The 72,089-nt window shown below is 35.2% G+C and overlaps 1 long non-coding RNA gene across 1 annotated transcript; it reads left to right on the forward strand.

Moving 5' to 3' along the window:
• The first annotated feature begins 4,725 nt into the window (after nucleotides 1–4,725).
• LOC112033730 (uncharacterized) lies at nucleotides 4,726–6,937 on the forward strand. The gene is made up of 3 exons (XR_002885272.2): nucleotides 4,726–4,912; nucleotides 5,496–5,570; nucleotides 6,099–6,937. It is a non-coding gene; the product is annotated as an uncharacterized LOC112033730 (long non-coding RNA).
• Nucleotides 6,938–72,089: the final 65,152 nt, after the last annotated feature.

The following is a 72,089-nucleotide window of genomic DNA, read 5'->3' on the forward strand; positions in this document are numbered from 1 at the left end:
GTACTGTTTCTATTTATGAAATAATAATATCAAGATTTCTCTTTTCGCTGTCGAATCTTCTATTTTTTTTTTTTTTTTTACTTCACCAACCACTTAGAACAATCGCCTGGTGCGCCGGCCAGCACCCTAATCCTTCCCACAGACGGCGCCAATTGTAAGGGCTCAGTTTGGATTTGACCCTGAGTATGACTGGGTTTTCAGCCCAACAAGCCCAAACAATAAATTTATAGAGAGTGGGTTAAAGGTTTAGGCGCTAGCCGTTGTTCATCAAGCCTGAATTCTTTTTTATAAAAGAAAATACTTAGAGTTTCTTTACAACTGGGGGGATGCTCCTCGGCGCATGGCCGAGGAGCCCCTTTTTTTCCCTTTCTTTTTCCCCCCCTTTTTTACTTTACTTCCTTTTCTTATATAGTCTTCATCTTCCTATCTCCTTATTCCATCTGTTGATCATCTATTTGCTTCTCTTCAGGCGGAGGCCTTATCAGTACTCAAGTGGTTCACTCTGATCAACGTTGCCCTGCTAAGGGGTTATATCCCCATTAATGCGGCCAGAGGGGTTAGGTGAATGCATTAAATGCGAGGGTGACAGCTTACTTTGGGCCTGGTCTTTCCCAAAAATCATCCTTGTCAGGCCGAGGGCGAGGAGGTCCTCGGCGTGGATCCGAAAAAGAGACTTTCCCCAATTTAGCCTTGAATGGTCAGTATTCCTCGGCGTGGGCCTTGGGCCTGCTACACGATGGGCCGAGGCTATCAGGCCCACGGGCCCCACAGTTATTATTATTAAGTTTTGTGTTACATATATATATATATATACACACACACTCAATTGGATGACAATAAGGTATTTAGATAAGTTTACTATAGTCTTCATAAACCATAATAAAAGAAATTATTATTAAAAAAAAGTGGTGGTCAAATGAAAAATCAAAATGTGGTCATACTATTTATATCTCATCTACCCAACCTACGAAACTACCCCCACATTGACACATTATCTTTTCTTCTTCCCAGTTTATTTTTCTCTCTCTAAATCTCTGTTTTCTATTCCTCTAATTTTGACTTTTTTTTTTTTTTTTGTGTGTGTGTGTATGTGAAGCATCAATGGTACCATAGATGCATATATAATCAGACATCAAAGAATGTTATTCTCTGATCCTCTCTCTCTCTCTCTCTCTCTCTCTCTCTCTCTCTCTCATAGGTATCATTATTTTGGGTTTGATTTTTGGTTGCACTGACTCTAAGAATTCTCAATCAAAATTGTGATTTTGGGTTACCCAACAAAAATTTCAACTGATTGCGGTGCCTAAATTGCACAAATCCAATTGCTCAATTGAAGGAAACCATAGGTGGATCATTGCTATAGCTTTCACTATTCTTTCAATCATATAGTCAACTCGGACAACATCAGTTAATCTCTTGTGAACGTTTTCCAAGCATCTCCTAATGGCTCTCCCACTGCCATAGCTATGGTCATCGTTGATGACAGAAGAAGCATTGAGTCGTATAGTGGCTATGAAGTTGTTGAAGAGCATAAAGAGGAGTTAAGCATGAAGCCTTAGGCTGCACAAAGGTAAAGAAGAAAGAGGAGTTATCAGGGGACAGGTAGTATATTGGGTGGGAAAAAATAAATAAAGGCAAAAATACACTTTGGTCCCTACATTTTGGTCCCTAAATTGATTATGCACCTACTTCAGTCCCTAAAATCAAAAAATCATTTCCGTTTTGGTTTCCGCCGTCAACCTACTAACAAAAATGCATACATGGCAAACGGAGTACACCGTTGGCATATTAGATGCTGACGTGGCTAATAAAATAATAATTAAAAAACCATATCCAAATCAAAACCCACAAAACTCCAACACACCCACAAAAATCCCAAATCCTCTATCACCGATCCAAACCAAAACTGACTCACTACAATACCCACCACCATGGAGCCATCACAAAAACAAAGAGAGAGAAGGTATAAATGAGCGAACCCACCACCATGATGCCACCAGAAAGACCAAATCAAAGAAAATAGAATCAGAGAGAGATAGAGAGACGAGAGAGTTAGAGGTTATGGGCTAAGATGGTCAGAGGAATAGAGAGAGGGAGAGAAGAAAGAGAAAATAGAAATCGGAGAGAGAGGCAAGAGGGTCAAAGGAAAAAATAAGAAAGAAGAGAGAGACGAGAAGGAGAAGAGACGTGATAAAGAGAAGATAGTTATGATAAAGAGAGAAACAAACTAAAAAAAATAAGTAACGACATTAATTACAAGGCATTTGGGTTATTGGATTGATATGGTCAGTTTTTAAATGTTATGGACTTGATTGGCATTAGCCCAAATATGTTTGTGAAATTATCCAAATCTTTTTAATTAAACTTTTCATACAAAAAGATTAATGCATGTATTTTATAGAAATAGAAGGATTCTAGAGAGAGGGAGAGGGTGGTAGAGCAAGATAGGGAATTCACACATCAATCTAAATTCAAATATGAAATTTTACTATTAATCTAATTATCTTTTATAATGCATTTACATGGAAATTTATTACCTAGGACTTTTATTGGTAATCACATGTAACTAATTCACATTTATCACTTGGTAGAGTCTATTATTCTCGAACGAGGACCAATTAATATCTTGATCTGATATTAAGGAGTTATCATCAAAAGTAGACACCATAGATTTACTCTATTATATTTGTTGAACAATTCAAAGTCTCGTACGATTTTTATTATTGAGACTTGACCATGGTGTTTCTTATGAAAACAAACGCGCAACATCCACAACCTAAATATTTTGATAAATTGATAAGAAATATGGAGAGATATCTGTGTGTTGTTCTCTACAACACCACACATAAGTGAAAATTTTGATCGGCTGCATAAGTGAGCTCTTGGCCCCTTTATATAAACAAACAAAGGGTATAAAACGAAGAGATACACCTCTTTGACAATTGGTTGGACTAGGCTCATTATTGGGCTACTTTATTTGGGTTTAATTTGGCCCTATATATCTAACAGTATCTATATAAAAAAAAATCACATTTATCAAATGCAAGAATACAATTATAACGTATTAATCGCAGGTTAGATTTAATAAAGCACATCTAACAACTTCCTAAACTCTAGCATTAGCATATGCTCTAACTATTTTTCCCTCCAATTTTTAAATACTACAACAAATTTGGTAGTGTGGTTTTAGCTGTAATACTTACATAGTTACATGGGACATGTAAAACTCAGCTCTTAGGATTGGTTGACCTGGTGCCATGTCACTCCTTTGTGCGATGTTACTATGCCATGTCCACATCTTATTACTGATATTGCATTAGACTCTTACGACGTCATAGGATTGCCAACCAGTGATTTATTAAATCATTTAAACAAATCATGGCATAATTAAGTAGATTAGTGAGTAAAAACATATGTGAATAGTGCTCTCAATTTTTACACGGTGGGTTGAAGTTAACTTCCCAAAGAAAATGTTTGTCCATATCCAATACAGCTTCAGCTCTAATAGATCTCGATCATGAACGTAAAGCTTTGAAATTCTGTATACTCATCATAATCCAAAAGATCAACTGAAATGTCCTTGCTTTCATCGCCTGCGCTACCCCTAACCCAGCTGGATGACTAAACCTACACCTAAAGCTAGTTTCCAGAGAGCTCAACAAACGAATTATATTCTGAGAAAGTGAGAATCAACAGGCTGCCCACCATATATGTTCAACCCTCAAGCGAAGTTCCAGATTCCCATGGTTCACTGGACTCTGGGATTGCTCCTCTGATTTTCAAAATTGTAAGATTAGTTAAATTCTGTAAAGAGGGTTTTTTTTTGGCCCCCTTCAACGCTCTTTTGAACCTTTTTCTAAAAACCTACTTCGCTGCTTCAATCACAGATTCACAGGTTGGAGAACCTTCTGCTGTCCATGGCTTAATTTTGGATAGGTCTCAAAGATCGCAGATAAAGGATCTTCCTGCGAGTTGGACAAAACGTACAACTGTGTACCAACCTAGTGGATTTACAATTCATATTTTCTTTTAAAAGATTAGTAGTTGAATTATACAATACTATATAGTATATATAGACAGAAACAAAAGATGATGTTTAAGAATTTTGGTGGTATTTGTGTTTGCAGCTTGTGCCGCAAATGCAGCACTTTATTTGCTAATTAACTATTTCACGGTCTGTGCAATGTGCATGCTTGTTGGCAGAAAGCCCAAAAACTGAGGAGGCAATATACAGGAAGAAGATGCTTTGAATGTCATTTGATCCTTTAAGGAATCAAAAGTGCCCCCATTGGAGCATTAAACCCCTTATTGATGATATTTTGTATTTTGGAAAGTCCTTTGATAATTTATCATTTTCTTTTGTTTTGGAGAGGACAATTCTTCAAGCCAGCTTGTAACTCAGTGAGCAGCTCTTGTAAACTAGTCTGGACTGGTTCTCATCTCCAATTTGTCTACTTCTATGGTTAGCCTAAGTTAGTCAAATATCCTTTAGCATATAAGCTTTACATTAGGTTCATTGTAACACAAGTGCTTAATATTAATATATAGCCGCCAAGAGCTTTTTCACTATAGACATAGGCTGAAACGTCCCAATCAGTTAAAAAAAAAGAAAAAGAAAAAAAAAAAGAAAAGGTGTAAGATCAGATTTTTTGGGTTCCCACCTGTCCCACCTAACCCCACTACCCATCACTCATTTTCACTTATCTCCTACTCTCATTAGCCGGCTCCTCACTTCTCCTTACTTCTCCTTTCTTTCTTTTTCTTCTTTTTCATTTTCAGTAGAACACTCCTCTTCACTCCTTCAAACTCTCCCATCGGTACCTCCATATCACCATTTCCACCATAGTTTTTTCGGCAAGATCACCGGAAAATTGTTATGAACCCATAAACACCTTCACATCCTTTATTGGAGGTAAAAATTTCTAATCTTTTTGATGGGTTTTACACTTTTGGTTGAGGTTATTTTTATCTAAGCTTTAATAATGATACCCATGTGATTTATGAGCATTGGAAGTGATATTTATGTGTTTGTATGTATGGGTTTTGTATTGGTGGAATTATTTGATGAGTGAGTATATGGTTTGTGTTAATGATGATTACTTAAGGTTTATGTATAGTGGAAAATTTAGGGGTTTTGAGTTATAATATGTGATGGTTGGTAAATCTAATTTTTCTATAGCCATTGGGTTTATTTGGAGTTAGTTGAAGTCCTAAATTTCTTGTCTTTGAGGATATTTTGATTTTACTTTCATGGGTCTCTTATTGATGTAGTGTAAATTTTATGGAAGCTAGCCATAATGTTAGAGATGATATTAAATGGGTTAACTTTATGAATTGGAGTTTATGCCTTATGAATCAATTTGTTTAGAAATTTTGGAAGTGAAATATATTATTATTGATGAGATTAAATACTAGGCATGCCTAATTAAGTGCTTATTTGGTAATTCCTAAATTGTAGTTGGATACAATTTTAAGTTTTATACTTATTGTGTTAGGTTTGCTTGAAATTGTTGAGGTTCTAGCTAATCTCCTTTGGAGCTTGGAGAATTAGGCTTTTTGCAGGTTGTATGGTAAGTAGTTTTTTATTGGGATTTTTGAAAAATAACCATGTTGCATAAATGTTGTTTTTGGATTAGACATGCTTTTGGAAACTACCTATGGAAACTATATTTTTAGTAAAAACTATCATGTCGTAACCTTAATATATATATATATATATATATGATTATATATGAAAATGCATCATATTTGATATTGCATTTGGAGAAATGCATGAATTGTTGATATGGAAAAATGAGCATCTTTTATTTAATCTTTGATAAGAAAATCTTGGATTTTATGGTTTATTAAAAAATTTAAAGATGCGTATCTTGTCTTATTATGTTAGAAAATATTTTGACAAGAATGAAGTTGAAAACCTTGCAAACTTTGTGGAAGTTAGATTATTTAAGGTTTTTCTGAAACTACTTGGTTATAAACTATGTATTTGAAAGGAAATGTATACTTGTGAGCTTTATGTGATTTTAACACCATGCCATGTGTGATTTCCTGGTGATCACCTGATTTGTTTTCCATAATCTTTGTGACAATGAAATCAGATCCAAGTCAGTGTCCTTTCACTTTGGATGACGTGTTCTTCCTTACTACCCATAGGGGGAAGAGGCTCCTTGATTGTGTATGGGTGAGGCTACTGCCCATGGGGCCAAGAGACCACATGCAAGAGAGGTCCTATTTGATGCGCTCTCTCTGCTGCTCATAAGGGAAGAGAAAAACCTTAAGGGTATGGGTGAGACTGCTGTCCTTGGGGCCAAGAGTCTGCATACAAGAGAGGACAATATCATGCCAGTCGTGAATGGGTGGATCCATTGGCTGGTCTATGTGGTAGTGTGGTATATTTGGGATGATTTACCTTATGTTAGATATTATGGCTTTGGAAATTATATTGTTGGTGCTCACAGATTATAGTATATAGTTTCAAGGTATTTACTTTGAGAAACTTTGTGTTTCATTATTAAATCATTCTTGTCATATTATTATTATTGAAGATGAAACTTGCATTTCCCCTACCCCCATTAATTATGCTACTTACTGGACGTTAGCTCATCCCACCCTCTAACAGTTTTTCAGATTTATTAGCTATACCTTGGGTATGAAGCTTACTTCTTTGGTGATGATTAGAGTGTTATGTTAAATTTGGAGACTGTTGCTGATCTTGCTATATTTAACGAGACCTTAATTAATTCTATTGGAGGTGGGTTGCTTGAGGTTTGTTAGCCCTTAGCATGGTAGACCTAGACTTGATGTTAAGGTCCTTATTCTTTATAAGATTGTGACTTTGTTTAATTTAATCAGAGTTTTGTAATATATTCATGTATTATGTGGAGGCACATATTTTTAGTTATTGTTCGTAAATGTGTAATAGAGCTCTAACTTGTAATGTGGAGATTTTAGTATGGTTGTTTATTCTTATCCTTTGGAAAAGAAAGAAAAATAAAGATCTCTTATAGTTTGATTTACCAAAAAGGAAAAATCTACAGGTACCCTTGGGATGTATTTGTCATACTTTGGACCCTTTTGGGTTCGAGGCGTGACATAGGCCATTAAATCAAATCATATAAACCTTTGTATATGCTCTCTCTTTCATGTTTTCATTCATTATTCAATTATTACACACAATCACACAATAACTTTCACATAGGCCATGATTAGAGATAGGACCAAGCCTGGTTTCTATTGTTCCTCTCCTATTTAGGTTGAGCAATAAAGTCATTATTCAAAATAAATAAATAAATAAATAAATGGAGGAGGCAAATATTTTTTGTAGGGATCGATTGTGTTTGTTTGTTTAGACCCCTTAAACCAGATTTTTTGACCTAATATATTAGCGAAGTGTTTGCTTAGGTCAATTATAAGATCTAGGTTAAATAACAATAAATCATATCATGCATAGCGGAAAAGAAAATAACACACATATATGATCACTCAAGAAAACCAATGAATCGAACCGTCTCAAGGTAAAAATTTAGGGAGAATTTGACTTAATTATCCTCAAGGTAAACAAATCCACTAGAAATAATTGAAGTTTACAAAAGATTTAACACTAAATCTCTTGCAACCACTTGTAGAACTTAATGACACAACCAAGTGCAAGCTTTGACTCCGTGGACTCTGCTCTCTTGGATTTGCAGCACATAAGTTCCCATGGTTATGACTTTGAGATCATACTCAAAGGTTTAGATCACCAGCACTTGATTGTAGAACTCGTTCCGGTAGACATTTGTAGAGTTAGAAGGTTACAGAATCTCTTAGATCTCACTGGATTAACTCACAAGTCTTCCAAGAGTATTCAAAATGTAGTTAGTGTTTTCCTTTTATACTTAATAAGCACCCATACTTGATTGTTACATGAATCCCGAATATTTGATCCATGGGTACCCAAACCTGATTTTTGGGTTTAAAAAAAAAATTATGTTTTAAATATTTGAGAATTCTAGTCAAGTTTCTGCTATTGCTTTTTGTTTGTTTTTAGACCCCTTAAAACACAACTAGATTAACCTAGTTAATTAGCCAAGTGATTACTTAGTCAAATTAAACAGATCTAGGTTAACACAAACAAATCATATCAATGTAAAGTGCGGAAAATAAAGAACACAAAGATATGATGACCTAGGAAAACCAAATCGGTAAAAAACCTGGGGAGGATTTAATCTAACTATTCTTAAGGTAAAACAGCAAAACCACTATGAAAGAATTGAAGTTTGTACAATAGCAACTTAGACCACTAACATCTTATTGTTACCTCAAGTAGAAAACTTATTACCATGACCCCATGATAGCTCCGAGTTCACGGACTACTTCTTTCTTTGGCCTTTGCAAAACACCAACACCCACGTTTGTGACTTTGAGATCCCACTCAAAGGTTTAGCAACACAAACTCTCCTGTTTGTGACTTCAAGACCACCCTTGAAGGTTTAGATCATCAACACCTTTGATGGCTAGAGAAGGCAGCAACTTCTACAACACCAGATCTTGAGATTCTTCAAGTAATAACATTGGTAGAAAATATGAGGGAGCTTTTTAGGTACAAAACCCTAAATACAAAAGAGGCACACTCTTCTCTCTCTGAAAAGCCTTATAAAAACGTGTTTAGAGTTTCCTTTATATACTAAGAGAAGTAGATCTGAAACCCTAATCCTTAATGGGCCTGAACTGCTGTTTGGGCTTAATTAAAATTCTGCAGATACGACTTTCGATCGATCGAACTAGACAAATTCTGAAATCTTCTTTCTACAGCTTGTATGTTCTTGTGTGTTCACGATTTGCTAATTTTTCTAAACTTTTAGAACTTAACAATCTCCCCCTTTGGCAATTCATGACAAAACTTTCATACAAAATGATATGCTCAAATATAAGAACAACCCAATACAATAAAATGCCCAATTACATCACAAATCCCAATCTAAGACTCCTAACATAGAAGTTGTAAGAAGAGGTAGAAGGTCTTGATTAAAATGTACCTGTCTTTCATGAAACACTCAACAAACACATCACCGCATGTGTGGAAAGAAAGACATATAAACAATAATATGAAATAGAATATAAAAAACAAAAGTGAATTCTAATTCTCCCTCTAAGTTAGATACATCAAAAAGTTTTTATATTCTCCCCCTATCAAAAACAATTTCAACTCCCCCTAAACAAAACAAACAAGAATCCCACATTTCATCTAAATCTCTCCCTTTTTGTCACGTATTGACAAAGATAACTCCAAAAAAAAAAAAATGAGGATTCACTTGAAGAAAAATATTTTCTCTTTCAATATATGCAAATTTAACACCATATGACCCATAAAAAGTTGCATGAGTAGAGAAAATATTTGCACATTGATTATCCATCATATCTCTTAAGAAAAATATTTTCTGCAATTCACACATAAAAATAGCATATACTAAAATGTATAAGGACTTAAAAATTAATCAATTAATTTTTAAATCAAGTTGAGTACCCAATTTAGCAAAGTGCATGCATGTTATATGTGAAAACAATGAGAGATATGACTGCAAAACTACAAGATGGATATAGAAAACAATGCAATGCATGTGAATCCTAAACACAAATGATGCATAAAAAATAGATTGGTCAAAAACTTAGAAACTGAAAATTTTTCAGTTTCGATCATTCGAGCATCGATCAAATACCAATCGAGCCTAGTAGATTCAAACCAAAAAATTTTATCGCAATTTCGATCGGTCTAGAAACAGCTTTGATCGATTGAAAATCTAGGAAACTCAAAGTTTTGAAAAACAGAGTAATTTAATGTAGAAACTCCTCAAAGCACAGTGTTTCATGAATGAAATATATGAGTATGAGATGAAAAGTTTTCCAAACACACTTGAATTCAACCCAGATCTTCCAAAAAAAATTTGCAATCAATTATCCTTAAATTCTCAAATTTCAAATATATTTTGCATAAAAATCAAGGAATTCTTCAAACTTAGTTGGCCAAACCAAAATCACACACAATAACATGTACAAAGTTTAGCAAAGAGTAACTTGTGTAGTGTGTGCAACTAGCAAAAGTTTGAAATACATGTGAGGTGATATGTAAATAGAAATCAATCACAATTTCTACAAAATTTATCACATAAATTTGAGAGAGACTATCAGCTAAAGAGTTACATCATATAACTCTCACATCTCCTAGAATAAAAGCTTGCAATCATGTAAGTTTCTTGATTTACCTTATATTGTATACACCAATTTTATTTGATCAGAAATTTATTAAAATAGCTAGAATAATATACACATCAATTTTATTTGATTGATTTAATTATAGTCCAATAATGTACACACCAATTTTAGCATTTAAACCGAGGCTACATCTTATATTCTTTTTGTGCATGTGCTACACTTTCTCGAATACAGAATCTTACGATATGCACTAAGGTGTTCATGATTGGCTAGTAAACAGTGGTGAGATGGTTATTTATGCATTTCTCAAAAAGTTCAAGTCCGACAATCAAAGACATGTGACTTCAAGTTCAAGATCATGTGATCAAAAACTATAAACAACTCCTATACAACATGCACTACAAAACTCAAACTAGTAAAGTGCAACAAATAAGCTCATCAAAGCTAAACAAGGTACATAAACATGTTATGTAAAGATAATATGGCCAACCTTGATTATAAATCCAAGAAAAATAATGCAAAACACATAAAAATCTTTTTGGTTTAAAAAAATTTTATGACAAAAAACAAAAAACACACATTGTGCTAAATGAACAATGCAAAGTTATACATGATAGTGCTTAACTAAGCTACAGAGGGTACACAAACAAGAAATATCAATTTCTTAATTAACTCATATGTACATATACAAACTAGTACATACTCACACAAAATTAGAAATAGTTTAGCACTTATATAACACATACTATTCAAGTTTCTCTACAATGTTAAGCATGTTCAAAATTAAGAGAAAGATATCATAATTCATGTAATCCTCAAGAAAAATAGAACTAGACACAAAATAAAATATTTTTGTCTTTTTGAAAATTTTCAATGTTTTTGGATTTAAAAAAAAAAAAACAACAAACAAACAAACAAACAAACAAAACAACCTAAGAAAATAAAACAACCAAAAACAAAAAAAAAAAACATGTCCACAATTAATTGAAAGAATTAAATCAAGAACAAGTAAACAACACTCACCTTAGAGATTTTTTTCTCACCCATATAGCACGAGTCTTCGGTTTTGTAAGTGAAAATCCATGTGAAGCAGAGTGTATTTGAGGGATTACATTAATCTTCTGAGAAAGACTAAAATCCTACAAATTCCTTTCACAAGTCAACAAGCTTAAATTTTTCAAAAGAATATGAAAAAATTTGTATGGACTTATGGCAGGAGAAATATCATCACATTTCCGAAATTGAAATAAAGAATTTTTAAATTTCAATTTATGACAATTAGGATGAATGTGACTGGAGACACCACAAAAGTGACAAACAGGAACAGATTTAGGAACATCAATATTCCTAACAACAAATCTAATCTCAGATTTTGGTTTTTGCCTCGACAAAGAACAATTTGGTCTAATATGACCAACAACACCACAAAAATGACAGGTAGGCACAAAAACAGATTTATTATTCTTTCTAACAATAGGTTTAGACATAAGTTAGAAACTTTAGCATCTACATCAGAACTTTTACCTTTGTCTAACCTAGCAAAATAAGCCTTTTTATTATTATTCCTCTTGAAAGGAGGGATATAAACTTTTTCAGCTTTAGGCTTAAGAAAAGCAGAAACACTTTTGTTATTAACAGCAAACTTGGTACTAGTCAAATTTTCAATTTTAGCTTTAGATTCAACTAAATCTTGTTCCAAGTTTTTCATCTTCTCATCTTAAGAGGAAATTTGATTTCTCAAAAATTCATTCTTTTTATTAGACTCATCTAATCTCACAATCAATTCCTCTTTTTCAAGATTAGCCAATTTTAACTCTTCCTTGAATTTCTTAGCAATTTTCATAGATTTCAATAATTTCTTACGGAGAGTTTCATAGGCATAAAAAAGATCAATAGAAACAATAGTGTCCTTTTTATTCAATTCACATTTCAATAATCCATCCCTCCTCTCCTCCATTCCAAAGCACAGAGAAACACCCTATCTTCTCTCATTTTGAGTTCTAGTGAAGTTGAGTAGTTTTGTAATATTTTAGTCTTCTTGAGACTCACTCTCTCTCTCCTAGTTCCTCTTTTCTACTTCACCTTTAATACCTCCACCAAGAGCCTCCTCCTCTACCATGTGGAACTTGCATGCAGGTATAACCCCTTCCCTAACTTGTTTTATTTAAAAAAAAAAAAATTGCTATAATGAAAATTTAAGATTAAATCATGCTAGTGATTATTTAAATTCTTTGAATATGTTTGAATGTTCTTAAATTTTCATATGCGTTCTTCACATGTTCTTGGTTGTTCATCACATGTTCAAGCATGACACTAGTTTTGATCTTAAATCCACATCCAGAATATGAAAAACATGTTAATTTCATAATTCTCTCAAATTCTTGAATCTAGGATACCACCATTCACATACATGCACAAGAATTTATTTTTTAACTCAAATGCAATGATTACTAAATTAAATTAGGGTTTATCACATGCACACACATTAAAATTCAACATACGATTGAGTGATTTGGATGATATGATATGAATATTGGCCACCATAGTCTAAAAGACTGGTTTCATCGAGCAAGGTAAGTGCCTAACACTTTCCCACCTTGTAACATACCATTTGAACTTAGATCAAGGGTTAGTAGACCAAGTACTTATCCATGTAATTTTCAATCTCTAGATTGTAAATAGGAAACAAAATCATGTACTTTATCTTAGATTGTATCTAGGACCAAAGCCATGTAATTTCCTATGATCAATGTACATTCATTCTCTAATCAATAAAATGAGGATTTTCTTCAATTTTGGTTTTCTTATTTATTCTAATAATTAAGCGGTGACTCCATTGCAAAACCCTTAATCTTAAGGGAAAAATATAATTAGTTGACCTTCCATTCTAAGAGACAATAACACGACTCCATCCATTCACCTAGGTTTGGCCCAATACCAAAACGGGGCCCGGGGTGCAGACTCTCACATTATTTTATATGGATCAACACAAACTCAACCACTTTATTAAACAAGTTAGGATTTCTCAACCCTAACACGACATTTTTATTAAATGGGTAACTTGATACAACATGTATACCCCGTTTAATTAGCAGGTCATGTTCGGGTTGGCCCAAATGACCTGTTTAATAACTGGTATGATTAATAGGTCATAACTTACCTAAATAATTTTTTTGATTAATAAGTGATACATTGTTCAAATAATCTGTTATCAATTCCCGTATATCTAAAATTATAATACAACCATAAATCAAGTAATAAAAATTCAGTTACAATCATAAAAATCTAGTAATAATAACAAAAGCAAATAATTCTTTCCTTCATTCAAAATAAAAATTACTGGTCCAAGAGATTCCAATCTCCATACCACCGAATTCAATAACATGACAAAATTCCATAATATATATATATATATATATATATAAAAATCAAAATGATTACATGGCATCCAAGTGTCATATCAAAAACTAAAAGATATCACAGATTAAAAGATTAAAAAACCAAAATGATTACATGACATATCAAAATATCAATGATGGAAAAATCTAAGTCCAACCATCCAAGTGCCATATCAAAAATAAGAAGATATCACAGATTAAGAAACCAAATTAGAAGAGATTGAGGGTTCCTTTGAAGGGGTCTTCCTTGCACTCATCCTTATTGATATTCATGTTCATTATATCTTTAGTGAACTCTTCCAATTGTGATTGTGCAAGTTCTACATAATTTTTTTTTTTTTAATGAAACATTAAAAACTTATCAAAACATTATAAATAAAAAAATATTAAAACTCATACAACCAACTATAAATAAAAAATATATTACCTATATCTGCATACAACCAATTTATGCTAAAATCCAAAGCCTCCACAACATCATGTTTAAGTGCACTCTTTAATCGATCAATGACTCATCTGCCAACACTAAAGGTACATTCTTAAGCAACCACTACAAAAAACGCGGGCTATAGCCGCGTTTTTTAGCTGCGTTTACAAAAAAACGCGGCTATAGCTAACCTATAGCTGCGTTTCTTAGAAACGCTCGAATTCAATAACATGACAAAATTCCATAATATATATATATATATATATATATAAAAATCAAAATGATTACATGGCATCCAAGTGTCATATCAAAAACTAAAAGATATCACAGATTAAAAGATTAAAAAACCAAAATGATTACATAACATATCAAAATATCAATGATGGAAAAATCTAAGTCCAACCATCCAAGTGCTATATCAAAAATAAGAAGATATCACATATTAAGAAACCAAATTAGAAGAGATTGAGGGTTCCTTTGAAGGGGTCTTCCTTGCACTCATCCTTATTGATATTCATGTTCATTATATCTTCAGTGAACTCTTCCAATTGTGATTGTGAAAGTTCTACATATTTTTTTTTTTAATGAAACATTAAAAACTTATCAAAACATTATAAATAAAAAATATTAAAACTCATACAACCAACTATAAATAAAAACTATATTACCTATATCTGCATACAACCAATTTATGCTAAAAATCCAAAGCCTCCACAACATCATGTTTAAGTGCACTCTTTAATCAATCAATGACTCATCCGCCAACACTAAAGGTACATTCTAAAGCAACAGTAACATGAATGCTCAAAACATCGTGAGACATCATCATGAGACATAGCACCAAGTTCTGGATACCGAAATTCATTTCCTTTCGGAAAAGCATGTCTAGTTTTGCACTCCTATCTACTCTTGGTTCATACAAGTAGATCTTTGATTGAGTTTTTTGTATTTTCCTAACATATTTATACTGTGAAAATAATCAAATTCCTACATATAAAAATAACATAATTGATGTCAATCTTAGTTGAATATAAATAGCATAATATGAAGAAAAAAAAAAATAAAAAATAACATGCCTCATAAACAAAGATCCCTTATTAATTAGTATATTGTTCTTTAATTTCTTAAGTAACTTGACCAGACCTTCTAGAAGATGTTGAAGGTGTGGGAACATTACTCACATATTCTCCAAAGAAAGCAAATAATTTTTCGCAAACCTTCAAATATTGGAGTGAACAAGTATACCCATAAAGCTTCTAATAGCACTAATCTATAAAAGGAGACTTATACCTAGGGTCCAAGACTACTGCCATTTTTCTCATATACTCATACTCACTGTCACGTTCTTTCTTTAAGGTAAACTAAACAATGAAAACTTGTAGAAAATATAAGTTGGTTGTTGGATATTTTGTGCCAAAAAATACCAATGTAGCATCCTAAAAAATAGCCAAGAACTTTTTAATTTTTTCTGCCTTTTCCCATTCATCACTAGTAGGACAATGCTTAAAATTATAATTAATTAATTCTAGGTGTTGAAAAGCACATTGATAAAAGAGAAAATTTAGAAGCATTAAAAGGTAGAATTCCATCTAGTACACACATTTTGCCCTAAACCTTTCTTGCCATCCAAATCCATTTACTTAACATATTCAAAAAAAAAAAAAAATCCTCCCTTGTGAGCCTCTAACATACTTTATGCTTTTCACGAATTCTTTGGATGACAACATTGATTTCTTTCAAACCATCTTGTACAACTAAATTGAGAATATGAGCACAACAATGAAGATGAAAAAAAAAATCACAATTACAAATAAGTGCTTTCTTATATATCAACTGAATTCTTAGCATGTCATCAAAAATATCATTAGCGAAAGCATTGTCTAATGTCACACAAAAAGTCCTATTCTCAATGTCCCACATAGATAACAATTTATGGACATTTTCAAACAAAGATACACCATTATGTGGTGGCGGCATATAGCAAAAGTTCAACACCCTCTTTTGTAAGACCCAATTAGATGTCCATAAATCAAATGTCAAACAAACTCTACCACGAGCAGATGTCAACAAAAACTTCATCATTTCTTTTTCCCACTTATACATCTTAACCGTATCATTCTTAGTAGTATTTCTAGAGATATGTGGGACATCAACACACAAGTAAGAAAATATTGCTCATATACCAACATACTTAACAAACTAAAAGGTAATTTATGCATATAATTGTAGGTTGCAACACATAACAAGTTCCTAAATTTTGCTGGATCAACTTTAGGTGAACTTACAGACATTATGTTTTGGCCAAGTGTAAGCTGCCCAACATCCCTTGTGTTTTTTTCTTAGACATACCTCTAAATGGCGCTTTAAATTACAGGTATCATATGCTTTGGTAGCAATATATTCTGTAAGGTTGAATTTAATCAACCATTTAATTGGCTTTATTCCGTGACCAATTTGCTTGTAATTTAGCACTTAGTAACCCTTTATTTAAGCGGGAAAATTATAAGGGTAGTGTGTGAGAAGATGTGAAGAAAAGCTCAAGAGTGTGCAAGAAAAACAGAGATTCGCGGCTAGGGCTCGCGGGTGGATCGCGACTGGCAAGCCGCCAAAAGCTGGCACGTGAGAGGCACACTGGGAAGCTGAAGGGTCGCGCCAGCTGTCACGCTACAGGACAAAAGTTCCAGACTGGCCAGGCCGTTACGTCGCGACTTGAACTTGCGACTTGGATAAGCCGCGAGACCAAGTCGCCAACTTGCCCTATTTGGCAAAAACTGACGTTTTGCATTCCCTTCTCACCCTACTATATATACACCCTTATACCCATCATTTTAAGAGAGCTTCCAGAGAGAATTTTGTGAGAGAAAACCCTAGAGAAAAACAAGATTACCTCATTTCCAATCTTCATCTAAAGAGACTTTACAAATTCCTCTACTCTCTTCCTCTCCATTGTCATGCCCTTGAGAGGTTATTTACCAAACCCTTATCTCACCACACCCACGTCTGTGAGAAGGTCCATTTGGTGCTTAGGGACGCAGTTTGGGAAGGAACCAATATACATTGGTTGATGCTATGGTCAAGTAGCGGAATCCGGGAAACTAAAGAAGAAATAGGTTCGGCATAACCTCGTTGGAGCAAGAAGCTTGGAGGGCTTAGGTACTTGGGTAGATTAGGCTTGGAGGGTCTTCTGCTATTCATGTATCCCAACTATATTCTTTAGTGGATTTTATCACCGCTTGGAGGGCGGCGGAGAGGTTTTACGCCGAGGACTTCGGTTTCCTCTTCGATAACACATCGTGTGTTGTCCGTGTGTTTGTATCTCTCTTTCCTTTATCTTTGCCTTATATTTACTACTGTGGATGTGTTTATATTTGGCTTAGATTGTTTTATCAATTCTGTTATAAGCTTGCTATCATATTCCGCACATTAATTGTTTGATATAAAGCTTGAATTGGTATTTTTGTATCTGGGGGTCTAAACGTTCAAGGGTGTTTCATACCCATATTGAACTTTCAATTGGTATCAGAGTAGGTACATTTGTGTGGTTTTAATACCTGAGTGTGATCCTTGACCCCTTGTTGAGATGGATAGGTCTCAATCTCTCACTGTTCTACCATTTTTTTATGGTAATAATTATGCTTTTTGGAAAGTCCAAATGATGGCATTTTTGTGTTCTATGGATGAGGCTGTGTGGGATGCAGTTGATATAGGTTGGACAAAGCTAGTGGATGCCAAGTCCACTTGGGACAAGGTAGCTCTTGCGGCAGCTAATGCAAACAGTAAAGCATTGAATGCCATTTTCTGTGGTATCTCTCCAGAAGAATTTCACAGGATTTTACATATTACTGTTGCTAAGGAAGCATGGGAGATTCTGGAGACGACATATGAAGGAACCAAGAAGGTGAAAGACACCAAACTTCAGATGCTGACCACTCGCTTTGAGCAGCTAAAGATGGATGAGGATGAGTCCTTTGACTCTTTTTATAGTAACCTAAACAAGGTGGTCGTCGGCAAATTTAATTTGAGGGAAAAGACGGAGGAGTCTAAAGTTGTAAGGAAGATCCTTCGGTCACTACCAAAAAGTTTTCGTGCCAAAGTTACAGCCATTGAAGAGAGCAAAGATCTTGACGAAATCAAGGTTCAAGAGCTGGTTGGTTCTCTACAGACATATGAGTTGTCTCTTCCTTCAGCGAAGATGAGCAAATCCCTTGCTCTTAAGACAATTGATGAGAGGATAGTGTCTCATGAATCTTCGGAAGAGGATACGGTAGATAAAGATGTGGCGTATCTTGTAAAGAACTTCCGGAAATTCCTAAAGCTCAAGAATAGTGGAAAATTTGGTGACAAAGGAAAATTCCAGAGTGCCGAAAAAGAGAAGAAAGACTTCCAAAGAAAAGATGGTAAAGATTCCCAATCCTCACAAGGAATTACATGTTTTGAATGTAATAGGCATGGGCATTTTAAAAAGGAATGTCCAAATTACTTGAAGTCGAAGGGAAAGGTGTATGCCACTACTCTAAGTGATTCAGACTCATCAAATTCTGATTCTGACGAGAGCTGTGATGGAGAAGGAAATTTCTCCGCATTCATGACCATTGCTCATGTGGAATCCTCAGATGACTTGGATACACTAGTGAAGGAGCTTGGTGAACATTCTGATTTGGAGTCTATTGGAGTTGTTGAAGAATCGAAAGTTGAAGAGGATGAAGGTACATTGAGTATTCAAGAGAATTACACTTTACTCCTTGAGAAATCAGGTGAGTATGCAAGGGTTGCAAAGGCGGCTGTAAAGAAGATGAAAAGGGCTGAAGAGGACTACAAAAGTCTACTGGCTAGATATAAAGAGGCTAAATGTGAGATTGAGACACTAAATGGAGAGTTATCGGAAGCTTATACCAAAGTAAGATTCTTTGAGCAAGAGGTGGTGCAAGCGCAAGCCAAGATAGAAAGGGTCTCCTCCAGAAAGCTGGAAGATGTTATCTCGTCTCAAAAACATTTCTCAGATAAGTCCGGATTGGGGTATACCGGAGGAAGTAGCTCATCAGCCAAAGCTACCAAAGAAGTGAAATTTGTGAAGGCCATAGAGCCTACTGTAGAAGAAACCATCCCTGAGAATGTTAAGGCTAAGAAGAAGAATGTGAGTGAGCAACGGATGGTGAATAAGCCCCGAAATCAATCTATGGGCAGATACGAAACCAGAGCAAGATCTCTCTTAAGACCACAACAGGGTCCTAGAATAAACTATATTTGTCACTATTGTGGATTGCAAGGACACACTAGACCAAACTATCAAAAGCTAAGACCAGACAACAATGTGAGTATACCTCGGTCCCGAGGAAGAAGAAATGACTTGAGGTCTTGGGGTGGTGAGCAATCAAGGAGCCAAAACCGTGATTCCGAAATGACGGACGTGATGAAAATGATTGGCGCCTTCACCACTTGCTTGGAGAGCTTCAACAGGAGGTTTGAAAGTCCTAACTCTCGTACCCAATCCGTCAAGGATATCACCCCAAACGCACATGACATGCGGGTGACAAAGGGTACTCATGCATAAGCATTATAACATGTCCATGCATCAATTCTTCCTATGCTTTGTGGATATAATTGGTTATTTGCGTTGTGTTTTTGAGTATATGTTTAATTTGTGGTTTGTTTGTGTTTAAAATGTTTTTTCATTTTTTTTGTTTTTGATCATTCTTCTACTGCTTTCGTGTCAAAAATCCAAAAACACATAAAAAGTTGAAAATCCAAAAAATTTGATCACTTTGTTGAGTTTTGTCTCATAGCATGTTTAGCCTTGTACCTTTGTACTAATGGCTATGTGCATTTAACGAGCTTAGCTTGTCTCTCATGCACTCATATCATTGTGGAAGAAATTCTGAAATCTATGTGATTGTTGTAAATAGATCTTCAACCTTGTCATGAATGATTAGTGAATGGTTTTGTTGATCTTGAGACATGCATAGACTCATGCCTATATATCTTCTCACCTTTTATTTCTTTTTCTTTATAGAGCTCTCTAAATGTAAATCTCAAAATGAAAAGAGATATAGAGCTGCAAAAGCCTGTCGCACATACTAGTATTTGACTAGGAAAAAGGGAAAGCGACCAAAATAAAATGCATGATGCTCAAAAAGCCAAAGGCTAACTCATCAATTGAAATATCAAAAATTTCAGGCATCTATCTCATAATGAGAGTTTCTTTGCTCAAAAATGGCAAATGATATGTTGAATTTGGAGCCAAATGAAAAGTTTCAAAGAATTGTTATCAAGTTCTTGTGGGAGGTCATATATGCATGCTTCTATAATTGAGATTAGTCACATTATCTAGTGCTAGTTGTGTATGCCTTGATTGAATTGATCATTGAAGCTTCACATTGGACGAAGGACTATCTCATTTTTGATATCCACATACAACACATAAGTCTATGTTCAATGAATGCCATATTCATTTGTGTGAGTGTACTTGATTAAATGTGTTTTCACATGCTCAATCTTTGTTGGTCAAACACAAAAAGTTTTTTGAGTGTTTTGTTTTGTTTTTGGAAAGTACTTTGCTTTTGCAAAAATGCAAAAAAATTTTCAAAAACAATGTTGCCCTGTTTTGGCAACTAAGTCGCGGGTTGGCACAGTCGTAAGCCCTAGTCGCGAGCTCAATCAGAGATTTTTCACGGCTTACTGGCGAGTCAGTATTCTAGTCGCGAAAAAGACTTAGAAAATTTTTAAAATTTGAGTTTTGCTCTATTCGCGATTCATTTTGGCGGCTTGTTAGCGGGTGGAAAGTCCAATCGCGAGGGTTACTCAGAGATTTTTGCGGCTTAGATCGCGACTCCTTCGCGGCTAAACCTTCCAGTCGCGAAAAACACTTAGAAGATTTTTCTAGAATCTTACCTTAACAGTGTTTCGCGGCTTGCCCTGGCGACTTACTGGCGACTTAGTTAAGTCGCAAAAAACGCGTGTTTTGCGTTTTTGAAGACAGTTTTTAAAATTGCTTTTCAATTTTCCCTCGATTTTCAGTGACTGTTCATTGTCTTCTTCACTCTCTCTCTCAAACCGTTCGTTTCTCATTGAAAAATCTTTCATCTCTGCATCATTTCTACATAAATCTTCAAGAAAAAGGTTTGGGTTTTCTTGCTTTTCACTCCAATTTCATGATTTATGTAAAATATTCTTGAATCTATGTGTTTTACTGATTGGATTGTTACTTGGGTATTCCAAACTTTTATGCTTAAAAATGTTGTTTTGATGGTTTGGTTTGTTCCATCTTGGTTATGACTAGTTTCTTGAGTTTGCTCCATTATGGGTTTTCATGCTTTCACCTTCTCATTCATGATCTGAAATTTGATATTTGAATGTTTATATCCTTTGGGTATATGGTTTTTGGTATCTCTGTGATGTTTCCCTAAATGATATTTGAGTTTGCCATGTGTATGACCTTATGTTTATGTGGTTCAATCTGTTCTCTGTGTGTATTACCACATCTTGTGTGTGACTCTGCCTCTAGGGATTCTCTTGCACATTCCATGTTCATTTGGTCAAGTATCAGTGACATTTGCTTTCATCTGTCTATATGAAAGTTTCATCTTTACAGACTAAACTTGTTTGATCTGTGATTATTATGTGATGTCTTATTTCTTTGTTATCAACTATTCTTGGTTTGTGTTTTGCCCAACACTCTGTTCTTCCTTATAACTACATGGTTACTAATTTGAGTATACTTCCACATATTGTGTTGTGCCCTTGTTGTGGACTTTTCTGAATGTTTACAGATGGCTTCCACATCCTCTAAGAAGAAGACTCCTGCTAAGAAGGCTAATAAAAGATTGAAAATGGACAACAACCTGTTTAGATCAGTCAAGCATTTTGAGAGATACAGAGATTCCTTCATAAAAGGAACAATCATCCAGGAGAGATTTGTGGATTTACATGACTTGAGGGATACATTCATTCCAAAATGCTTTGAAGGAAGAGGCTGGGAGAAACTTCTGGGTGACTTACTTTTAGTGTGTGAACCACTAATCAGAGAATTCTATGCAAATGTTGTGATAAAGGAGGAGGAGTTGAGTTGTTGGGTGAGGAAAAAGGAGTTTACCTTAGATGCTCATGACATTGATAAGGTTTTAGGACTGGAGGGGTTAGAAGATTATGAATTCACTAACTACAAGGACAAAATGGTCTCTCTAGAAACTGTCCAGAAAAAGATTGGTGGGGTTTTAGAAAAGAGATGTCTCAACACTTTTGACTTTCCTAAAGACATGAGGTGTTTAACAACAATAATGATGTACAATCTGTACCCTATAAGGAAGATGACTACATTGACGAATGCCAGAGCCATCTTTCTTATGGATCTTAAGGAAAACACCTTTATTGACATCAGTTCCCACATTTTTGATACTATAATGGATGAAACTAAAACCACCTCGAGGCCCAAGCTGGTGTTTCAAAGTCTTCTCATGAGAATTTTCAAAGAAAAAGGTGTTGTAATCCCACAAGATATCAGTCACATGCCTCCTCTATCAGCCATCAACAGATTTACTCTCATACGGATACAGAGTCGTCTTCCAGGTGAAGAAGAAGAGGGTGTCCACGAAGAAGGTGATCCTATGGAGACTGAAGCAGAAGGTGCAGGACCAGTTTCCACACCTAGAGTAAAAGTCAAGATGAGCAGACCTTCTACCTCATCACCTGTACCTCCTGATACCCTTCAGATCATCCTGGAGAGACTTGATACAATCTGCGATGTTCAGAATCAACAGACTGAGAGGATGACAGCAATGCAGGACCAGCTTGATGTACTCTCTGCCAAGTTTGACAACATTCATACTAGTCAAGATCACTGACCCTTTGGCCATTCCGGTCAAAAAGGGGGAGAATTTTTAGGGCAGCTCTTGAGGGGGAGTTTAAATATGTGTTTTTTTTAGTTTGATACATTTAGTTTGATACACTGGTTTTAGTCTGTTTTAAAACTCTCAACTTGTGAATCTTTGGTGTTTACTTATATAGTATGATGTTATTCAGCTTCAGCACTTTATGTTGTTATTTGTACCCATTGTTGCTTTTGTAAGTTTTGAGGGTTGTTTCTTGTTCTTATGCATATTTGTAGGCTTTCATGGTTTGTGCCATGTATTTGGAAAACTTTGCATATGCAGCCTGTGTGCTTTGTGTTTTGGTACTTGTTAATGCCTTGCATTATCTTAAGTACAACACTCTTGTGCCCGTGTAGGATTGTTCCTAGATGCATATATGTTTGTATGCATTGGTTGAGTGTTGGACTTGCAAATGATACTCTTCAATTGAGTTTATCATTTTTGCATGTCCGGATGTTCATTCCTTGTGTGAATGAACATAGTAATCACTTTTGCTTAAGTGACTACTGGTGTTGATCTTGCCATGAATTACTGCTTTTATGCTTATGTTCATTCTTGCTTGATCATGCTTATTTTACTCCATATGCATATTAAGTTTTCTGCATACAATGATATTGCTATGTTATTATTTCAGGAGTTACTTATTCATATGTTCAAGAGCTTTACAAAATCTAAAGTTAGGTGTGAGTGAGTTTTCCAACTGTTCCCAACTCACGTTTAAGTCTAGAGTCTGTTGTAGGGTTTTGTCACGGAATAGCCAAAGGGGGAGATTGTAAGGTTGAATTTAATTAACCATTTAATTGGCTTTATTCCGTGACCAATTTGCTTGTAATTTAGCACTTAGTAACCCTGTATTTAGGTGGGAAAATTGTAAGGGTAGTGTGTGAGAAGATGTGAAGAAAAGCTCAAGAGTGTGCAAGAAAAACAGAGGTTCGCGGCTAGGGCTCACGAGTGGATCGCGACTGGCAAGCCGCCAAAAGCTGGCACGTGAGAGGCACACTGGGAAGCTGAAGGGTCACGCCAGCTGTCACGCTATAGGACAAAAATTCCAGACTGGCCAGGCCGTTACGTCGCGACTTGAACTCGCGACTTGGACAAGCCGCGAGACCAAGTCGCCAACTTGCCCTGTTTGGCAAAAACTGACGTTTTGCATTCCCTTCTCACCCTACTATATATACACCCTTATACCCATCATTTTGAGAGAGCTTCTAGAGAGAATTTTGTGAGAGAAAACCCTAGAGAAAAACAAGATTACCTCATCCCCAATCTTCATCTAAAGAGACTCTACAAATTCCTCTACTCTCTTCCTCTCCATTGTCATACCCTTGGGAGGTTATTTACCAAACCCTTATCTCACCACACCCACGTCTGTGAGAAGGTCCATTTGGTGCTTAGGGAAGCAGTTTGGGAAGGAACCAATATACATTGGTTGATGCTATGGTCAAGTAGCGGAATCCGGGAAACTAAAGAAGAAATAGGTTCGGCATAACCTCGTTGGAGCAAGAAGCTTGGAGGGCTTAGGTACTTGGGTAGATTAGGCTTGGAGGGTCTTCTGCTGTTCATGTATCTCAACTATATTCTTTAGTGGATTTTATCACCGCTTGGAGGGCGGCGGAGAGGTTTTACGCCGAGGACTTCGGTTTCCTCTTCGATAACACATCGTGTGTTGTCCGTGTGTTTACATCTCTCTTTCCTTTATCTTTCCTTTATCTTTGCCTTATATTTACTATTGTGGATGTGTTTATATTTGGCTTAGATTGTTTTATCAATTCTGTTATAAGCTTGCTATCATATTTCGCACATTAATTGTTTGATATAAAGCTTGAATTGGTATTTTTGTATCTGAGGGTCTAAACGTTCAAGGGTGTTTCATACCCATATTGAACTTTCATATTCCTTTCCACACTTCTTGCAGTTGCAAGTATGCTTTTCTCTATCTTTTTAGGAACCAACTAAAAGAAATGTCAAACACTTGAAGTCCTCCTTCTTTTGTGATCTTTGTCATTTGTCTTACTCTTAGACTTAGACTTAGTCTTTTTTGGCTACAAAAGTTTTGCCAATTCATCAAACTCATCTTCTACGTAGTGTCTTCTTCTTATACTTAGTGTTAGTAAGCTTCATCTCACACTATAACAAATGTGGACTACGGTGACAAAATCTAGTGAGGAAAAATAATTTCATATCTAAATGATAACATTGAGTGAGAAAAAGATATATTTGTCACTAAATACTATAAAAATTTTAAAGATGGTCACGAAGTCAATATTTCATTTCTATAAATATTTAGGGTCCATTTGAGATCCGCTTATTTTGCTAAAATTGAAAACTTTTTACTGAAAGTATTGTAGATAAAGGTAAAAGTTAGCTGAAATAATATAGTGAGATCTATAAATAATATCAAAAAGTGTAGTGGGATCCATGATAAGTAGCAAAAATAAGCTAAATAGTACAATAAGTTGGCAAAAATAATTTTTGCCAAACGTGCACTTAAATTGGTGACGAAATATTATCATTGCCTATCATTTTTTTATTAAAAAAATTTAAGCACATTAGTGACAAAAATTTTCGCCACCAGGGCATTTAGTGACTGAGATTACGTGACGAATATTGTTTTGTCACCATATGTTTTAGGGGATGAAATAAGAATATTTCGTGACGAAAAGTGTCATCACCATAGTCCATATTTATTGTAGTCATCACTTTCCATCTAGAACAATTTAAAGAGAAATTATTGATCAGAAATTTATTTCAAAATTTTTGTAATTCTAAGATGATAGAAACAAAGAAACTTGAAAAGAAATTATAGAGCACGACAAGTTAATTAAAAATCAATAAATAAATAAAAAAAAAACCAGATCTACTATTAGTTCTAAACAATCAACATTATAGTGAATAATATAATTTATTTTAAGATGGTAAAAACAAAAAAAAAAAACTTGAAAAGAGATCATAAAGCACAAAAAATTATTTTGAGATCAACAAAAAACAAACAAATCTACTATTAGTACTAAGCAATCGACATTATAGTGATTAACACAAAATACAAATTGGTCATCAATTATTTTATTTTAAGATGACTGAAACAAAGAAACTTGAAAAGAAATAGGGCGCGACAAATTATTTTAAAATCAACAAAAAAATACCAACAGATTCATGTACCATTAATACTAAACAATCAACATTATAGTGATTAACATTGGAAACAAACAGATCTATTATTATTTTATTTTAAGATGATAGAAACAAAGACTGATAGAGGAGAATAGGGGACTGATAGAGGCTTAAGACTGATACCTCAAGCAGTTGTATTTAGTTGTAAGGCGTTGGGATTTTGGATACTTGTTGACTTGTCAAGATCACCATATTCTTTCTCTATTTTCAATTTTTTAGAAGTTGCAAGTTGGACTATCACTGAGGACTGAGGAGGTGCTTGTAATGTTGTTTGAAATTTCGTTTTACTATTGACATATTGAAGATGCCATTATTGAAGTTTCAATCCTCAGTAAAACAAAAATTTAAGTATAATTGCCATTCTCATACTAGGCTACAATGGAGACGCACACCACTAACTCTTCCTATGAAACGGACGACATAGGGAGCAGTTTCTTGAAGGACAATTCGCGGAAAAAAAAAACATATGTGGAAGCGACCAAGGAGGCTTTCATGCAAGATACAGATGACTGTGCAGGGGACGTGGACGTTGCTGGGCAGTCTAAGACTGAAACTAATGATGATACGTAGTCAAGGAAGGACGTTGAGCAACCCATGGAGGTGGGCTGCTTGACCGATGATGCATGGGAAATCACAGTGTCCACAGAATTGAAGCGCAAGATGGCGAGGCCATGGCAAACTAGTGTCATGCATCCTTAAACATATGGGTAAACAACTAGGGTATCGCACACTACAAACCAGGTTAACGAGTATACGGCGCCCCACAAGTAACATGAATTTAATTGATATCGGGTATGGTTTCTTATTATGAAATTTGAGGTGCTTAAGGACTATCACCATGCTCTCATGGATGGTCCTTGGTTTGTGGGAGACCAATACCTCCATGTTCAGGCATGGGAGGCAAATTTTCACCCTAATGTAGCTGAAGTGACACATACTGTGGTATGGATCTATTTAGAACAATTGCCCATTGAATACTACCATCTACAGTTTCTAAAACACGTAAGCAATAAACTAGGTAAATTGCTTAAGTTATATGCGGTGACTAGTTCGGCCACGCGAGGAAGGTTTGCTCCAATGTGTGTTCAAATTAACACGACCAACCCCCCGCCTAAACGTGTCAAGATTGGCTCTTTCTAGCAAGATATTGTGTATGAGAACATTTTGGTGCTCTGCTATCGCTGTGGGAGAGTAGGGCACAAGGAAGTGAATTGTTCAGAAGCTAGAGAGGGGGCCACAGACACATTGGCAACTGTAGTCACTCCACGTGGAGATGGTGGGATGGCAGAGCATGATCACTCTCACATCCCATGTGTTAGATTCTAAAGATTTAGGAATTTATGTATTTAGAACTCTAATTTGTATTGTTGGCAAACCATGATCAAAACAAATTGTTTAGTCTTGTTTAGGCTTACTCAAAGTTGTGCGTTTATGTAAAATTGGAATTGAGTGGCCGTAGAAAGTATTAGTGACTTTCGGCCTAGCTCGATCGATCGAAGTTTAGACTCGATCGATCGAATATTGGGTAGAACGTGTTTTTCTGCAGAATTCCAACTTAGTCCTAACTCCTGAAACGTTTAGAGTTTTATATTTTTACCCTAGGCATATAAGGCAAACCCTAGCCACGTTTTAGATGTTGCTCATACTGTTGTTTTGTGTAAATCTGTTGTGAGATCTAGATGAACTTTCCTTTACACAAAGTTTAGGGTTTTCAAGGAGGAGATGTTGTTACCATTGAAACTTAAAAAAAACAGGCATGGGTGCTTGTACTTACTGGAGAATCCAAGAAAGAAGGAGTTCGTGGTCTAAAAGTTTGCACGTGGTCGTGTCAGTAAGTTCTACTGGTGGGTAGCAATAAGAAGTCGAGCGTGGGGGCTTCTATGTCTTATTGTATGAACTTTGATTCTTTTAAGATAGTGGATTCAAGTTTACCTTGAGGATAACTAGGTCAAATCCTCCCTAGGTTTTTATTGTGTGGTTTCCTGGGTCATCATATCATTGTGTTATTTACTTTTTCGCTGCTTTTTATTCTTGATATGATTGTTTGATTGTAATAACCTAGATTTGCATAATTTGACTAAGTTAATCACTTAGCTAATTAGTTAGGTTAATCTGGTTGGATTAAGGAGTCTAAAAGCCGTTCAAGTCGTATCAGAGCGGGTAGCTCTTTTTTGTTTTAGATCTTTTGATCTAAGAGCTAATCCTTGACCCTTGTTGTCATAGATAATTTGAAGTATCTTTCTAATCATGTTTCTACTTATGCTTCTGTTGATTTTATTGATGCTTGTGAAGTTCTTCGTAAGGAATTATTGAAATCTATGAAAATTGCTAAGAAATTCAAGGAAGAGTTAAAATTGGCTAATCTTGAAAAAGAGGAATTGGTTGTTAGATTAGATGAATCTAATAAAAAGAATAAATTTATGAGAAATCAAATTTCCTCTCAATATGAGAAGATGAAAAGCTTGGAACAAGAGTTAGTTGAATCTAAAGCTAAAATTAAAAATTTAACTAGTATCAAGCCTGCTGTTGATAACAGAAGTGTTTCTGTTTCTCTTAAGCCTAAAACTGAAAAAGTTTATATCCCTCCTTTCAAGTGGAATAATAAAGAAAATGCTTATTTTGCTAGGTTAGACAAATGAAAAAGTTCTGATTTAGACATTGAAATTTCTAAACCTATGTCTAAACCTACTGTTAGAGAGCATAATAAATCTGTTTTTATGCCTACTTGTCACCTTTGTGGTATTGTTAGTCATATTAGACTAAATTGTTCTTTGTTGAGAAAAAAACCAAAATCTAAGAATAGATTTGCTGTTAGGAATACTGATGTTCCTAAATTTGTTCCTGTCTGCCACTTTTGTGGTGTCCATGGTCACATTCGTCCTAATTGTCATAAATTGAAATTTAAGCATTCTGTGTTTCAATTTAAGATATGTGATGATGTTTCTCCTGTCATAAGTCCAAATAAATTATTTCATATGCTTTTGAAAAATTTGAACTTGTTGGCTTGTGAAAGGAAATTGCAGGATTTTAGTCTTTCTCAGAAGATTGGTGTAATCCCTCAAATACACTCTGCTTCACATGGATTTTCACCTACAAATCCAAAGACTCGTGCTATATGAGTGAGAAAAGAATCTCTAAGGTGAGTGTTGCTGACTTGTCCTTGATTTAATTCTTTCAATTGTTTGTGGACATGTTTTGTTTTTGTTTTTGGTTGTCTTTTTTTTTTTTTTTATAGTTTTTTTTATTAAACAAAAATCCAAAAACATTGAAAAATTTTCAAAAAGAAAAAAATATTTTATTTTGTGTTTTGTTTTATTTTTCTTAAGGATTACATGAATTATGATCTCTCTCATGATTTAGAACATGCTTAACATTGTGGAGAAACTTGAATAGTTTATGTTATATAAGTGCTAAGTTATTTCTGATTTTGTGTGAGTATGTACTGATTTGTACATGTACTCAAGGGTTAATTAAGAAATTGATATTTCTTATTTATATACCCTCTATAGCTTAGTTAAACACTGTCATGCATTGCATTTGGATTGTTCATTTAGCAAAATATTTGCTTTTTTGTTTTTGGTCATATAGTTTTTAAAACCAAAAAGATTTTTATGTTTTGTATTCCACATCTTAGATTTATAATCAAGGATTGGCTATATTATCTTTACATAACAAGTTTATGTACCTTGTTTAGCTTTGATGAGCTTATTTATTGCATTGATTAGTTGAAACTTTGTAGTGAATGTTGTATGGGAAAGATGTTTATGGTGTTTATCACTTTGTCTTAATCTTGAAGTCACATATTATTTGACTATCGGACTTGATCCTTTTGAGAAAGGTATAAATAATCATCTCACCACTGTTCACTAGCCAATCATGAACACCTTAGTGCATATCGTAAGATTTTGTACTCGAGAAAGTGTAGCACATGCACAAAAAGAACATAAGGTGTAGCCTCGGTTTAATTGCTTAATGTTTAAAATTGGTGTGTACTATTAGCCTTGATGCCAAATCACATAATTAAAATTGGTGTGTATCTTATGAGGCAAAATTCAAGAAACTTACATAATTGCAAGCTTATGTTATAGGAGATGTGGGAGTTATATGATGTAACTCTTTAGGTGGGAGTCTCTTTTAAATTCTATGTGATGAATTTTGTAGACTTTGTGATTGATTACTATTCACATATCACCTCACATGTATCTCAAGGTTTTGCTAGTTGCATACACTACACAAGTTACTCTTTGCTAAACTTGGTACATTTTATTATGTGTAATCTTATTGTGGCCATCCAAGATTAAAAGTTCCTTGATCTTAATGCAAAATGTGTTTCAAGTTTGAGAAATTGGAAATTCTAGAGCTTGAACGTACCCGAATTGGAGATTTTGTTCAAATTGAGTTTAATTGATGAAATTAGCTTGTTGATTTGATGTAATTGATCATTATTATCTATTTCCTAACTTTTGTGATGATCAATTCGTCAATTTATTTCAAAACATACAAGTGGTTTTTCAAATTTTGGGGTTTTTGTTAGAAACTCTATGCTCAAGCCAATTTTGTGAATTTAAACTTATATTGAACTTAATTTCACTACATTAGAGCATGCATCATGACATATTTTTTATGCATCACTTGTGTTTAGGATCCACATGTATTGCATTGTTTTTGTATCCATCTTGTAGGTTTGCAGTCATATCTCTCATTGTTTTCACACATGCATACACTTTGCTAAATTGGGTACTCAACTTGATCTAAAAATTGATTGATTAGTTTTTGAGTTATGTACTTTATAGTATATGCTGTTTTTTATGTGTGAACTGCAGAAAATATTTTTCTTCGGAGATATGATGGATAATCAATATGCAAATATTTTCTCTATTCATGCAACTGTATATGGGTCACATAGTGTCAAGTTTGCATTGATTGAAAGAGAGAATATTTTTCTTCATGTGTATCCTCACCTTAGTTTTTTTAACTTTGGTTTGTGTGTTTTTTTTTCCCTCCTAATTTTTCCCCAAAACTTGTTTTGTTTTTCCTATTTTTATAGGGGAAAAAACTTGTTTTTAACATTTGTTGTTCATAGGGGGAGTTGTCTCTATTTTCTATAGAGTTGAGTTATTTTGTGTTCCCTTCTTTCTCTATTTCCTCTTACTCTTTGTTGAGTTGTTACTCTTTGTTTGAGTTATCTTTGTCAATACCTGACAAAAAGAGGGAGATTTACGGGGAGTTAACATTGTATTGATGTATCTAACTTAGGGGGAGAGTTAGTTTGCATATTTGTTGATTTACTGTTTTTCTATCACACATGCGTTTATGTGTTTTGTTTAGTGTTTCAGGAAATATACAGGTTGATTCAATTGAGCTACTGTCTACACTTGCAACTGATGGATAGTAGTTAGGATTGGATTTGTTTTGTAAATGGCTGTTTTATTTGTAAACTTTGAGCTTTAGTTTGTGTTTTGTCACGGATTGCCAAAGGAGGAGTTTGTTAGGTTCTAAAGATTTAGGAATTTATGTATTTAGAACTCTAATTTGTATTGCTGTCAAACCATGATCAAAACAGGTTGTTTAGTCTTGTTTAGACTTGCTCAAAGTTGTGCATTTATGTAAAGTTGGAATCGAGTGACTGCAGAAAGTATTAGTGACTTTCAGCCTGGCTCGATTGATCGAAGCTTAGACTCGATCGATCGAATATCGGGCAGAACGTGTTTTTCTGCAAAATTTCAACTCAGCCCTAACTCCTAAAACGTTTAGGGTTTTATGTTTTTACGCTAGGTATATAAGGCAAACCTTAGCCACGTTTTAGATGTTGCTCGTATTGCTATTTTGTGTAAATCTCTTATGAGATCTAGAGGAGCTTTCCTTTACACAAAGCTTAGGGTTTTCAAGGAGAAGATGTTATCTACACCTTGATGATCAACTCAGTTGTTGCCATTGAACCTTAAAGAAAAACAAGCGTGGGTGCTTGTACTTGTTGGAGAATCCAAGAAAGAAGAAGTCTATGGTCTTAAAGTTTGCACGTGGTCGTGTCAGTAAGTTTTACTGGTGGGAAGCAATAAAAAGTCGAGCGTGGAGGCTTGTAAGTCTTATTATATGAACTTCGACTCTTTCAAGATAATGGATTCAAGTTTACCTTGAGGATAGCTAGATCAAATCCTCCCCAAGTTTTTACCGTGTGGTTTCCTGGATTATCATATCATTGTGTTATTTACTTTTCCGTTGTTTTATATTCTTGATATGATTGTTTGATTGTGATTACCTAAATTTGTATAATTTGACTAAGTTAATCACTTGACTAATTAACTAGGTTAATCTGATTGGATTAAGAGGTCTAAAAACTGTTCACCATGAAAAACGGTCCATACTCGTAGACCCCGACCATGTGGACCCAATAAGGACACACTTCCACGACTAATGATGAGTCCACACCAAACTTATCTACCGAATGCCTAACGTGTCCAAGCCTCCTCTTTTAACTTCCAGGTGTTACAAAATAAGGGAGATGACTCAGTGACTCTAGCTGGGTTTAACCGCAGTGAGGTGGCCTTGTATGGTGAAAATTGTGAGTTACTGATGCCACATGCGAAAAGCATGGCTTGCATGCAGTCACCACACATGGACAGCTGTACCCGACCCCCTTAGGTAAATCCACATACCCCCCCCCCCCCCACCAAGTGAAACAACGCCTATATCAAGCTTTGTTTTCACCAAGCAGAAATAGAGCACATTGAAGGTTCAATATGGCAACCTCGTCGGACCAACAGTCCACGACTCCCACCCCATTCCTCCATTCACATGCAATCCCCTCCTCCCAATGACCAAGCTCTAGTGATGGAGAACCTCGAACAGATTTGGAGTCGCCTATACTTGGAGAATTCCAACAAGGAAAATGTGAGTTACGTCCGCATACCAGTACACCCACGGGTAGCAATGTCATGGAACCAGATGACACAAACACCTAATTTGCCACTTCGCCTCGAACAACCACCTCAAAACCAAACCCGGAGGATGACCCTAGGCCATGTACAGGTTTGGCATTCAGTGCACCCCTACCAAGCCCCAGTGGGGCATCCAGTTGCACAGCCAGTCTGGCAGTGGAATGCCCAGGAGAGTTCAACCAGTGTGGAGTCACCGGAACGTCTGCCCGAAGCCATTTTTCACTTTCTCGACTTAAGTGAAATCAACATTGCCCTAAGGGAAGAGGTACCAAAACTGTACATCGTGCCCGTCACGCACTAGGCAAGGCTAGGAGAGCTAGAGCCAATGTATAGGATAAAGACAACGACAGCAAGACATCAATGCACTACTCGGTCCGTAGTGAGGCCTCTGAGGAACTGGGGGGTTCCCAATGACTACCTAAACCCCAACTATTCCTCCATGAAGATGACAACATGATTGCCAGGGCGCTGGTAATGTACCTTTTCGAAACCACGCTTACGAACTGTATCGTAGGCATCGTCCTCAAATCCTGATCATCGTTGAGCCCCTCATATTGTTGAAGAGCGGGCACAAGTAGTTATCGACACCCTTCCGTACACCCATGCTCGGAGAGTTGATCAAACTAGTTTTTCTTGAGGTATATGGATGCTTTGGAATGAGAGTAATGACCTCAAGGTGGAGATTCTCACTAATAGCAAGTACAATATGATACAGAGTTAACAAAAAACAAAAGAGGCGTGTTGAATGGTAAAGTTGAATAATTTTATTGATAAGGAAAAGGGCCTATAAATAGGCAATACATCAGAATACTTTATCTAGCATTAACCATAACTTCTATAAAATAGGAAAGCACTATCCACAACTCCTGCAAACTAGGATAGCAACGTGAGGCACTTTCTCAGCATGAAATCTGGCTGAGATCAAATAACCAAATATCTAAATTAAGACTTGGTCAAACTACCAAATATCTAAAGATATTTCTGTTAGGTTCCAAAGATTTAGGATTTTATGTATTTAGAACTCTAATGTGTAATGTTGGCAAACCGTGATCAAAACAATATGTTTAGTCTTGTTTAGGCTTGCTCAAAGTATGTTTATTTGTAAAACTGGAATCGAGTGATTGCAGATTTATTGGACTAAATCTGTAAGGCTTGATCGATCGAAAATTAGACTCGATCGATCGAACCACGTACAGATTTATTTTTCTGGGAATGGGCTTTCAAAATACCCCCACAACGAATAATTTTGCAATTAATAATCAGTTTGACTACTGAAAGAAAATTACAAGGAGGAGATTTGAAAGTTATTAAATTTTACTGGGGTTATGTAACACATTTTGAATAGGCACAAATTCTATTTAATTCTTGCCACTAAATATTTGGTGGAAGCTGTGACAACGTTGAGAAGGCATTGTTGGGCCTAGTTGTCTTCCATAGTGAGAACAGACAAATACTGGCAGGGTTGTCTTCTTTGAATAGGAGCAAATTCCAATTTGCTCCTTAACTATAGGCTATGCTGGTGGTGATCCATTCGGTGAAAATGCCCCTTTGAGAATACTTAGTTAGGCCTAGCTTCTTTCACTGTGTGAACGGTGAACAGACTAACAATTATTGGTTTTGTAATTTTCAAGATTATTTTTCAAATTTTGATTATTGAGAAATTTTTTTCATTTAGACAGCTGTGATGTTACCAATTTATTGTCAATTTCAGTTTGTGGACGTAAAAGGAAGTGTGTATTTGGGTATGGATGAAAAATTAAAATTATTTCATTATTCAGTTTATTTTTGTTACTATTTATAAGTCTCATTATAATTTTTGACATTATTCATAGGCCTCACTAGACTATTTCAATTAACTTTTACATTTATCTACAATATTTTCAGTAATAATTTTTTAGTTTCAACAAAATAAACAGTATCTTAATCTTTATTTTACATTAGTTGTGATGTCCAGAACCTGTGACAACAGCCGTACACCCATAAGCTATAACTTACAAGTTTGCAAAGCTCCACTAAAGTCCAAGAACTATTTACCAAAAGGAATTCAGTAAAATAAAATAAAATTATAGTTCTGGTGACTATCTTATAAACAAAAGCTAAAACCTTTTTTTTGGTAAAACGGGCGTTCCTATTTACTACACATAAAGTTCATGCAACAACCGCATTATTTGACCTCCAGGCACACAGTCTACTACTCCTGAGGCCAGCCAAATCCCAGTATACAAAACTGGGACAAGTAGTATAAATAGACAAAAGATGCTGCTGGTGGGCTCCCATTTCGCTAGTATGCATCTGTTTGCTTCATGATATATGTGACACGCCTGCACCTCCCACTCCTGCCCCATGAGGCTCCTTAAAGAGCGCATGTATATTGTACTTGCTATTAGTGAGAATCTCCACCTTGAGGTCATTACTCTCATTCCAAAGCATCCATATACCTCCAGAAAAACTAGTTTGATCAACTCTCCGAGAATGGGTGTACGGAAGGGTGTGGATAACTACTTGTGCCCGCTCTTCAGCAATATGAGGGGCTCAACGATGATCAGGATTTGAGGAGGATGCCTACGATGCAGTTCGTAAGTGTGGTTTCGAAAAGCGACATTGCCAGCACCCTGGCAATCATGTTATCATCTTCATGGAGGAAGAGTTGGGGTTTAGGTAGTCATTGGGAACCCCCCTGGGCATTCTGCTGCCAGATTGGTTGTGCAACTGGATGCCCCACTGGGGCTTGGTAGGGGTGCACTGAATGCCAAACCTGTACATAGCCTAGGGTCATCCTCCGGGTTTGGTTTTGAGGTGGTTGTTCGAGGCGAAGTGGCAGATTGGGTGTTTGTGTCATCTGGTTCCATGACATTGCTACCCGTGGGTGTACTGGTATGCGGACGTAACTCACATTTTCCTTGTTGGAATTCTCCAAGTATAGGCGACTCCAAATCTGTTTGAGGTTCTCCATCACTGGAGCTTGGTCATTGGGAGGAGGGGATTGCATGTGCATGGAGGAATGGGGTGGGAGTCATGGACTGTTGGTCCGACGAGGGTGCCATATTAAACATTCAATGTGCTCTGTTTTGCTCAGTGAAAACAAAGCTTGATATAGGCGTTGTTTCACTCGGTGGGGGGGGGGGGGGGGGGTATGTGGATTTACCTAAGGGGGTCGGGTACAACTATCCATGTGGGGTGACTGCATGCAAGCCATGCTTTTCGCATGTGGCATCAGTAACTCACAATTTTCACCATACAAGGCCACCTCACTGCGGTTAAACCCAGCTAGAGTCACTGAGTCATCTCCCTTATTTTGTAACACCTGGAAGTTAAAAGAGGAGGCTTGGACACGTTAGGTATTCGGTGGATGAGTTTGGCGTGGACTCATCATTGGTCGTAGAAGTGTGTCCTTATTGGGTCCACATGGTCAGGGTCTACGAGTATAGACCCTTTTCATGGTGAACGGTTTTTAGACTCCTTAATCTAACCAGATTAACCTAGTTAATTAGCCAAATGATTAATTTAGTCAAATTATACAAATTTAGGTTATCACAATCAAACAATCATATTAAGAATATAAAGCAGCGGAAAAGTAAATAACACAATGATATGATGACCCACAAAACCACACGGTAAAAACCTGGGGAAGATTTGATCTAGCTATCCTCAAGGTAGACTTGAATCCACTATCTTGAAAGAATCGAAGTTCATACAATAAGACTTACAAGCCCTCACACTCGACTTTTTATTACTTCCCACTAGTAGAACTTACTGACACGACCACGTGTAAACTCCGAGACCACAGACTCCTTCTTTCTTGGAATCTCCAGCAAGTACAAGCACCCACGCTTGTTTTTCTTTAAGGTTCAATGGCAACAACTGAGTTGGTCTTCAAGGTGTAGATAACATCTCCTCCTTGAAAACCTTAAGTTTTGTGTAAAGAAAAGCTCCTCTAGATCTCACAAGAGATTTACAAAAAATAGCAATATGAGCAACATCTAAAACGTGGCTAGGGTTTGCCTTATATACCTAGGGCAAAAACATAAAACCCTAAACGTTTTAGGAGTTAGGGCTGAGTTGAAATTCTGCAGAAAAACACGTTCTGCCTGATATTCAATCGATCGAGTCTAAGTTTCGATCGATCGAGCCAGGCTGAAAGTCACTAATACTTTCTGCAGCCACTCGATTCCAACTTTACATAAATGCACAACTTTGAGCAAGTCTAAACAAAACTAAACAACCTGTTTTGATCATAATTTGCCAACAATACAAAATAGATTTCTAAATACATAAATTTCTAAATCTTTAGAACCTAAAAAACTCTCCCTTTGGCAATCCGTGACAAAACACAAACTAAACTCAAAGTTTACAAATAAAACAGCCCTTTACAAAACAAATCCAATCCTAACTACTATCCATCAGTTGCAAGTGTAGACAGCAACTCAATTAAATCAACCTGTATATTTCCTGAAACACTAAACAAAACACATAAACGCATGTGTAACAGAAAAACAGTAAATCAATAAATATGCAAACTAACTCTCCCCCTAAGTTAGATACATCAAAAACAATGTTAACTCCTCCTAAATCTCTCTCTTTTTGTCACGTATTAACAAAGATAACTCAAACAAAGAGTAACAACTCAACAAAGAGTAAGAGGAAATAGAGAAAGAAGGGAACACAAAATAACTCAACTCTATAGAAAATAGAGACAACTCCCCTTATGAACAACAAATGTTAAAAACAAGCTTCTCCCCCTATAAAAATAGGAAAAACAAAACAAGTTTTGGGGAAAAATTAGGAGGAAAAAAAAAAAACACAAACCCAAAGCTAAAAAAACTAAGGTAAGGATACACATGAAGAAAAATATTCTCTCTTTCAATCAATGCAAACTTGATNCAAAAAAAAAAAAAAAAAATCAGAGAAGGAGATTGAGTACTATATAGAAGAGGATGATGGCAATGATGATGATTTAGTTTAAGTTCAACAACTACATTCATCAAAAGGAAAGGGTATCCGCATAGGCTCCATGAATAAGTTTGTTACAAAAACAAAGCATGCAACAATGAATCAAATGTTTGATGATGAAGTGTGAATTCGTCAGCCAATGCGTGTAAACAGAAATGATCTCCGGCCTTCTGCAAGTATGTACCCTCGAATGTGGTCACCGGTGTGGTGCCTGCCACAACGTCTTCGATGCCAAAGTCAGTATTGGAAATTATTTAAGAAAGAGCAATGTGGTGTATCCGAGAAATTTTACAGTAATTATCTCAATGTGTACATACCTCTTTCTTCGCCATGTGGGGGGCTTTATATATGTTGTTGGAGTCTGTAGCCGTTGGGCAATTAAGGTGGTTCTTAACATCCCTCTGAGTAACGTTTTCTAGCCTCATCATGTTGCTTTTAATTTTATTCCAACGGTCTGTACAACTGGTTTTGTAACCGTCCAGGGCGTTTATTGGCGGCATTGAATGAGGTGCTTAATCCTCGTCAGTGAACTGATAACTCGTCAGTGTAAATCCGTCTCGTCGGACCAGTTTTCCTCGTCTATGCATGATTTCGTTAGTCCCATCATTTGAAAAAGGAGAATGTGACAAATTGATCCAACAAATTGCTAGATTCTTCTACTCTAGCTAGTGCCATTCCTTTTAATTATGTCAACAAGCCATCATCCATCGTCGTCATCATTGCCACGCGTTTAGCCTGGTGCACAAAGGTCACTCTGCCAATTATTGTGATTTGAAGATTCTAATTGTACCCAATCAAGTATGAAGAAAGTGAAAAAAGAAGAAGTTGTATTTGTACACAAATGGTAAGAATATTCCAGCTGTTTCTATGAATTTTAGTTTCCAAATTCACAGCGAAAATATGAAATCACATGCATAAAAGAGCTTATCTGATTACTGACATAGAAATGAAGGGTCCACAATCAGAAATTGACATTTAATTGGGCACCTACAATTTCTGCCTCCAATAATATTAACAATTGTGCACTACAATTTCTGCCTCCAATAATATTAACGGGGAATGAGGAATAGGGTGCTTTGAGTTTGCTTAGTTAAGATGTTATATTTCTCTATTCCAATTTGATGTGACTGGTATAGAATAAAAATGATATGACAGTGACACTTACCCAACAAATTGGCGAACATTTGGTATTTTATAGATAACTTCAATAGTTCTTTGAAAACCTTTGGTGAAATGCGCCCAAGAGCCCTTACTACTAGAAGATTAAAATAAATTGTATGTAAGACTACAAATTTATCCATGTTTTGTTTGCTCATTTCCAAAAAAAAAAAAAAAATTCTACTTAAAGCTCTCCTTACTAAAAAAATATATACACAATATAATTCATTTTCTGTTCATAATCAAAATTGAACTAATGTTCTACAAAGAACAATGTAATAGACCGAAATTTTCAAAATGAGGGGGCAAATATAAAACTCATCTATTACTTAAATCCGAATAAGCTGTCACTCACTGATAAGAAATACAAAGGCGAAACTACAACTTTCAACCTATTTATTTAGCAGATTTTTCTCTTTTTACTCCTTTTCTTCAACGATCCTTTCTCTGCTAGAATTTTCAACTTTTGTTTCTTGCGTTCTTTTTCTTTCTCATCAAAGCCATCATCCATCATCTTCATCATTGCCACGCGTTTAGCCTTGTAAACCTGCATATTCAAGTAGCTGTAGATCATACATAAGTAGGCTGGAATGAGATCTCTACTTGTTTGATTTTTGCCAAACAAATATAACTCTAATACGAGAAGGAAAAACTAATAAGGTATTAATAGCTTAGACAAGGCGACATATTTGATGCATGCCACTCATCTAAAATAATGAGAAAAGCTAAAAATAATAGCATCTTAATAAAATCATTAGAGAATAAGCATCTATTTTCATCGGTCTAAACAAAAACCATAAGTTTTCTCCGAAAAACACTTTGTTGAATCATTATTATGACAATTTTGGGCTTAAGGTTTCAGAAAAATTCAGCATTGAAAAGATTTACGTTTCAGGATTTGATTTATACATGTTGGTAAACATTGATAGATTCTGGTAGTGTGCAAGTGTAAGGGAAAAGCAACGTAAACGTTCTTATCATTGGAAATAAAGGACAAACTAGATTAATATAAAAGTTGTGGCACACTACTAGTGTTTAATTATCTTAAAGATTGTATGTACTTGCCAGAATTCCTGGTAATGATATTGAATTCAATTGTTTAACCAATGAGGTTTTTGAACAGTGATTTTTTTTTTTGATAAGTAACAATCTTTATTAAATCAGCAAAGCTTCCAGGTATACACATCAACATCTCAATGAATATAGCTCTAACTAACAAATCTGAGAAAGAATCACAAAAGAAGACTTGAAGAGCTCTATCCCAACAAGCAAAGAAAAAAGGAAAAAAGATTTAAGCTCAATGATAGATCACTCACAACCCTCAAAAATTCTAGCATTTCTCTCCCGCCAAATGTACCATATTAGGCAATGTGGCACAATCTTCCAAATTGCAACATTAGGGTGTCGACCAAAACTGCCTTGTCACGAGGCTAGCAGATCCATAAACAGTAGTGGCATAACCCAATGGATGTCAAACTAACAAAAAACAAAGGATCGTATCTTAGAAGCCATAGGACAATGTAAAAGCAGATGATCCACATTTTTCCCATTCTCTTTACCCATGATGCACCAATCAATCATGCTGATACCTCTCTTCCATAAAATTAATATCTGTAGTAAAAATCCTCTCAAACGCAGCACTCCAAGAGAAGAAGGCAACCCTAGGAGACATCTTAAATCTCCAAATAATTTTCAATGGAAAATGGACTGAATTAGGGGACATAAAAGCAAGTAACATCCTCCTACATACCTCAAAACCCCTACTTAATCCAATGCACGGGTACCCTCCTACCTCGAAACCCCTACTTACTCCAGTGAAAGGGCTAATAAGGATTGCATTATTTTTAAAAGAAGAACAAGGCCTACTTTTATACTTTAAATGACCAGTAATGCATGCTTCCCCATGCTATCCCTACTTTTTAGTCATTAACCCCTCCCATGCACATCTAACAATGTATGTTCTCCTAGGGGGATCAATGCATTGTATTTCACTTATTAGAAGAATTATAAATACCTACTTTATATTTTTCCCTTCCAAACAAGTCAAAAATCATCCTAAAATAAATTGAAATACCATATTTATCCTTTCTTATTTCTAAATTAAACATAATGGGACCAAGTTCCAAATGAAATTTCTTATGACATCCATCACCTATTCATTTGCAACTATAATGGATGAAAACTAGAGAAGTGAGATTAGCATAAACTGGAAGAACTACAATTTCTCAGATATTTCAGACTCTTCAAATTGTAAAGCTTATTACCAATGAGACTTCTTTTTGGAGTAGCATAAGAGAAAATCGCATCACATAAAAGTCACTTATAAAAAGATCTTGGTTTGGTCTAGTTGTTTTTGTTTGTTTATTTGTTTTTTGTGATAAGCTTATGTATAGCTTTTTAAAGCCTCACTTTTTTTAGGTACAATTATATTTTTTCCTAGCTTATTATTTAAGCAAGATTAAACAATGAAAATAAGCTATACCAAACCACTTAGAAAGAGTAGCAATGAATTTTTAACGTGACAATCCTGTTATTAATCTAGTAATATAACCAAAATCATTCTGAGAGATCTTACCTTTGTAATATCAGAAAGCACCTCATTCTCTTTACATTCAAATGCTTCCAACTGTTTTCCAATATAGCTTCTATTTCATGAATGAGATTAACATCATTCTGCATATAATAAACATTCAAAACAAATTAGAACTGGTCTCATATACCCATGAGGGTCTTCACTAGCTAAGATATATAGTGTGCAAATTATCAGTGAAAATCTGTTAATTGATTATTCTTGGGCCAGCTGTCCTGCAGCAATACTCGTACAAGAGTTGGAAAAAGAAAAGTATGTGGGATTTTAGGGTGTTAATAGGAAAGAAAGAAAGGGCTTTATTTGGTGTTGTAAGGAAGAAGCAAAGAGAGAATTTTATGACATTTAGGGGCTATATGAACAATACTTGTGAATAGTCATTACCACAAGAAAGAGAAGAAGAAGAAGAAGAAGAAGAAGAAAAGATGGAAGAGAAAGGGAGAAAAGAACACACAAAAGCCGACATTCCTCAATGCTCAAAACACCCAATATTTTCATTTATCAACTTCCACCTATTTTTTGATGAATAAAAGATTTTACTGAAGAAGAAAAAGAAAACTACAGAAAAGGGTCCGCGTCCTTTGCAGTCACACCTTCAACATTGCAAAACACACACACACACACACACACACACAAAAAACTAGAATTTAACCGTGAACAACTTTGTATCTTGACAAAAGATTTAAGGCAGTAATCATATTATACTCCGACGTAAGAAGGTTTGGTTATGATAGTTTGAATAATTTCCTTGCTGAGAACAAGTAAGAAATTCAAGAGCACACCCTAATGAGAAAGCATTTTGGGAAAAAAGAACAAAGTAAGTTGTAATAAAAACCATGAGTGCAAAAATAGCTAATATTATTCAAAGCTGAAACAGAATTAGCCAATCCTAAATTGAATATACCAGTGACAAACCTCTAATTTGACACAATGTTTTTGCAATCAAACTTGACCTAACTGGAAGTTCAAGCAATAGTTGACTAGCCAACACATATATCGTAAAAAAAGTCTTGGAATTATTGGTAGCAGAAATAATATAATACAGCTAGTTATTAATGGACGAGGTGGGCCGAAGCAAAGCAAGATGAGTTTTCTATAGGGATTTTTTTTTTTTTTTTTTTCAAAATAACACTGAATCTCAAACAATTTCATTAGTTAGCATGTTTTCAAAACAATTTAACAAACTAACATCACGAGTGGAAGGGACTCAATTTTGTTGTACTAAATTGAGTGCGAAGAACTCGAAATCCACGAAACTCAAGTCACTTAGACTCCATTTCCCTGAAAGTGACGAACAACAAACATCATCAAACCCAAACAAGAAAAACAACAAACCCAATACCCAAACAAAAAACAACGAACCCAAAAGAGCCAAACAAGAAAACAACAAATTAAAGGAAAACCTTCGCCTGGAGCTTCGTCGTCACCGCCATCGCCGCTGCCACTCCTGGAACCTTTGTTGTTGCTGTCTGGGTTCAATATGAGTCGAACGGTTTGGGTTAAGGGAGAATCCACTTATTACTAACTTGTTTTGATATTCTTCATGTTTTTTCTTGTTTGTTTTCCTTCTTCGTTAGTCTGGGTTCTTGTTTGTTTTTCTTCTTCGTTAGTCTGGGTTTTTGGGTTTCTTCATTTTGGTTTGTTTTTCACTTTTTCTTCCTTTCTTCTTTATGTAGTTTGGGTTTTTTCGGCTTCGTTTGATCTCTTTATGAAACTCGAGTCTGTAATGCTCGATTTCCATGCATGCAACTCGAGTTCAATGTACTCAATTTATCACAACAAAATCGAGTATATTGAACTCGAGATGTTAGTTTGCTAAATAGTTTTAAAAATATGCTAACTAATGAAATTGTTTGAGTTTTAGTGTTATTTTGAAAAAAAAAAAAAATTCCGTTTTCTATAGGCCAAACTTACAAGGTACAGGAGGCCAAAATTTTCCCTCCCTTCATTTCTTCCCCCTTTTTTTATATCTTCTTATATTGTGTTTCCCTCAGGGAAGGTGACTAGGTGAGTACTAGGTAAGGAGGCCTTATCTAGTCTTGGCAAACATTAAGCTATTCCCAAATTATAAAGCACTAAAATCCTTCAGGACATAAATTCATTTAATTGTTTACATTTAGAACAAGGTTCCATGTCAAACATAATTTCAATACAAAATAGCCAATTAGCTGATGTATAAGAACATTCACACCAATCTCAACACAGATTTAGCCAAATCAAGTATTTTTTTTATTTTTTATTTTTTATTTAAAAAACCTCACTTTTGCTATTTTAGCAAACTAATCTTACAAAGACCTTCATCAAGCTCAATACTTATTTCTCTATTTATATAAATATTATTTCTTCTCTCTCCAATCTCTTCCACTCTTCAGCATTTTTGGTCAAAATCTTCCCCAATATTCACTCCCAAATTCACATATCAATTCACAAATCTTCCTCAATATTCACTCCCCAATTTAAAGAACACACAGCCAACAACAACAACAAGGTGATTGGAGATTCCCAAATCAGCCACCCATACACACAAAACCAATTATAGAGAAATGAAATGGAAAATGAAGAAAAAATCTCCTGAGAGAGATCGAGAAGTAGAGGTGAGCATCTAATCTGGCATCAACATCGCATTTGAAGATCAAATATAAGTTTTCAAGCGTTGGATGATGGAGCCCTTGAAGAGAAGCTTGAGGAGAAGATTTGTGAGTGCGAGGGGCTTCAACCTGGCAAAGAAGTTCTCATTCTCTGCCATAGGGATAGAGACAATCGGTGGGAGAAAGAGAGATAGAGTGAGAATTTTGAGATGCAGAGAAAGGGAGAGAGAGAAAAAATATAAAGTCATTTGTGGTGATCTATTGATGAACAATAACTCAATAGAAGTATTGAGTTACTAATGACATTTTGTCTAAGGGCTATAGAGCCTAATGCAAACCAGTTCTAGGTGAGTTTAGCTATATTTGTTGTTAAAATTTGGTTTGTTGAGATTGATGCTAGTGCTCTTAAAAGTAACTGTTTAACTAGTTCTCCAACCAAATAAAAGCAGGAGCTGATTTTTAGGTGGATTTAGTGTAGAAGGCACAAACATAAAGCATTGTTGATTTAGTTATTGTTGTTGATATCTTCTGAAAAGGTTCTCTATTTGCATGGCAAGTGGAAATGGTTCACTTCATTGCATTAGAGAGACTATGGATGCAACTCACAGCAGATATCAGACAATATCAGCTATACTAAAAACTAATGGCCTGTTTGGATGGAGGGGGAGCAGAGGGGAGTAGAGTTGGCTAAAAATAAACAAATTTTGTGCTAAATCTACTCTACTCTACTCTACTCTCCCGCCCCCCCCCCCTTCAATCCAAACTGAAAGCTCAAAAATGCGTTGAGAACACAAGAGCAATTTAGAGCCCCCCAATTAAACTAACGGCTCGATAGATTTTACACTAACTTAAGACTAAGTGCGGAATAGTGTAAAAATGAGCGAATAAACAAATAAGCTACTATAATCCATAAACTAAGCAACACAACAGTATAATGGAATAAACAAGAGTAGGGAAGAAGGATGCAAACACAGAAAACATCGAGACGTGTTCTCGAAGAAGAAACCGAAGAACTTGGTGAAAAACCTCTCCGTCGCCCTCCAAGCCGAAATCGATCCACTAGACAATCAGTTGGGATACATGGGTTAGCAAGAAACCCTCCAAGCCTAATCTACCCGATGTACCTAAGCCCTCCAAGCTCCTATTCTAACAAGACTTTTTGGAACCGTGTCTTGTCTAGCACCCCAGATCCCGCAACAAGCTCCATGTTGCATCTACCATTCCAGGCTTCTTCCAATGCTTCCCAGCAGCACCAAAACGTCACACAGCACTCTTAAAGGGTGTGGTAAATATTTGAGTACAAATCTCCTCTCAAGGTATGATAATGGGAGAGGGATGGAGAAGAGGCTACAGTGATTTCTCACTAAGGATGAGTAGCTCTCTCTCAAAAGATGGATGTGTGTATTTTAGAAAACCTTTCTAGGGTTTTTCTCTCTGAATAGTCTCTCCAAAATTTGTGGGTAATAAGGGTATATATAGTATGGGTGAAGAGTAAGAAAGTCACTTATTAAAATCCTCTAGGCAGAATGTTTCGCGACTATCTCGCGGGAAGGCCTTACCCGCGAGACACTCGTGAAAACGATAGCCTGGCACGACTCTTCAGCTTCCAGTCATGTGCTTCTCACATGGCTCTTTCGCAGGTTAGCTTCCAGCAACACACCCGCGAGATCCATTGATTTTCAATAAAGCTTGAGTCTTCACCAACTTGAAACTAAACCCAATACAATTAAATCTCACAAAATACAAGGAAATGAGTTAAAGTAATTACAACACATTTTGTCATAGAATAAAGCCAATATAAAATATAGTTGTAAATCACAACTTTACAATCTCCCCTTTTTGCTATTCCTTGACAAAACACCCTATAACAGACTCTAGACTTAAACATAAGTTTGGGAACAATGGCAAAACTCACTCACACCTAAATCTAGAAGTTGTGATGAACTTGGAACATGTATACCCGTAACCTAAAACACTTGCACAAAACACATTAGACCCTCAAGGTAAATCAGGTAATAAAAAGACAAGTATAATGCAACAAGTAAAAAGCGATTAAGCAAAATGGAATAAAGCAATAGACCATGGCTTAACCAAATAGGCAATCACTATAACTAAATGATCACAATGCTCATTCACACTTGGAATGAACATCCGGACATTCAAGTTGACAAACACAAGACAAATCACTTGAATGACCAACACTCAACCAATGCACAGTACATAAAGTATGTGCATTTAGGAAAAATCCTACAAGGGCACAAGAGTGTTCATCACTCAACAAATGCATAGAACATATATGTATCTAGGAAAAATCCTACAAGGGCACAAGAGTGATGTACTGAAGTAAAATGTATGGCATTAAGCTTCAAGAACACAAGCATAAAGGCTGCATAAACAAGATATTGCATATGCATGGGACAAACCATAAAAGCCTACAAATCATGCATGGAAACAAACCCTAAAAGCTTACAAAAGCAACCTGGGTACAAAAGTGTTCCAACACATAAACATGATGTAAAGCATAGATACTAAAAGTAACACAAAGCATCATAAAGCAACGAGAAAACAAGCATAAAGTAAATCAAAGATTTCTCAAAGACAATGTCCTCTCCCCCTTGGTATATGCATCTCCCTTGTGGCTTTCTCCCCTTACAAATATGCACAAGGTATAATTTTTCCTCCTAAGAGTGTGCATCTGAGTCATATAGAAATGACGATACTCTCCCCCTTTTTATCACGAATAGAAAAATTAATCAAGAGGAATGAGGGAAAGAAAAGAAGATATGAACAAGGGTAAAAGATGATGCATGAGGGATGCAAGATGAATGAGAAAATGAAACTCAAACATAAGACAAAAACATTTTAAAACAATGCTACAAAGCATAAAGAACATAACACGCTAAGGATGATGGAACATGATGTAAACCTAGATATGACATTGACACAAGAACATGTTATATGTGCTAAAAGATCTAAAAGAACTTAACTAGCATGAGTAAAAGCAAAAACATGTCAAGTGTTAGAGTGTGTGCAGCAAGATACAGCTACTGTGCATCTAGTGTGTATGTGAGATGCATGAACAATGCATGAGCAAGGCATTCAAGGGGCAAAGTGTACAAAACACATCACCAAAGATCAAAACATGATAAACATGAATACTTTTGGTAATTCCCAAAATTTGGTACTCATCGGAGTCCAAAACAACGAGAAAATGTCATATGGGCATTTTATCAAACACTTAGAGTATACACACTACACATGTATGATAAACAATGCAAGAACATATGAAAAACTTGCCTAAATATATGTTATTTTTGCCACAAGGGGCCAAAATTCAAAGCAAATCATCATTCAAAACAAATCCCAATCAAAAAGATTGATAGAAAATAAGTTTTCCAACTCCCATTTGAGAAAATCCCAACTATGAACATAAAACCCCCAAAAACGTAATCTAAGAATCAAAATCAATGAAAAGAGTTAAAAATTACCTTAGAGATGTTTATGGAATGAAAAATACTTGAATTTAGTTGGGTTTTGATGTAGAAACATTAAACCAAGGGTTTGGGAGAGGATGGGAGACGTTTCAAACAAATGACCCACGAAATGCCCTTTAAAAAGCTGATCTGGAAATTTTCGCTGGTATCTCGCTACTTAGAATCCCGCGAAAATTTCACAGGTATCTCGCAGGTAAGCCTTACTCGCAAAACAGTTGCGAAACTCTCTGTCCAAAGCTGAAAAACCTGCGAATTGGACCTTTTCACTCGCGACTGAACTTAAACATGAAATAAGTCACGAAAACACCCAGAAAATATATTTTTCACACAAAAACACTTTAAAAACTTTGAAAAACATAGGTGATACAAATCACTTCCAAAAGCAAACAAAAAGAACAAAAATATTTTTAGTTTGAACCACATATGGTTGAGCACACACACATCATATTTGAACATGTACAATCATACAAATGAAATAGACATTCATTGAATAAAAGTCTTGTGTGTTGTGTGTGAGGATCAAGTGTGGAATAGTCCTTAGACTAGAGTGAAGTTTTAATGATCAATTCAATCGAGTCATACACAACTGATACGAAATCAAGTGGACTATCTCCATTATAGAAATGAGTATATATGACCTCCCACACATTGAATACACAACTTAGAAGCTTTTCATTTGGCTTCTGCATAAAGCATAACAATTGATCCATTTTTGGATAAAACATCTCATTTTGAGATTGGTGCTTGAAATTTTTGATATTTCAACATTGAGGATTAGCCTTTGGCTTTTTGAGCACCATACAATTTACATTAAAAGAGTCGCTTTCCCTTTTTCCTAGTCAAATACTAGTATATGCGACAGGTTTTTACAGCTCAATATCTCTTTTCATTTGGAGATTTATATTTGGTGAGCTATTTTTGCAAAAAACATAAAAAATAAAGTGGGAAGAGATATAGACACAAGTCTATGCAAGTATCAAGACCAACAAGACTATTGACCAATCATTCATGACAAGCTTGAAGATCTATTTACAACAGTTATACATAATGTTCAAGATTTCTTCTACAAAGATAAATGTGCATACAGAACAAGCTAAGCTCGTAAATGCACTACGCTATTAGTACGAAGGTACTAGGCCAAACTCACATGTGAAATGTGCTCAAACATATACAATCAAACTTTTTGAATTTTTCACTTTTTATGTGGTTTTGGATTTTTTACACACACAAAACAAAGATATAAAAGTAAGATCAAAACAAAAGCAATGAACACAAATAAATGCAAAATGCACAAATGCATAATGATATGACATTCAATGCATGAAAGGTCCTACAAAGATCGAAAGAATTAGATCAAAGACCAAAAGAGCAAAATCTCAACCATAGGAACCCTTCCTCATCCAAACAGAACAATTGTTTGGAATGAGTGTCTCATGAGAAGCGAGACGAGGGTTGGAAGAATGAAAACCAAAGATGCACATAATCAAGGAGTTAAGAGCATTAAACACTTTCTTTAACAACATGCTATTATCACTCAAATCCGGTTTATCATGCAAAGCACAACTTCCAAAAAGCTCAAGTTTCTCTTTTCTTTTAATTTTTTTAAGAGCATGAAACTTAGAGTAATGAGGTCTTAGATGACCAAAAGCACCACAATGGTGACAAACAATGTGTTTTGGTCCATCAGGCTTTTTGGGAATGGATCTAGCAACTTGCTTTTGTTCTCTCTTCAACTTAGAACATTAAGGCCTTATATGACCAATCACACTGCAATGGTGACAAGTTGGAACAAACTTAGATCCACTCAATTCCTTAGGATTGGACCTAAACAGAGGCTTGGACTTAATAGCCTTTCTCTCCACTTTTTAATTTCTTTTATATGGAAGGATGTACACTGATTTGTCCTTTGAGGCAGAACACACATTAGGCACAAAATCGAATACCAAAATATGATGCAACATATATTTTCATCATTTTTAACAATAGGTTCAGTAATCAAACACTTGGCATGCATCTTAAGAGATTCATTTTCAGATATAAGATCATCAACAAGTTTGTTAGACAAAACAAGTTTAGCATCCAAGTCCATATTCAAACATTCAAACTCTTTCAGCTTTTTAAGAGAAATTCCAGTAAGTTTTTTATATTTCTCAACCAATTTGTTGGATTCATTGAGCTTAGCAATCAAATCATCCTTTTCACAAAATAACTTTCTCAAATCCTTATGAAACTTCTTAGCATTTTTCTTCAAGAGTTTAATGTTAGGAATATCAATAACACCCAAGGATTCAAGTAACATATCATCACAATCATGAGGGTAAACACTCATAGAGGTATTTTCACAAACATATGGCATGTTACAATCAACAACATCCATACAAGCATGTAAAGCATTATCCACGACAAAACACACAAGGGGTCAAGGATCACACTTAGATATTAAAACCACAGCAAGTGTACCCGCTCTGACACCAATTGAAAGCTCGAAAATGTGTTGAGAACACAAGAGCAATTTAGACCCCCCCCAATTAAACTAACGGCTCGATAGATTTTACACTAACTTAAGACTAAGTGCGGAATAGTGTAAAAACGAGTGGATAAACAAATAAGCTACTATAATCCATAAACTAAGCAACACAGCGGTATAATGGAATAAACAAGAGTAGGAAAGAAGGATGCAAACACAGAAAATACCGAGACATGTTCTCGAAGAGGAAACTGAAGAACTCGGCGAAAAACCTCTCTGCCGCCCTCCAAGTAGAAATCGATCCACTAGACAATCAGTTGGGATACATTGGTTAGCAAGAGACCCTCCAAGCCTAATCTACCCGATGTACCTAAGCCTTCCAAGCTTCTACTCCAACAAAGCTTCTCGGAACCGTGTCTTGTCTAGCACCCCGGATCCCGCAATAAGCTCTATGTTGCATCTGCCATTTCAGGCTTCTTCCAATGCTTCCCAGCAATATCAAAACGTCACACAGCACTCTCAAAGAGTGTGGTAAGTGTTTGGGTACAAATCTCCTCTCAAAGTATGATAATGAGAGAGGGATGGAGAAGAGGCTATAGTGATTTCTCACTAAGGATGAGTAGCTCTCTCTCAAAAGATGGATGTGTGTGTTTTAGAAAATCTCTCTAGGGTTTTTCTCTCTGAATAGCCTCTCCAACATTTGTGGATAATGAGGGTATATATAGCATAGGTGAAGGGTAAGAAAGTCACTCATTAAAATCCTCCAAGCAGAATGTTTTGCGACTATCTCGCGAGAAGGCCTTACTCGCGAGACATTCACGAAAACGATAGCCTGGCACGATTCTTCAGCTTCCAGTCATGTGCTTCTCACATGGCTCTTTCGCGGGTTAGCTTCTAGCGACACACCCGTGAGATCCACTGATCTTCAATAAAACTTGAGTCTTCACCAACTTAAAACTAAACCCAATACAGTTAAATCCCACAAAATACAAGGAAATGAATTAAAGTAATTACAACACATTTTGTCATGGAATAAAGCCAATATAAAACATAATTGTAAATCACAACTTTACACAAACGGACCATAAATTTGCATGAGAAAACTTGTTCCTAAGAATCCAAATCATATAGAAGCCTATTATATATGATAAATACTTAAAAGGGGTCTTCACTCTTTAGCGAGGCGGTCCAAGATAGGCAATGCAAATGCAGTAGTCTTGCCACTGCCACTCTGTACAAGACAAAGCACATAGTGGGCCAGCAAGGATTTTTGATATTTGGGATGCAGGCAAATGTCGCGGTGGTGGTAGAATTATGGTCAAGGTTTGTCGATTTTTTTAATATTTGGGTGGTGGTGGTTGTTGTAGTGTTGGTTTAGAGCATTTGGGGGGTTTGGAAAAGAGGGGAAGTCCTTGTCAACTAAACTATCATCTTCATCCATTCTATTTGTGAGGACAAAAAGTTCAAAATTACATTCACAAACAAAGTTTGAAAACCCAACCTATTAGGCCAATTGTATTTTTTGTTGAGAAAAAATAAATAAATAGAACCCACAAACAAAGATTAGAAATCCTAAATCAGTCAATAGTGCAATGATTTACCAAATATAAAAAATCACAAACCTTACAATGGACTCACTGTGAAATTAGAGAGACGAGGGAGCTAAGGCGGTAAACGATGACAAGAGAGAGAGCTTTCCGATCGGAGACAGCGATAGCGAGATGGGTGAAGCTCAATGCGACAGGGTGAGGGACTAAGGGGCTATGAGAGAATAGAGTAACCTATAGTGACGAACGCTTTCGTCTTTAGCGACGAAACTAGTTTTGGGATTTTTGACGCCTAATCTTCTTATTGGTTTAGTTATCGCAATGAACAACAATAACGTCACCATGGATTTGACTTAAAATATTACTTTTTTGCCCCACAATTTTAGGTGAAAGTGAAAGAAGGATATCCCCATACATGTTGTGTTGGGTATGGGTCAGCTATGCCTATACCTGACATGATTATGTTACCCATACTATAAATATCTAATTCTGTTACTAATAAGCACCCATACTTGATTGTTATACGAATCCCAAATATTTTATCCATAGGTACCCAAACCTGATTTTTGGGTTTTTTTTTTTTTTTTTAAAAATTATGTTAAAATATTTGGGAATTCTAGTCAAGTTTCTGCTATTGCTTTCTATAATGATGGAGCCTAAATTTGAATGTTAATTTTAAAGGGTACAAAACTTGTTGCATATATATGAATATATGACCTTATCTCAAAAATGATTTAAGGATTAATTGTTAAGGTTTCTGTTGGGAAATTTTGATCCCGGTTGATAGAATTAACAAGTTTTAAAACTAAGTTGTTAATTAAATTTATTATGAATAAACCTTGTTAAAATAAACAAAAAAACATCAATATCATGTCAATATCATGTATAGCGGAAAAGTAAATAAGACAAGATATAATGACCCAGGAAAACCAATAAGACAAACTAGTTTCACAGTAAAAAACCTAAGGGGAAATCTTCTCGAAAAGCAATTCACTATAGTAAAGAGAAGTTTCAAATCTAGTACAAAACCTTTGTCCCCCAAACTCTACAATCCTCGTAGATGAACTTACAGCAGAAACCTTTTACTGCTTTAGAACCTCTGTACTCTTCAATATATGAATGTCACCATTTTGCATGAATCCCAATACATGACTAACTAATGATGCACAGATCCCAGTACGTGACTAACTCCCCAACTTGAAGAAGATTGTTGGCTGCAAAGTTCTTCACTTCATCAACAATGAAGATTAAGAAGCAATTGGTTACAAAACTCTAAGATACAAAGACGCAGTAGCTTCTTTCAGAAAGAATAAGGCACTAGGTCACTCAAAACATGTGTTTTCCATGTATGACAACCTTTAAAATAAGCCTTATATATTTCTAGGGTTGTGAGGAAAGAAACTTTACACATACATGTCAGCATGAGCCGAAAATCAGATTTGGAAATTCTGATTTCATAGATCTCGACAGATTCAGCTTCTGTCGAGCTTTCTTCATTAAGTCTTGATAGATACTGTTTCTGTTGAGTTTTTGTTAAGCTTTAATGAATAGCTTTTTTTCACTTATTTCTTAGTCCAATCTTTACGGCTTTAATACTTGGCTTGAACAACGTGTTTCTTGAAGTACTAAACCTATCCTAAATCTACCCAATTACAAGTGAAGTGCATTTTGTCAAAGGATTAGTCAATTACATAAAATATGTCCTTAACAATTTCCAAGAACCAAAATAAAAACTACTATTTGGAGTCCAAGGATCATATTTGTAGCTTACAAAACCCTAGTTCATTTAGACACATATCAGAACCAACCACATTGCCTTTGTCCAATCAATTATCATTCACTTGTCAAACAAAAACAACAACAAAAAATTCAATCTTGATGACATCTTGATCAATTAAAAAAAACCAAACATGTAGTAAAAAAACTGGTTGTATCATTAAGAGAAACACAAACCCCAAACCAATACCATATAAACCCCACATCTCCTCCATTACAAAGCACATAAAAACACCCTTTCTTCTCCCCTTTTGAGTTCTAGTAAAGTAAAGTAGTCTTGTCATCTCTTGGTCTTCCTAAGACTCACTCTCTTTCTCTCTCTCTCCTAATTCTTCTTTTCTACTTCACCTTCAAGACCACTACCTAGGGCCTCCTCCTCCACCATGTGGAACTTGCATGCAAGTATAATCCCTTTCCCTAACCTTTTTTTTTTTTTTTTTTTAATTTCTATAATGAGAATTTAAGATTAATTCATGCTAGTGATTATTTAAATTCTTTGAATATGTTTGAATGTTCTTAAATTTTCATATGTGTTCTTCACATGTTCTTGGTTGTTCATTACATGTTCATGCATTAAGCTAGTTTTGATCTTAAATCCACATCCAGAATATGAAAAACATGTTAGTTTCGTAATTCTCTCAAATCCTTGAATCTAGAATACCACTATTCACACACATGCACTAGAATTTATTTTTCAATTCAAATGCAATGATTAATAAATTGAATTAAGGTTTATCACATTTACACACATTAAAATTCAACATACAATTGAGTGATTTGGATGATATGATATGAATGTTGGCCACCATAGTCAAGAAGACCAGTTTCATCGGGCAAGGTGAGTGCCTAACACCTTCCCACCTTGTAACATAACATTCGAACTTAGATCAAGGGTTAGTAGACCAAGCACTTATCCATGTAATTTTCAATCTCTAGATTGTAAATAGGAAACAAAATGATGTACTTTATCTTAGATCGTATCTAGGACCAAAGCTATGTAATTTCCTATAATCATTCTCAAATCAATAAAATGATGATTTTTTTCAATTTTGGTTTTCTTATTTATTCTAATAATTAAGTGTGTAAAGTTGTGATTTACAACTATATGTTTTGTTGGCTTTTATTCCGTGCCAAATTTGATTGTAATTACTATCAATTGTTTATACCCTGTATTTGTTGTGGGAATTGTTGTAAGGGGTGTGTGATAGAGAGTGTGTGAAGACTCAAGCAATTTGGAAGCTGATGGAATCTCGCGGGTATCTCGCGACTAAGCTTCCCGCGAAGTGAAGCATGTTCCCTGCACATGCTGGAATGCGAAGAGTCATGACAGATGGAGACAGCTGTCTCTCGCGAGTATCTCGCGGGTAAGGCCTTCCCGCGAGACACCCGCGAGACATGCTGTTCTGCCAGCCTGTACTGACTGACTCACACATTTTGCACCTATCCTATATAAACCCCCATTACCCACAAATGTTGAGGAATGCGTCAGAGAGAAAACCCTAGCCAAACACATTTGTAATTAGAGATTGTCATCCCCACCTTTCTCTATACACTTGCTTGTGGTATCTCCTCAACCCTTCCCTCTCCATTTCCACACCATTGAGAGGTTGATAGCCCAAACACTTACCACACCTTTTGAGAGTGTTGTGTGACGTTTTGGTGCTGCTGGGAAGCATTGGAAGAAGCCTGGAATGGCAGATGCAACATGGAGCTTGTTGCGGGATCCGGAGAACTAAGACAAGACACGGTTCCGAGAAGCCTTGTTGGAGTAGGAGCTTGAAGGGCTTAGGTACATCGGGTAGATTAGGCTTGGAGGGTCTCTTGCTTACTCATGTATCCCAACTGATTGTCTAGTGGATCGATTTCCGCTTGGAGGGCGGCGGAGAGGTTTTTCGCCGAGTTCTTTGGTTTCCTCTTCGAAAACACGTCTTGGTGTTTTCTGTGTTTTCATCTCTCTTCCCTACTCTTTTATATTCCATTACACTGCTGTGTTGTTTAGTTTATGGATTAGAGTAGCTATATTGTTCATCCGCTCGCTTTTACACTATTCCGCACTTTATATTAAAGTTGTGTAAAATCTATCGAGTCGTAATTTTAATCGGGGGTCTAAAGAGCTCTTGTGTTTTTCAACACGTTTTCGAGCTTTCAAAGTGGTGACTCCATTCTAAAACCCTTAATCTTAAGAGAAAAATATAATTAGTTGAACCTCCATTCTAAGAGGCAATAACACGATTCCATCCATTCACGTGGGTTTGGCCCAATACTAAAACGGGGCCGGGGGCGCGATCTATCACATTATTTTATATGGGTCAACACAAACTCATCCAGTTTATTAAAAAAGTCAGATTCCTCAACCTTAACACAATCTGTTTATTAAATGGGTAACTTGATACAACATGTATAACCTGTTTAATTAGCAGGTCATGTTAGGGTCAACCTAAATGACCCATTTTATAACTGGTTTGATTAATAGGTTATTGCTGACCCAAATAACTTGTTGGATTAATAGGTCATACCTTATCCAAATAACCTGTTATCAATTCCCATATATTTAAAATTATAATACAACCATAAATCTAGTAATAATAACAAAAGCAAATAAATCCTTCCTTCATTCAAAATAAATTTACTGGTCCAAGAGATTCCAACCTCCATACCACCAAATTCAATAATATGTCAAAGTTCAATTAAAAAAAAAAAAAAATCAAAATGATTATGTGACATAAGTATCATATAAAAAACTAAAAGACATCACATATTAAAAGACTCAAAAACCAAAATGATTACATGACATGTCAATATATCAACGATGGAAAAATCTAAGTCCAACCATCCAAGTGCCATATCGAAAACTAGAAGATATCATAGTTTAAGAAATTGAATTAGAAGAGATTGAGGATTCCTTTAAAGGGGTCTTCCTTATGCTCATCCTTATTGATATTCATGTTCATTTATATCTTCAGTGAACTCTTCCAATTGTGATTGTGCGAGTTCTACATAAAAAATAAATAAATAAATAAAAATAATAATAATTTAATGAAACATTAAAAACTTATCAAAAAATTATAAATAAAAAATATTAAAACTCATACAACCAACATGTAAATAAAAAATATATTACCTACATCTGCATACAACCAATTTATGCTAAAAATCAAAGCCTCCAAAACATCATGTTTAAGTGCACTCTTGAATCAATCAATGACTCATCCCCCAACACTAAAGGTACATTCTGAAGCAACAGTAAAAACATGAATGCTCAAAACATCGTGAGACATCATCATGAGAGATAGCAACAAGTTTCGGATGCTGAAATTCATTTCCTTTCCAAAAAGCAAGTATGTCTAGTTTTGCATTCCTATCTACTCTTGGTTCGTACAAGTAGAGGTTTAATTTTGAGTTTTTTGTATTTGCCTAACCATATTTATACTGTGAAAATAATTAAATTCCTACATATAAAAATAACATAATTGATGTCAATCTTAGTTAAATATAAATAGCATAATATGAAAAAAAAAATGGCTCATAAACAAAGATCCCTCATTAATTAGCATAGTGTTCTTTAATTTCTTGAGTAGCCTAACCAGACCTTCTAGAAGATGTTGAAGGTGTAGGATTTACTTACATATTCTCCAAAGAGAGCAAATAATTTTTCACAAACCTTTAAATATTAGTGTGAACTAGCATACCCATAAAGCTTCTAATATCACTAATTTATAAAAGGAAGCTTATACCTAGGGTCCAAGACTACTGCTATGGCCAACACAACACTAAACTCTAGCCAATACTTCTCAAATTTTACAAGTAATTGATCTGTCATTTTTCTCATATACTCATCCTCACTGACACGTTCTTTCTTTAAGGTAAACTAAACAATGAAAACTTGTGAAAAATATAAGTTGGCTGTTGGAAATTTTGTGCCAGAAAAGACCAAAGTAGCATCATAAAAAATAGCCTATAACTTTTTAATTTTTTTCTGCCTTTTCCCATTCATCACCAGTATGACAATGCTTAAAATTATAATCAATTAATTCTAGGTGCTGAAAAGCATGTCAATAAAAGAGAACATCTTGCCCTAAACCTTTCTTACCATCCAAATCCATTTGCTTAACACATTCATAAATATATATATATATATATATATTCCTCCCTTGTAAGCCTCTAACATACTTTATGCTTTCACGAATGTTTTGGATAACAACATTAATTTCTTTCAAAACATCTTGTACAACTAAATTGAGAATATGAGCACAACAACGAAGATAAAAAAAATCACCATTACAAATAAGTTCTTTCTTATTTATCAACTAAGTTCTTAGCATGTCATCAAAAACATCATTAGTGGAAGCATTGTCTAATGTCACCCAAAAAAATCCTATTCTCAATGTCCCACGTAGATAACAATGTATAGACATTTTCAAACAAAGATACACCATTATGTGGTGGTGGCATATAGCAAAAGTTCAACACACTCTTCTGTAAGACCTAATTAGATGTCCATAAATCAGATGTCAAACAAACTCTACCAGGAGTAGATGTCAACAAAAATTTCATCCTTTCTTTTTCCCTCTTGTATATCTTAACCATATCATTCTTAGTAGTATTTCTAGAGATATGTGGGACATCAACACACAAGTAAGAAAATATTGCTTATATACCAATATACTTAGCAAACTGAAAAGGTAATTTAGGCATTGTAATTGTATGTTGCAACATATAACAAGTTCCTAAATTTTGCAGGATTAGATTTAGGTGAACTTACAAACATTACGTTTTGGCCAAGTATAAGTAGGCCAACATCCCTTGTGTTTTTTCTTAGACATACCTCCAAATGGCGCTTTAATTTACTGGTATCATATGCTTCGGCAACAATATATTTCTTTCCACACTTCTTGCATTTGCAAGTATGCTTTTCTCTATTTTTTTAGGAAGCAATTGAAAGAAATGTCAAATGCTTGAAGTCTTCCTTCTTTTGTGATCTTTGTCATTTTTCTTACTCTTAGACTTAGTCTTTTTTGGCTATGGAAGTTCTGTCAGTTCATCAAGCTCATCTTCTAAGTCAATATCTTCTTCTTCATACTGAGTGTCAGTAAGCTTCATCTCACACTATAACAAATGTGGACTACGGTGACAAAATCTAGTAAGGAAAAATAATTTCATCTCTAAATGATAACATTTAGTGACGAAAAGAAATATTTGTCACCAAATACTATAAAAGTTTTAAAGATGGTGACAAAGTCAATATTTCGTTTCTAAAGATATTTAAATTGGTGACGAATTATTTTCGTCTTCTATCATTTATGAAAAAAATTAAACACCTTAGTGACGAAATTTTTTGTCACCAAGACATTTGGCGACCGAGATTATGTGATGAATGTTGTTTTGTCACCATATGTCTTAGGTGACGAAATAAGGATATTTCATAACGAAAAGTGTCGTCACCATAGTCCATGTTTATTGTAGTCATCACTTTCCATCTAGACCAATTTAAAGAGAAATTATTGATTAGAAATTTACTTAAAAAATTTTGTAATTCTAAGATGATGAAAAACAAAGAAACTTGGAAAGAAATTATAGAGCATGACAAATTAATTAAAAATCAATAAAAATAAAAAACAGATCTACTATTAGTTCTAAACAATTAACATTATAGTGAATAATACAATTTATTTTAAGATGGCAAAAACAAAGAAACTTGAAAAGAAATCATAGAGCACAGCAAATTTTTTTAAAATTAACAAAATACAAACAAATCTACTATTAGTACTAAACAATCGACATTATAGTGATTAACACAAAAAATAAACGGGTCTTTAATTATTTTATTTTAAAATGACTAAAACAAAGAAACTTGAAAAGAAATAATAGGGTGCGACAAATTATTTTAAAATCAACAAAAAAACCAACAAATTTACTTACCATTAATACTGTTATAGTGATTAACACAAAAAACAAACAGATCTATAATTATTTTATTTTAAGATGACAGAAACAAAGAATGATAGAGGAGAATGGGGGACTGATGGAGGCTTAAGACTGATACCTCAAGTAGCTGTAATATATATATATATATATATATATATATAATTCACCTGGTTGGGATTTTGGATATTTGTTGACTTGTCAAGATCACTATATTCTTTCTATATTTTAAATTTTTTAGAAGTTGCAAGTTTGGACTAGCATAAAGGACTGAGGAGGTGCTTGTAATGTTGTTCGAAATTTGGTTTTACTATTGACATATTGAAGATGCCATTATTGAAGTTTCAGCTTTTGTTTATAATACCAGAACTTTAATTTTTATTTTATTTTACTGAATTCCTTTTGGTAAATAGTTCTTGAACTTAAGTGGAGCTTTGCAAACTTGTAAGTTAAAGCTTATGGGTGTATGGCTCTTGTCATGGGTTCTGGAATTCACAATAAATTGGTAACATCACAAATGTCTAAATGAAAAAATAATAATAATAAAAAATAAAAAAAGTTTCTCATTAGTCAAAATTTGAAAATAATCTTGAAAAATTACAAAACCAATAATTGTTAGTCTGTTCACTGTTCACACGATGACAGAAGCTAGGCTTAACCAACTATTCTCAATAGGGCATTTCCACCGAATGGGTCACCACCAGCATAGCCTATAGTTAAGCAGCAAATTGGAATTTGCTCCTATTCAATGAGGACAACCCTGCCAGTATTAGTCTGTTCTCACTATGAAAGACAACTTGGCCCAACAATGCATTCTCAACGTTGTCACTTCCCCCAAATATTTAGTGGCAATAATTAAATAGAATTTGTGCCTATTCAAAATGTGTTACACAACCCAATAAAATTTAATTACTTTCAAATCTCCTCGAAATTTTTTTTTCAGTAGTCAAACTGATTATTGCAAAATTATTCGTTGTAGGGGTATTTTGAGAGCCCATTCAGAAGAGACTTAAAAAAAAATTAAAAAATTAAAAAAAAAAAAAAAAATTATATATATATATTCAGAGGAGATTGAATACTATAGAAGAGGATGATGGCAATGATGATGATTTAGTTTAAGTACAACAACTACATTCAACAAAAGGAAAGGGTATCCGCATATATAGGCTCCATGAATAAATTTGTTACAAAAACAAAGCATGCAACAATGAATCAAATGTTTGAAAAAGGAGAATGTGACAAATTGATCCAACAACTGCTAGATTCTTCTACTCTAGCTAGTCTCGTTCTTTTAATTATGTCAAAAATCAGGAGTATGTGTGAATGGTTGATATGGTCTCGATCCAGATTTGGAATTGGCCTTAAGCCACCTTCCTATCATGAAATTAGGGAAACATGCTTGAAGGAGGTGATTTTACTCCTTCTAAATAAGGTCACACCAGCATAAGCTATAGTTAAGCAGCAATTAATAAATAGAATTTGTGCCTGTGTGTAAAACTTATTAATCACTTTCAAATCTCCTTGTGAGTTTTTCAAGTAGGCAAACTAACTAATTTTGTCATTAAAGTCAGTTCCTAGCAGCATAAATCTAAAAGTTATTCTAAAATCACAATCTTTACCATACTTCTTTTTCACAACTATCTTATTTAGTATGCTTTGACTGATTGTTACTTTCACATGAAACTAGCTATATATTTATAGTCAGTTACGTCAAAAGATTCCAAATTTTCTCAAAATATGGAGAAATGTAATGTAAAAGGTGTTCAGATATAGCACGTCATATAAGGTCATAGTTTGATACTATGGTCGAGTACAAAATAGCTAAAAGCAATTGGTATTAAAAATAGAGACTTGAATGGCAGTAGTGCAATCCAACTGATATTTTGTTTGGGTGACCCATGCATGGTTTGGCTTTACTTTTTGTTTGAAGCATCTGCCAAACTTGTTGCCGTTAATAGCAATATAGCATGGTCACAAGCGAACGTACATTAACATGACAGTAAATATTTGAGCAGATTTTCTCCCCACGTTTATGCATTGTGGGGCTAGAGCTAGCCTCACCGCAAAAGGTAATATACCTCGAGTACGTTGCATATATGACGCTAAAAAAGTTGCTATCACTAGCATGCTCACATGAACGTATTATTATACATGCATTGTGTGGTTGTGGGGCTGAAGCCTTGGTGGGAAAAGTATATTTGTAATATGGTATCTTATCTTTTTCTATGTGACATCTATGCAGCCACATAGCAAAGCCAATATACGAGCAAATTGTATTACTCTTCAGGTACTGTAAAATGGGGTTTTTGGTGAACAAGAAGAATTTCAACGACCAATTACTCCTTGGTCCCAACTCTTGTCAATGCTTCTCATGCACACATTGTTTTCTTTCCCACTGAAATAATTAGCAACTCCTCTCCAATATGCGGTCCAACTCAGAGATCAACTAGAGTCGGAATCTGATGGCAACATATGCTGAACAGAGCAAATGGCCAGAAAGAAAAAGTTGAAACAAATTTTTAAACAGTAAATATTTGTTCACACAATATCTATAAATAATTGTAAACAAGAAAAGGTTTCGTCCACACATTTGAAACGTAAAATGTGGATGCGTATTGAGGATGTAAAATAAACTTATTTCTTTCCTTATAAATTAATTAATCAAAGTTTAAATAGACAAATAAAAAAATCTAGACATATAATGTATGACGATTGGTAAAATATAAAGTGAAATACAAAAAATGGAACAACAATACTTACCATGGCAAATTCGGCCATTGCAACACCACCACCACAATGTAGCACCCACCCAGTCACCCATGAGCACTGCAACGCCTTTTTATGTTTTTCTTTTCCTTTAATAATTTGATAGGTATAATGGGAGAGAGGGGAATTGAAACCTAAACAAAATTATGAACAATCAATGTGAGAGCATTTTGTATCTATGAAAAAAATAAGAGGGTAATTACACTCATCTCCATTGAAATTTGGAGAATATTGACACTCCACTCTAAATCACAAGAAAAACAACACTTTCCCTCCTTGACATCCATTTAACCAAAATATGAAAGGCAATAGATATAGAGGGTAAGAAATAAAAAATCATCCGGCCATGAAAGGTGCTATTTTGGAAATTCACACAATGACACAATTATTGCAACAACTTTCAAATCTAAATGATTTGAATGAATATCTTAGGGCCACTACCAAGAATTAATGTGATTATTACTACTTTAATAGATAAGGCGATCAAATATGTGACTCATCCTAGAAAACTCCCATAAAGGAGGAGGATTTTTTTTCCTTGATCCCCAATTCTAAAATCAAACATTTTTATAAAAGAGTATTTTAAAATATTCAATATGACCTTTTTTTTTCAATGGATTGTAGAGAGATATGTAATTGCAAGTTTTTTGGTACTTGATAAACTTTGCAAGTTTAATTGAATTTTATCAATTATGTTTTTACAAACCATTGTCAAACTTTGGTAAATAGAATATTTTAAAATTTTAGAATATTTCGTTACTAATGTTTATGGAAGGGGGAGGGTATTTTATTTAAATCTCAAGGAAGGGGAATGTTTTTCCCTTTAGGTTTGAGATGTCATTTTTCAAATTTCAAGAGAGGGGAATGTAATTACAAAAAAAAATAAAAAAAATAAAATAAAAATTGTGGGAGCATTCTTTTATGAACTTTATTAAAGTACTAAATTTCTAATCCTTTATCAAAAAAAAAAAAAAAATGATTGATGATTCTAGAGAGACTCTAGGTCAAATATGATTGCGACTTCAACTTATTATGTTGAGGATTGTAATCATTTCCAATTGCCAATATGACACTACCTCATGTATAAAGATAATGTATGACGTCGTACTCATATCTAACCCAAATATGAAGGAAATCAATGGAACAAACACACATCCCTATCCTTTTCTCTTATTTTCTCCTCTCCACAGATTACCCTACTTTTCTCCCCTACCAATTAAACCCTAAATCCAAAACTTATATAAACCCAAAAAAAAAAAAAAATCATGCCTATCTTTATAACCTTTTTTTAGCATCAAAACAAACACACCCATACACACCTTCCAAAAAAAAAAAAAACCTTCAAACACCCAACACCCAAATTAAAAATCTAGAAAAGAAAACTGTAAATTCCATCAGATTGGGCACAAATGGATCTACTAGCTACTTTGCCTTTGATCCACGGGATATAAGTTACAGCTTATTTTTAAATTCTATTTAACTTCCAACAAATATCACATATGAGAATGATATTAAAGATATATTTCCTCCCGTTTAATCTTTCAATTCTTTCTTATTTTTATATAAATATAAAATATGTGATATTTATTTAATTTCATGTGTCCAACTAAAAATCTAAGGGATTGGAGTGCGTTTGGATTGAAATGAAAAATTAAAATTATTTCACTATTCAGCTTATTTTTGCTACTATTTATGGGTCTCATTACACTTTTTGACACTATTTATGGGCTTCATTGTACTATTTCAACTAACTTTTACTTTTATCTACAATACTTTCAACAATAATTTTTCAGTTTCAACATAATAAGCAGTATCCAAACACACTCTTTGGTATTACTCTCTTCTCTCTCTCTCTCTCTCTTCTCTCTCTCTCTCTCTCTCTTCTCTCTTCTCTCTCTCTCTCTCTCTCTCTCAGGCAATTAATTAAGTGTTATATGTCATTGAGAGTATACAAGGACATGATGGTAGACATAAGGTTTTAAAAACCGGTATGGTGAAAGAACCGGTGAAGGAGCTAATTACCGGTTTTCTAGTCGAACCAGGGTCCAACCAATGGTGGAACCGGTGACGTCATAAATAATTTAATTATTATTTTTTTAAATTATATAAATAATTAATAATTTTTTAATATACTAAAACCAACTAACCAATAGTAATAAATATGTTTCTTAAAAAAATATGAGTATATAACATCTTTTTAAAGAATTTAACATAATAAGTAATAACATTACAAAACAATCATCCTTAAGGACCTTAACAATTAACATAATAAACTTTCAACAAAACAAATAAATAAGTTCATTAGTCACTACATTTACATTCAAATGGCAAATAGCAAATAAGTTCATTATATCCAAATAGCAAATAAGTTTTAAAGTTTCAAACAAGCAACTACTAAGTTTTAAGGTTCATTTGATAACACAAGTCTCATTTTTCATGAAGAAATTGAAATCAATATCATCATGTGAACAAATGCTCCACACTAGAATCATTATCATCATCCTCATCTTCTTCATCTTCAACTTGAATAGGATGATTTTTATCTCTAAATTCATGAGGAGCATCAAGTTCATCACCAAATGATTCCAAATTGATGTCATCATCATCCTCAATCACTTCAATGTCCATATCTATACAAATTCCAAACCCAAAAAACAATAAATGAAATAACGATTCTAATAATCATTTCTATAAATCGTAACAATCTAATTAAATATGTAACTAGGCAAAGAATTGTTATAAGCTAACATTTTTATTAACAAATAAATTCATCAACACAACAACACAACCATTTTATCAACACAATAAATTCATCAACACAACATATACAAATAATAGTATAATACTCTGTAAACTATATTTCACAAATAATGCTCTGTAAATCAAATCCACAGCATACACAAAATCACAAATAAACTAAAATGCTATTGTAAACTAATAATTTATAGAAGTTATCACTTACCAATGAAGTCACGGAATGGAGAACCTGAGATAAAACCAAGAACATGAACAGAGAATTGAGATGAAGTTGAGAGAAATGAAAAAAAAAAAAAAAAAAAAAAAAAAAAGAAGAAGAGAAGAAGAAGAAGAGAACCAAGAAAATGATCAAATGAAAGAAAGAGAATCAAGTAATCAAAATCAAAAGAAAAGAAAAGAATTAATACTTGATGAAGTTGAGAAGCAGAGAGCAGAGCAAAAGGGCGAGACCGAGACGGAGACATCGTGAGGGTGAGAAAGAAAAAAGAAAAAAAAAACAGTGAGGCAAATTCGAAGCAAAGGAGCAAAGGTGAATTCGAAGTTCAAACGCTGTGAGGGTGAGAAGGGAAAAAAATTTGAGAGATTCACTGATTCAGAGACCGTGAGGTGTGAGCTTGAATTGAGTGAGGTGAGAGAGGCGTGCGTGAGTGGGGCAGTGAGTTTGAGATGAGGCGTGAGTGGGCAAAGTGTGTTTAGGACTTTAGGCTTAGGGTTAGTGTTTAGGTTATGCCTAAAACGACGTAGTTTTAGGCTGAAAAAGTAAAAAAACCCTAACTGGTCATTAACCGGTTCAACCATGCCCGTTCCTAATTTTCTTGTTGAACTGTCTGGTTTTCAAATTTCTCTAGTTTTTAAGTTATTTTCAGTTTTTACTCATAACAAACCGGATTGATGGCCGATTCCGTTGAACCGATTGGACCGGCCAGTCCAGTCTAGTTTTTAAAACCTAGGGTAGACATCCACATAAGTGTGTAAAAACACTGAAATCGCGAATCAAACGTCCTGTTTTTTTTAAACAAAATATTTTTGTAAAATATTTTCCTATTTTCAGGTTTTTGTTTATATGTAAAAAGTTTTCCGTTGATCGTAAAATCCGTTGTAAAATGTTGTAAAAGTGTCATATTTAAAAACTTGGTAAAATATTACAAAACAACACAATGGTCTTCCTCACCCCATTGGTGCTAGGTCATTGGAGTCACATTTTGTAGCTAGTGCTGCTGCTCTGATAGTGGGTGTTAATTGTTAGGTCGCTAGAGTTGCCAATTCGACAATTCGAATTGTTAGTATTATGGCTAATGTCTATGGTCTGATAGTTGGAGTTGTTACTCATGGCCAATGTCGTTGTTCCTGTAGTCGAAGTGATAGTTCAATCACTTCGATCACTAGATCTCTGTTATTGGTGATTCTATGGTTAAGTCACTGATTTTGGTAATTTATACTTGAAAGAATTTACATGAACCTTAAATATTTTATTGAAAAATGTTTCAAAACAAATGGGTCACAATTTAAATTTGAAATCAAGATTTAGAGTCATGATTTTAGTGCATTATATAAATGTATAATATTTTCTAAAAAAAAATATAAATGTATAAATATATATATATATATCTCCAACTTAGAACAACCTTCTCATTTCTTTTATTATATTCTTAAATTTTAGTAGGACAGGGCATCTTGCATGCTTTCCTTTTCATCATTTTAGTTAAGAATTTGGACTTTTCCATGCAATGATGACAAAGGGGCAAAGTATGTGTGTGAACACAGAAAAAAGAAAACATGTTTACATATATACCAATTTATTTCATTCTTTTCTCTCTATAAATACCATCCCAACCATCAACTCTTTGCGAGCACAACTTCTGTGATTTCTTCCATTTCTTTGATTCATTAATTACCGTATGCATCTCTAAAAGCCTGGCCTGACAAGTCGATCTAAAATGGCGAGTGATCGAACCTGGTCAACCGGCCTCTTTGACTGTTGCTCTGACTGGCATACCTGTAAATTCCTTATCCTTTCCTTTTCTTACTTATTAAAAAGGTTAATATATTTGTTAAATCATGACAAAATTTTCTTTTCTGTTCCTTGTTCTTTCTAAGTTACAGAATAAAAAATTATCTCCTTTATAGTGATTGAAATATTGTTAGGTTTAAGACTGAAATCTTTTTCTGTCACAGGTTGTTTGACATGCTGGTGTCCATGCGTTGCTTTTGGCCGGACCTCGGAGATTCTAGATAAAGGATCATCCTGTAAGTATTACAAAAGCGTATAGAATGATCAACTTCAAGCCTATGGTCTAATGGTTTCTAAATCTCATTTTATGCTCTGATACCAGTTGTTGTGCGTATTGGTGAAATAAATATGTTTACACAAGGTAAAGAAGAGAGAGAGAGATAAANACACAAGGAATTTACGTGATTCGGCAATATGCCTACATCCACGGGAGGCGACAGAATAATTTTCACTATAATTATGAAGATTATAACAATGACTTGAAGACACTCTCACACAAACCCAAACCCTAAATACATCCTTGGTTCTCTCACAAATAAATAGAGAACACCCTATTGTATTTAGACAAAAGTTGCAAGATACTAACTTCCTAGCTCTGGTGCACACACACAAAAGAAGTTATTTTGCCATCTCCCTGGCTCACTTGCATGCTTCCTCATTTGATCCACCTCTATTTATAGCCAAACCGTCAACCGAAATATTACCAATGTAAACACCAATTGTTAAGGAAGTCAACAATAGTGGCCAAGCATTTATTGCCAAAGAATTCATACATTTCGGCTAGCATGATATTTGGTAACTTCAGGTGTAGTTCCTTGCCCTTTCTAGACAATTCATGAATGCCATGGAGTCATACATTCACACATAGGCATGCATCCATTTATTGCCTATAGATTCATACATTTCGGCTATGCATGAATATAGTTCAAGTCGGTGATGTTCCATGCCATTTTCTTTGATAATTCATACAAGATAGCATTTAATGCTTGCTTGAAATGTTAATCCACCAACATTAAAATTCAAGCCATTTCAACAAATCTCCACCTTGGCTTGAATTGTATCAAGCTTCACAAACTAAACTCTTCAATCGCCTCTTGCTTAGCCCTTACAGGCTATCACAAGCTACAAACCTTGATCAAGTCCAAGCAATGCTTGAACTTGCTTGTAGGTACTGGCTTCGTCAACATATCAGCTGCATTTTCTAAAGTGTCAATCTTCTCAAGAATAATTTCTTCTATAGCAATCAACTCCCTTATCTTATGGAATCTCACATCAATGTGCTTTGTCCTAGCATGATAAACCTGATGCTTTGCCAAGTAAATGGCACTTTGACTGTCACAATGCAACTAAACTCTTTCTTGGTTCAAACCAAGCTCTTTGACTAGCTCTTTCAACCACAGTGCTTCCTTTGCAACTTTAGCTACCGCCATGTACTCAGCTTCTGTAGTAGACATGGCTACTAGGGATTGTAGTGTGGATCTCCAACAAACAGGCCCTCTTGACAGTGTGAACACATAACTTGTTGTAGACCTTCTGTCATCTATATTGCCTGCATAGTTTGAATCCACATATCCTACCACTGAATTATCCCCATGTTGCCTCGCAAACAGGATCCCATATCCTACGATTCCATTCAGGTATCTGGATATCCACTTCACTTCATTCTAGTGCTCTCTACCTGGGTTTGCCATGCACTTACTGACAGTACTTACTGCATGAGCCAAATCTGGCCTGGTGCAAACCATCGCGTACATTAAACACCCAATTGCACTTGCATATGGAACCTTTGAAATGTCTTCAATTTCTTTTTCATTCTTCAGGCATTGACTACTAGATAATTTGAAGTGATTCGCCAATAGGGTGCTTACAGGATTAGCATCTTGCATGTTGAATTTTTCAAGAACTTTTCTGATATAGTTCTTTTGAGATATCCACAACTTTCTTGAATCCCTATCCTTGCGAATCTCCATACTCAAAATTTTCTTAGCAGTACCCAAGTCTTTCATGTCAAACTCTTTGCGCAACAAAGCTTTTGACCTGTCAACCTCACACATGCTCTTTGTAGCAATTAACATGTCGTCAACATACAGTAACAAGAAAATATAGGAACCATCATCAAGCATCTTAATATATATGCAGCAATCATACTCACAACAGGTATAACCAATCTGAATCATATAGGAATCAAACCTCTTGTACCATTGTCTGGGAGATTGTTTAAGCCCATAGAGTGACTTTTTCAATCTGCAGACAAGATTCTCCGTACCAAGTTTCTTGAACCCCTTTGGTTGTTCCATGAAGATTTCTTCCTCCAATTTCCCATGAAGGAATGCCGTCTTCACATCCAACTATTCTAATTCCAGATCCTAGTTTGCTACCAAGGCCAGCACTACCCTAATAGAAGTATGCCTGACCACAGGTGAGAAAACCTTATCGTAGTCAATCCCATGTCTTTGTGAATATCCCTTTGCTACCAATCTTGCTTTGAACCGTTCTCCTTCTTTTTCTAATACTGCTTCCTTCTTTCTGGACACCCACTTGCAACCTATCGGTTTCTTTCCCTTTGGAAGTTCTAACAACTCCCAAGTCTTGTTCTTATTCAAGGACTCCATCTCCTCCACCATAGCTTCCATCCACTTGTCCCTTTCAGAGCTATCAATTGCTTCCTGAAAAGTGGAAGGATCCCCGCTACTGATTACTAAGCAATAAGAAGCAAGATCCTCAAAACCATACCTAATCGGTGGTCTTATGTTGCATTTAGGCCGTTCTGATATCATGTTGTGGTCTTCTTGATCACTATTGTGAGGTTCCTTCTCTAGCTGAGACTCCACTTCATCTAGCTCCACCTATACCACTGATCTATTGCTATCACTACTAATTCCCTTTTCTTTAGACTCTTCTTCCTTTCTGAAATCTTTTATCATGGACTTTTTGTCGAACACCACATCCCTACTAATCACCACCTTTTGTGCCACTGGATCCCAAAGCTTGTACCCTTTTACTCTTTTCTCAAACCCAAGAAAAATACACTTCTTGGATTTTGAATCAAGCTTTGACCTTTCTTCGATAGGAATATGAACATAGGCTAGACACCCGAATATCCTCATCAACGAGTAATCAACTTCTTTCCCTGTCCATACCTCTTCTACAACTTTCCCATCAAGCGCAGCTCTAGGTGATCGATTAAGAATGTAACAAACCATGTTCACTGCTTCAGCCTAGAAGACTTTAGGAAGCCCAGCATTCAGTCTTATGCATCTAGCTATCTCACCGATTGTTCAATTAAGTCTCTCAGCCATTCCATTCTATTGAGGTGTTCTTCGTACTGTAAAGTGCCTCTTGATACCATGCTCTTCACAAAACTTCAAGAACTCCCCATCCTTGTACTTAGTGCCATTATAAGATCTTAGGCACTTGATCTTCCTTCCAGTCTGGTTTTCCACTTCGGCTTTCCACTTCTTGAACTTTGCAAATGCCTCAGACTTGTTTTTCAAGAAGTAAACCCAAACCTTTCTGGAATAATCATCAATGAAACTCATAAAATATCGAGCTCCACCTTTAGAGACCACTTGCACCGGCCCTCAAATATCAAAGTGTACATAATCCAATATACCCTCTGTCTTGTGCATGGCTGTTTTGAATCGCATCCTACACTGCTTTCCCATGACACCGTATTTGCAAAAATCTAGCTTACATGACTTAACTCTAGCCAACAGATTTCTCTTTTGCAATTCCCTCATACCACGCTCACTCATATGCCTTAGTCGCATATGCCACAAGAGTGTATCATCTTGTTCAGATTCAGTCACTGTAGCAGCTCCACCTACAATGGTATTACCGAGTAGCTTGTAGATATTACCTTCTACTTTCTGTCCCTTCATCACAACCATAGCGCCCTTTGATGCCTTCATTAACCCATTCTCAGACTTATAGCAATATCCATTAGAGTCTAAAGTTCCCAATAAAATTAAATTCTTTTTCACCTCTAGAACATGTCGTACCTCTCCTAATGTCCTCACCACATTATCGAATATCTTTATCTTAATTGTTCCTATTTCAACAACTTTGCAAGTAGCATTGCCCATTAGAACAGAACCACAATTAACCGATTTGTAAGTGTCGAACCAATCTCTGTGACGAGTCATGTGGAAAGAACATGCTAAATCCAGAACCCAAGAATCGATTAGCCTGTTAGCACTGGATGAAACAGAAAGCCTATCTCCATTTGAATCTGAATCTGTTGCCACAATGTTTGCAGATCTTGATGACCCTTCCTTGTCTTTGTCCTTACCTCTTTTCCACTCTAGACAATCTTGCTTAATATGCCCCTTCTTTTGGCATTTATAGCATTTCACTGTCTTGCTTTTGGATTTGGATCTGCTATCTCCCCTAGCAGAATTGTGATCTTTGTCTTTCTTCCTTCCACGATCTTGATTACCCTTTACCATAAGCCCTTCAATAGAACTTTCACCAAAATTCTACTTCCGTTGGTAGTGATCCAACAGGGCTCCTAAGATCTCTTCAAATTCCAGAGTCTCTTTCCCCCAAAGCAGGGTTGTAACCAAGTGTTTGTAGGATCCCAAGAGGGATGACAGAAGCATAATCGCCTTGTTTTCATCATCGAATTTTATATCGATCCGCAACAAGTCACTTACAATTTTATTGAACGTGTGGATGTGTTGAGCCAAATCCGCACCCTCTACCATCTTAAGCTTATACAGTTTTCGCTTAAGATTAAGTTTATTTGTGAGGAACTTGGACATATACCGGCTCCCCAACTTTAACCATATAGCTACAGTAGACACGTCATCCATGACATCGTACATAAGCTCGTCTACCAGACATAGTCAAATTGTACTGACCGCCTTCATAACAAGATCTTCTCATTCGTCATCCGTCATCATCTCTGGTTTCTTTGCTTTCCTATACAAAGCCTTCACCAAACCTTGTTGTACCAACAAATCTTTCACCCTTCTTTGCCATAACCCGAAGTTACCAGTTCCATCGAACTTAACTACGTCTACCTTGGCAATAGAAGTGTCGATCTCCATTGAATAAATCAACCTGGAGCTCTGAT

Source organism: Quercus suber, unplaced genomic scaffold (genome assembly GCF_002906115.3).
Source record: "Quercus suber isolate HL8 unplaced genomic scaffold, Cork oak 2.0 scaffold_38, whole genome shotgun sequence".
Taxonomy (NCBI): domain Eukaryota; kingdom Viridiplantae; phylum Streptophyta; class Magnoliopsida; order Fagales; family Fagaceae; genus Quercus; species Quercus suber.